This window comes from Aquarana catesbeiana, linkage group LG01, assembly GCF_042186555.1.
Source record: "Aquarana catesbeiana isolate 2022-GZ linkage group LG01, ASM4218655v1, whole genome shotgun sequence".
NCBI classification, from domain to species: Eukaryota; Metazoa; Chordata; class Amphibia; order Anura; family Ranidae; genus Aquarana; species Aquarana catesbeiana.
This window is the reverse complement of record NC_133324.1, coordinates 91,357,312-91,429,400: the sequence shown is the minus strand read 5'-3', so window position 1 is coordinate 91,429,400 and position 72,089 is coordinate 91,357,312. Positions and strand designations below refer to the sequence as shown.

The following is a 72,089-nucleotide window of genomic DNA, read 5'->3' as shown; positions in this document are numbered from 1 at the left end:
GTGAGTCTGGGCTGTATACTCTGTCCTGCGAGTCTGGGCTGTATACTCTGCTGTGAGTCTGGGCTGTATACTCTGTCCTGTGATTCTGGGGTTGTATACTCTGTCCTGTGATGCTGTATACTCCTGACACTATGGGTGGAAGCAAGTGGAATACAGGGAACGGAGTGGGTGGATGCTATAAGGGGTGGGGCTTATAAGTGGGAGGGGTCAAAAAGGAGGGGCAGGTCTGGCGCCCCCATCCTAAAACTTCAGCAGTCGCCACTGGCAGAATGTATTTCGGCATTTAAAACTGGTAACATGGTCAGTGAGTCATACGGTAGTCACCATCTAAGCTTCTGCTGCTGCAATGATACTGGTCTAAGAAACCTGTGATAGGGTTGAAATAATGACTTAGAGTTCCACTTTAATTGTTTCTGTTTTTTCTTACCTGTGTACGTATCAATTGTTCTATTTAAATTGTTTGTGCTCCTTTCTTACCTGTGTACGTATCAATTGTTCTATTTAAGTTGTTTGTGCTCCTTTCTTACCTGTGTACGTATCAATTGTTCTATCAATCTGTATCTAGATGGAATTTGGAACTGCTGAATAATCATTACATGTTCGCTGATGAGAAACTCTTTGTACCTTAACCTCATTTGGTAATGCCGATAAGATTACTGCTTTTGGAACTGCCTATAAAAGAAGTAAAGGGAGCAGTCCTTTTTTGGGGATGCTCAGAACTGTGATACAGACATACCTGACTCCGTGTCATCTTTCTTATAGAAGCAATAATTTGGCAAAGCAATATAAACTATAAGCAACTTATTTAAAAGTTGAACCTAACATTTTGGCGCCCGAAGAACAGGGACTCACCGATGATACTACAAGAGGTGGACGAACGCGGCTGACGGAACAAAAAGGAATAGGCATTCCGGGAACCACAGATCAAAAAACCTGCGCAGGTAAGAAAAAGCTTTATTTTTCTTATATTCTGTGCTCCCCTGATTTGTGCCTATCCGTTCTGTCAGTTACGGTTCTCCTGGTTTTAAAACACCAGCCTCTGTAGTGGTGAGTCTAGAATTACTGGATATTTTAGTTTATATTGCTGGAATTATTTGTTTGTTTTGTCTGTCTTGTCTGTCTTGTCTGTCCTGTTTAGAAAGTGAATGAGCCTTGTCAAGGATGGTATGAGTTAGAAGGGGATTGCCGAACTAAGCAACGGAATGCGCCTTACCTCACATGATTGGGAACCTGAGGGCTTGTGAGCTTGGGGGTCTGACGCTTATGCTTAACCTCACATCTAACTCATAAACCATAGACGGATTGAGAGTATAAGCCCTGTCTGCTCCATAAAGCAGGGATAAGAGTGTATGAGAGGGATTCCCAGATACGGGGAGGGAATAAGGTCTCAACAAAGTCCCGAGATCTAGTCGGATACCTGGCCACTTAAAGGAATGCTTGTATATGTTGTAGCCGCATTTTTGTATATGTTGTAGCCGCATTCTGGTTTGTTATTGGGCTAGCATATAAAGTAATTATTTATTATTGGGCTAGCATATAAAGTAATTATTCATTCTTGTATATGTTGTAGCCGCATTATATTGTACACTAAGTGTCCCACACGCTACCTAGGCAGGACTGTTAGAATGGGCCAGAGGAACACAAAACCCCGTCAGGGAATTGTGGCGCACTATTCGGTGCCACAGATAATTAAGAACATTTATGGGAAAACCGAAGCACAGGACTTAAAGGATGTCCTTCGTAAATTTAAGGTGAAAGGAGCAGCGGGCTTAGACCCGGATGTATGGAGTGAAATAAAAAGGGACAGACAAGGAGAGGTGTTAGAGAAGCAATGGATGCATCAGGTTCAATGCTTAATTAAGGTCTCAAATAGAGCGAAAGAAGAGGGATGGAAGTATAATCCAGATTGTGATGGTTGGGATATGAAAGATAGAAGAACAAAAAATGTCGAGGCTCCCAGCTCAGCCATCCCACCCCCATACACTGACGTAGAACGCAAACCACACAAGATATATCCGGTACTTGAGGGGAGAGGATGGGTTTGTCAGGATTGTGGAGCACAAAACCCAGAATGGGCAGTAGAATGTGTGCATTGTGGGGCACAAAAACCTCATCCAGAAACTGTAGCTCCCGTACGCACTGATACACGCATTGTTCAGGTAAACAATCCAGAATTTGGACAAGCAGCCCATCCAAATGCCCCGCCTACTGTCAGTCGTAGAATGCAAATAAGGACTTGGGCACCATGGTCGGCAGACACCCTTATGGCATTAATACAGAGCGCCCCAGACCCGGTAGCAAAGCCAGCTGCTTTTTGTAGATTTGTGACACAGTTGATGAATACACATGAAGCGACCTGGCAGGATGGGGAGGATCTATGCAGACACAAAATGACTCTGACCCTGTTTAACCAGTTTATGACAGAAATAGGTCCACACAGACCTGCAGGACAAGTTGATGGGGATGGCAATTTAGAGACAGGACATGTCAGACATATAGACTCAAGGGCCCCTTTTATTGCTAGATTAGAAGCTTTTTGTCAGGCAAAACAACAGGAGAGGGGGTCCATATCACCCATGAAGCAAATGCCAGGACAGACTGTATCGGAATTTTACTTATCTATGGAAAGTATGATGGCAGATGAGGGATTGGACTTGGCCCTGCCAGTCACAATTCGAGCCTTCAATAGACAGTTTATGGAAGGATTAATTCCACAGATAAGTGAGAGACTGAAAGCCTGCACACCAGAGTGGAGGGCAACTGGAGATAGAGGGACGTTGTTACAAAAAGCGCAAGGCATAGAGGCGGACTTAGCAGAAACCAAAGGGAGGAAATCTCATGCTATCAACGCACTCGGGGGTCCCCAAGAGCAAGGTAGAGGTTCCTTTCGCAAACCCCTTACCTGTCACTACTGTAACAAGATTGGTCACATCAGACGCAACTGTAAGAAAAGAATAAGGGATGAAGGAGAGGAAGGTGTTGATTCTCCAGTTAATCAGAGAAGGAACCAGCCCAGGGACAACAAAAATAGTCATATCAGGCAGCAGGGAGATGGTCCACGAGCATGACTCACCCCGGTTTTAGAAAAATCCAAAACAACAATGCTTAAGACAAATATAACGGTTGGTAATAAGAAAATCTCTTGTTTAGTCGATACAGGAGCTTCACGCTCGTTACTTTCTGACTCTGAACTACTCCCTGGCCAAAAATCACCTGACACTTTACTAATAACTGGATATGATGGCATTTTAGCCGACGCCCCGCTTACAAAACCTCTGAAAGTTAAAGTAGGAAACCACATGTTCCTTTCACGCTTTCTGGTATCCAGAGGAGCCCCCACTAATTTGTTAGGAGCTGACATTTTGCAGAAAATAGGAGCTAACATTACCTATCACCCAGATGGCACTGTCACCTTAGCTATAGGGGATAATCAAGAACACATGGAGATGTGTAACCTGATACAATACCTAGAGGAGGAATCGGAATTGTCCGGCACACCTCCTTCAGACTTAGATCAGATTTTGTCGTCCCTTCCAGGAGAACTATGGGAAAAACATCCAGCTGATGTTGGACTTTTGCCCATACCTCCGGTTACCCTACAGCTGATTCCAGGAGCAGTGCTTCCCCAACAAAAGCAGTATCCACTTAGTGCACCCCAAGAGACAGCCATAAAAATGCAGGTCCAATCCTTCTTAAAAAGTGGAGTTCTAAAAGAGGTAAAATCACCGGCAAACACTCCCTTGTACCCGGTTAAAAAGAAATCAGTAGCCGGTAGTCCGGTTAAGTATAGAATGGTCCAAGACCTTAGAGCGGTCAACAAAATACTAGCCCCGATGACACCTTTAGTACCCAATCCACATACATTACTGTCACAAATACCATCAACCAGTATGTACTTTACGGTTATAGATTTAGCGAATGCTTTCTTTTCCGTCCCGCTTGCTGAAGAATGCCAACTTTGGTTCGCATTTTCAATAAAAAATCGGCAACTAACCTGGACACGCCTACCTCAGGGTATGGCGCATTCACCTACCTTGTATTCGCAAGCATTGCAAACGGTGTTGGGAGAATGGGTACCACCAGATTCCTGTGTATTGTTACAATATGTGGATGATTTATTGTTATGCTGCCCTGACAAAGAAACTTGTTTGGCCACCACCCTTAATTTGTTGCGATTTTTGGCAGAAAAAGGTTGCAAGGTTAATAAGAAAAAGTTACAAGTGTGTCAGGAAAAAGTTATCTTTTTGGGACATTGTATATCACAGGGTACGAGACATCTCACTGAGGAGAGGGTTCAAGTGATAAAGGGAATGTTACCCCCACGGAATTTCAAACAATTGCGTATGTTTTTAGGTATCGTGTCATATTGTAGACAGTGGATACCACATGCTAGTGCTTTGATGCAGCCATTATACGATTGTTTGAAAATTGTACCGTATGTGCTTACAGAAGTAGCTTATGAGTCGTTTATCACTTTGAAAAAGTTGTTGATTTCTGCCCCGGCTATTGGTATACCAGATTACACCAAGATATTTAATCTGTACATTGCTGAGATCACTGGACATGCCACAGGTGTTCTGACACAGGCACATGTAAAACAAAGACCAGTCGCTTACTTTTCAGCAGCATTAGATCCAGTATCTAGAGGTTCACCGTCTTGTGTACGGGCGGTAGCTGCAGTGTCAATTATCATAGATAAGTCATCAGAGATTGTTCTAGACAATCCAGTCGTAGTGCATACCACACATGACATACATGCAATCTTGTCTCAGGTACAGCCCAAACACATTTCAATGGCTAGGCAATTAAGATTACAGTGTACTTTACTCTTACCTCCAAATGTTACTTTTCAGCGCTGTACAACCTTAAATTTGGCCACCTTTTTGCCTCTTCAGTCACCAGATTTGGCAAGGGGGAATGATAGTACTAATAGTACTAGTGAGAAAAGAAATGAGGACACTGACACTCTTTTGTTTAAAGAAGTAGATCAGCACGATTGTTTTCAGCTCATGGAACAGGAGACAATGGGATTCCCACACGTTACAGATACACCGATTTTAAATGCTGAGCACACCTTGTATATAGATGGTAGTAGGTTTGCTGATGACAAGGGTAAATATCACACAGGGTATGCTGTAGTGACTGATACGCAGGTAATTGAAGCACAGGCCTTACCAGCCCACATGTCAGCACAGGAAGCAGAATTAAAAGCTTTAGAACAAGCCCTAGAATACTTAAAAGAACGAGAAGGGAATATTTACACTGACTCTGCCTACGCTTATGGTGTAGTGCACGATTATGGCCACATATGGAGGGCTAGAGGTTATCTGACAGCAGCAGGTACACCTGTAAAACATGGAGAAGGGATTAAGAGAGTCCTGAACAATCTTCAAAAGGTTAAACGAGTAGCCATTATGAAGATAGCGGCACACACGAGCGCAAAAACAATTGAGGCAAAAGGAAATGCATTTGCAGATTTGACTGCAAAACAGGCAGCTCTAGGGGAAGGAAGCCCTGAGACCTTAGCAGCGGTAGAGGTGAGTATCCCAGAACCAACATGGCAGCAGCTGAGTAAATTACAGGAGCAAGCAGGGGAGAGCGAGAAAGATAAGTGGGTCAGGATGGGAGCAGCACCAGACCTTGACAATGTATGGAGGGAAGGAGGCAAAATATGCCTGCCTGCCTCTCTGTACCCAGAAATGGCAGCGGCAGTTCACCTACCCACACACGTCAGTTCCAATTCCATGTATAGGATTGTGAACCAAGGATGGCTCGCCCCTGGATTCAGTAGCACTGCAAGAAATCTGTCTCCTGAATAACCCAGGACAGAGAGTAAAAACCCCACGAAAACACCAGGTCCGGGCCCAATACCCCTTCCAGAGACTGCAAATTGATTACATACAAATGCCTAAGAGCGGCCCTTTTGAATTTGTCCTCGTGTGTATCGATTTATTCTCAGGTTGGCCCGAAAGTTATCCAGTAAAATCGGCTACAGCTAAAGCCACAGCTAAGAAACTGATCACTGAGTTAATACCTAGGTTTGGTCTTCCTGAAACCATAGAATCAGATAGGGGGACACACTTTACAGGAGAAATCATGCAGAATGTGATGACCATGTTAGGGGTTCAACAAAGTTTTCACACCCCTTACCACCCACAGAGTTCAGGATCAGTGGAGAGAGTAAATGGGACAATAAAGTTAAAAATACAAAAAGCCATGCAAGAGTTAAACAAGCCTTGGCCAGAATGCCTGCCTTTGGCTTTGTTCTCTATAAGGTACACTCCAACAGGAAAGACAGGATTATCCCCATATGAGATACTTTTTGGGAATGCACCTAGATTGGGTTTATACTTTCCACAGAGTATGCAATTGCAATGTGATAGTTTGACTGCATATGTGATACAATTACAACAACGTCTAACTAAGATCCACAAAAGTGTGTATTCTTCTCTTCCAGACCCTAATTCAATAACAGGTACACATACTCTGCTACCAGGGGATTATGTATATGTGAAGAAACACACCAGAAAGACATTGGAACCCAGGTTTGAAGGTCCTTACCAAGTACTCTTGACCACAGCCACCTCAGTAAAGCTGGAAGGAAAACCTACCTGGATACACGCATCACATTGCAAGAAACAACCCGAGAAAACAACATGATGAAATATCTACTTACAGATTTTTTGTTGAAGATTGTTGTTTTACAAATATATGCATGGACTCCTGGTATTAATGTACTTGAAGTAGAGGAAACAACAACTTTCGAATGGGCTATAGATGATCCTAAAGTAGCAAATTATTATTGACAAAGGTAGACTAGTACATCTTTCCTTACAGATACAACAGGATACTGCACCACATTGGTGGGATATATTTAGTGGAATGTCTTCTACAGCAACCAATACCTTTCACTGGTTGTTAAGTCCAATGGTAATTATTATTCTAATATTAATATCACTTACAATCACGAATATATGTGTATACAGGAAAATAAATAGGAAAATTAGGAGAATAGACAGGGTATACTGATAAGTGTGTATTGACATCACCCTACTCCTATAAAACTCCTCTTCTTGAATTTTAAGATGTTGGTAATACCTAGGGGGATGGGTTCTACCCCTCTGACAACTCGCGGTCAGGGAAAGGACTCTGGGGAAAAACTGACTAGAACTTATTCATGAGGACCCAGGGGGAAGGAGAGGATGATGTCAAAGGCGGAAATTGATAGGGTTGAAATAATGACTTAGAGTTCCACTTTAATTGTTTCTGTTTTTTCTTACCTGTGTACGTATCAATTGTTCTATTTAAATTGTTTGTGCTCCTTTCTTACCTGTGTACGTATCAATTGTTCTATTTAAGTTGTTTGTGCTCCTTTCTTACCTGTGTACGTATCAATTGTTCTATCAATCTGTATCTAGATGGAATTTGGAACTGCTGAATAATCATTACATGTTCGCTGATGAGAAACTCTTTGTACCTTAACCTCATTTGGTAATGCCGATAAGATTACTGCTTTTGGAACTGCCTATAAAAGAAGTAAAGGGAGCAGTCCTTTTTTGGGGATGCTCAGAACTGTGATACAGACATACCTGACTCCGTGTCATCTTTCTTATAGAAGCAATAATTTGGCAAAGCAATATAAACTATAAGCAACTTATTTAAAAGTTGAACCTAACACCTGCCTATGCTCTGTGGAGATTTACTGACCGAAAAGGTAAAAACAGCACTCTGATGAAGTCGTACGGCTCAGTAAATGTTATTAGGCCATTCAAGCTCACCCCAGACTGGAGACTGACCCTCTCTGACATGTTTTCACCTTTTTAGTCAGTGCAACACAGCGTTACGGATTACGCCTGTAAGTGTGTTAAAACAATGAAATAGAGTAGATATGGGCCATTGAGAATCATTTATTAGGTGTAATAAAACTGAGACCTGGAATTTGCCTTATTTTCCTGTATCATAATGTATGCATTTTTCATGTCAATGTTTTTTTTGAGGAAAATGAACAACATACAGTACATAAAATATTGATTCTAGACCTACAGTGGCTATAGAAAAGAACCACCCCCATTTAAAACAATCACATTTTGTTGCTTTGCAGCCTTAAATGAAGACAGATGTAGTTTTTGTTTTATCCAGCTGTATTTACTCAGTGCTACTTATAACATCCAAGTGAAAGATATAATACCAACATGTCAGAAAAAATAAAAATAAATAAAAAACAGAATCACTGAGTTGGAAAAAGTCTCACCCCTTTGTGTCAATAGTTTGTTGAACCACCTTTTGCTTTAGTTACAGCCTTCAGTCTGTTTGGGATGTGTCTACTAACTTTGCACATCTAGACTTTGCAATATTTGACCACTCAAGTTCAGTTAAATTTCACGGTGACCATTTGTGGACTGCAGTCTTTAAGTGATGCCACAGATTTTCAGTGTAGTTTAGGTCTGGGCTCTGACTAACGCCATGCAAGGACATTCACCATTGTCTCCTTCAACCACTGTGTGGTCTGTTTTTGCTGTGTGCTTTGGGTCATTGTCATGTTGGAAGGTAAACCTGCTTCTCATTAACAACTTTCTGGCAGAGGACAGCAGATTTTCCTCAAGAATTTGATGGTATTTTGCTCCACCCATTTCTCCTTCTATCCTGACAAGTGCTCCAGTCTCTAGGATACTACTACCTCCATGCTTTACTGTAGGAATGGTGTTATTTGGATGGTGAGCTGTATTGGATTTCCGCCAGACATATAGTTTGGTGTTGAGGCCAGATTATTCAATTTTAGTCTCATCTGACTATAACACCTTTTTCCATGTGGCCTCAGAATCTTCAAGGTACATTTTGGCAAAGCTCAGTCGTGACTGCATGTGGTCTTTATGAGGAGTGACTTTTTTCATGCAACCCTCCCATACAAGCCACATTTGTGGAGAATTTGTGATATTGTTGTCACATGCACACAATGACCACTCTTTGTCATAAATTCCTGCAACTGCTTCAGAGTTGCTGTAGTCCTCTTGGTAGCCTCTCTGACCAGTTTCCTCCTGGCTCTTTCATCCAGTTAGGAGCAATGTCCTAATCCGGGGAGGGTCTGTGTTGTACCAAATACCTTCCACTTCTTAATAATAGAATTCACTAGGCATCGATAAAGCCTTTGACTTTATCCTGAAGATCCCAGTGATAGTGCCTTGCCACCTATAGTTGATTGTGTGTTTCAGTTTCACTACCAGGGACTGAAATGCTCCAGGAAAGCTCTTTTCATGCTGAGCTAATAAAATGACCACAGCTGATCACATTTGAAAGTCAAATGGCTTTGCGTGCCATTGAGAAGGTGATTAGCTACACCTGATTGAGTTTACAAGTCGTTTTTTTGGGGGGTGATCCTTTTTCCAACTCAGTGATTCTGTTTTTTTATTTTACTATTTTAAAGAGGGATGATTCTTTTCTATACCCACTGTATATCCCTTTTGTATCAGAAACAGGCATAGCACACACTGAGATTCAAAATAATATTCTTCCACTAATAAAGCAGATCATAAATGACCATTTGAGAAAGCGCTGTGCCTATCACAAAAAACATGTAAGAATAGAACTTGTTCCTGCTGGCTATTTATTTAGAGGAAGAATGTTGTTTTGCAACTCAGTGTGTGGTATTACTATTGCTGGGTCAATTTGATTGCTTCGGTGGAGACGAGCCGAGTCCGCACCTGAGACGTGATCATGGAGTGTGTAGCCTGATCCTGCCTCGAGCATCATGTGAAACATTTGACATTGGATTTATCCTAATCTTAGTTATATATACATCTCCCCACCCTCCAATCTCTTTGTACTAAAGATTGTGGAGAACCAGAAATACTTTCCTGAACTCAGTCAAGTCCCCTGCTTATCTAGACCTGGACCAAGCAACCAATGGCAGGACAATGGTCACATGTTGAAGGCCTTAGGGAGATCATTTAAGGAAACCAGTTAGTTGCTTATTCTGCCTTTCACGCCAGTGATCTCACACCCTGGACCCTGCAGAACAAGAGCATCTGTTGCATTGACCTGTGCACTGTTACAATGCAGAGTTCCATCTTGGCTAAGAATATGTAAGCTGCAAAAAATAATTAAAACCACAGGTATGAAATGCTGGATAATTGAGGGATAATTTGGGCATGCAATGATGCAAAGCATTGTGGCTGTGGCATGTGCCCACCCCAGCATGGCTGCCTTTGCAGCTTAGGGGGGCAGTTGGGAGGTGGCAAAAACACGAAAACCACCTGTTTTACTGCGCCTCCCTCCCCAACCGCAAATTTAAACTAGGTCTTAGGGGTCTATTTATAAAGCAGTGACTGTGAATTTAACTTTCACCAAATGTGGTGGAAGCATCTTAGAGGGCAATGTGTTGTAAATGAGAGTGATTGATTCTCCACCAGAGAAAGTTAGGTGAAAGTCATATTGACTGCTTTATGAACAGACCTATTAAAGTTGATAGAAATAGAGGCTTATAATAAATGTTCATTTAATTTAGATAAATAATAGTTCCGCACCATGTAATATTCATTATTAAAACTGAACATTTTGATTCATAAGGTAAAGTAATGAGTGCATATAACTCGCGTCTTGGTGTATTGAGGCTAATATGAACATTTTAGAGAGAAATCATTAGAGAACTATATTGTATTTAGAGGCGATGTCTATATAATGCACCTGTAGCTCTTCACTTCTATAATTAATAGCAAAGTTTGCTCCATGTTGAAATGTCCCCCATTCACTGACTGTCTGCAATGAAGTGGTTTCAGAACTAATGGAAATGCAAAGTCCTAAATTTAAAAAAAAAAGTAATTTTCTTTGTAAATATAAATGAGGAATATGTGAGAACCCCCTACAGAGGATCTGTCAGGAGCCGACAGCTGGTGCCATTTACCACTGCCTACTCATTTTTTTTTTCCGTTTGCACAGGTCTATTATAACGTCAGTCTAATTTATGAGAGCACATAAAATTGCAAGCAGCCATAATACATAGATACAATAAAGGTTAAAGATGTAAAGTAGAAAATTAAGACTATTTATAATTATATAGATAATTTGTATGGAAATGTGAGGCCTACGTGACAACAGGCAGCCATGGAGTTCGAAGAATAGGCTCCTATTTGACACATTTGCTACATTAATCGCAATAGATTTTCCATTTTCTGACACAAAAGGTTAGGAGGACCTATACTATATGCTTTAGTATAATATATGATAAGAATCGAATTTAAAGGTCAATTGCACTGCAACATTAAAGGGAAATTTCAGATGATAAGATTGTATTAGGCCCCTTGCACACTGGGCCTTTCAGCTGCAGTGCATCCCTCCCGGTGCTTTAGTTCAGTGTCCAGCCCATCAAAGTCTATGACAGGCTGCGGCTGGACAGTGCTGAACATTGTACCGAATATTATCAGTGTTTAGGACCCCGTCTGTTCAGAAATGAGGTTTCCGAAACTGGGTTTAGGGACCTTGTTCCTGAACAGACAGGGCCCTAAACTTAAAGACTAAATTAACTTTCAGTTTAAGCTTAATACATTCCAGGTGCATCAATGTAAAATGCGTGCAGTCTAACAGATTATTTTATTTAGGCCTAATGTACATTGCAGCTGGTAAACGGACGTTTAGGAGCAGTTGGGCATTTTTTTCAGCTGTCCCTGAACTCTCCTCTACTTTATCTTACCAATAAATGTACACAGGGTCGTTTATAGTCGTTTCTAGTAAGTTGAGTTTAGAAGCATTTTTTGGAAAGCAAAAAATGCGTTCAGGACGGATGTTCAGAGGCATTTGAAACGTCAAATGCCTGTAACAGCTTGTAAACACGGTAACTCGCATTTAGCTGCGTTTCGTTTACAGGTGTTTTTAACTTTTGACTATTTAAAAAAAAAAAAAAACGCTTCTAAACACAAACACAGCTAAACACGGCATGTAAACATGGCAAAACGGACGTTTTTAAATGTCGTTTACTATCTGTCAAGTTAAACCGTTCAGGAGAGGTTGTAAAACGTCCCGTGTACATTAAGCCTTAGAAAGCAGGCACAGAATACAAAAGCCTATCCTCTGCCAGCAGGCTACTGAGAAGGATCATTGCTTTCTGTGTGAAAGTAGTGGTCTCTCTTTACAGGATTGATATGCCCCCTGAGTCAGACTTATAAATTTGCAATAAGGTGCAAAGTTACATTTGGGGCTTTAGCTCTGACTCAGCAAGAGGCATTGTTGATACCAACAATGGAGCACTATCCCTGCAATTAAAACCACTGATGGGGCATTTTTTACTCCCACTGGCCACAGTCTGATCCCCCTAAAGAATGTAGGATGGTAAACTGTCTGTCAGGGCTGAGCTCCTGCTATTTATGAGCAGCTCTCAGTGCACAGAGGCTGCTCAGCTGTCGGTTAAATACAAGACACTCGTTGTTTTCACAGTGACACGCATGGTTACCATTACCTGCCTGATTTGTCCAGCCTACAGCCAGCCCCTTTTGGCTATTTAAACAGATTTGCTAATTTCTTTCATGTGCCCTTGCATGGTCTATGTGATCTCCTAGTGTGTTCCTGTGTATGGCTTGGCCTGGCTGACTTCTCTTCCGATACCTGTCCCTGTTTTTGCTCCTTACTACATTGACTTCTGGCTTCCTGACTCCAGCTTGTCTGATTTCCCACTCTGGCATCCAAACCCTGGCTTCAGTTTTTGACTACATTCCTGAACTGTTCTTTTTTGCTATTTTATTAAAAGTATGATTTTGACTGCATTTTCTGTCTCCGCCTGGTTTAGGGTTCCTGACACTGGCCCTTTGATTACAAAGTTTGGGGACCCCTGCTCTACGATACGCTGGCTCTCTTTTCCAAGATAAGAATCTGTAAGGCTTGACGCTCTTTTTGTTTTGATGCACCTGAAATATATTTACCAGATTTAAAGTGAAGGTTTACTGGGTTTTAGGCATATTAGAGGCCTTCTTAAAGGATAATAATAAATGCACATATTTTTGCAGGAAAAATGTGCATTTATTATTTCTTCCCTAAGGAGCCTGGAAAGCATTGCACCTAAGATCAGCGTATCAGGGGTGCAATACCAGACTCCTGCAAAAAAGCCCTGCAGCTTTCAGCCTGTACCTGCATACGGGCTGACTGTTTACAAGCTGCAGGGCTTGTGAATGAACTACAGGGCCGCCATCAGCTGCAAAGGCTGAAGGTACTTGTCTTTCAAGTCATTCAAGTTTGTTGTTCAAGTCAGGTTGTAGTTCAGGTTGAAGTAATTCAAATAGTGACAGCGGGTGCCGGGATAAGTTCCACGCTCGCTATCACTGGGGGAGGGGGAGAGGCTGCAGCTACTGGAGCACAGATGTTCCACCCTAAATACGGGTGGAACATGTAACATATTTCAAAAGGTGAACTTATCCTTTAACACAGAAGATACAGTATCTGCATATTGTTTTGCTGATGTACAGCACAGCTACATCTTATAATGGAGCCATTTCTACAGCTTGGAATTAATGGCTCTATAATATTAGGCTGTATCTATGCTGGAAAATAGGCAGTGGATATACAATTATCATTGGTGATAGAATGATTTGCATGGATCTGCTCACTCTAATAAACTGAAGATTTAACCACATGCCGACCAGCCGCCGCAGTTGTACTGCAGCAGAATGGCACGGCTGGGCGAAACAACGTTATGTAACGTCACTTCGCCCTGTGGCCACTAGGGGAACGCGCACGTACCCTCCACTCGCCACCCTAGCCGATGCAAGTGCCCGACGGTCTCGATCACTGCTGGGCTCCCGCGATCGCCGCTGAGACACAGAGGACCCGGAACTGTGTGTGTAAACATAAATAGACACAAGACCTCAATTAGGCTTTACATAATGAGATGTCAATACCTTCTCCTTTTAGAGGACAATGTTTTTCTGTACAAAACATGAAAAAACAATTTGTTCAACAATATAATTTTATTGTGTTTCCCCACTCTCCCCTGAAGCCCCCAAAAAACAAATTGTCAATACAATGGTTTTACAAATACAGATTCAGATTGCAATTACAATGAAGCAAGTCACATGGCCACAGACAGAGCATGCTTGCTTGATGGAATTCCCTCGGTACTTTCTGCACAAGATTATCAAACACGCCAACCAAAAACCAATTAGTGCTCCGTTCAGCTGAATGAATAAAGAAGATGATGGGACATTTGTTCTATCATAAACGCATATCTAAAATTAAGTAGAAATCTGTGCAAATTCAATATACCAAGAATTAAACAGCTGAAATGTAAACTGTTACTTAAAAGGGGTTAAGTAAATATACTGTATGTGTGTGTAATATATATATATATATATATATATATATATATATATATATATATATATATAGACTAAAGGCTAAGGATAAGACAGCCATAATGACCCCTGTATTAACATGTATATAAATGTAGCCTAGTCTTCATAATAACCATGGTCTTAGAGCTTTTTAAGAACCTACAGGCTTATTCAAAAAAGTATTGCAAAGAGGCCCTGTTCAAAGGGCAGAAATTTAAGAGCAGCTAGTCAGATTGTAGACGTATGTTTCTTAGGCATAATATGGCCAGTTTTTTTTATTGGACTACATGTCCCATGCTCCTTTGTGCTATTTCTGTGCAGGGCAGGCATGTATCAGCAGGGACTCAAGCTGGTACTGTGGCCAGTAGTCCACATTGGGTGACAACGCTGCTCCTGCATTGACAGACAACCAAAGAGCATTGTCACCCAGGACAGGAAGTTTTTATAAATTCTCTTACTGGCAGGATTACCAGGTAAAATTATAGATAAAATAAACTTGCAGAAAATAAAACAATACCCTGACCACAGCTAACGAAGAGTAAATCTACCACACATTGATTTTTGAGTTTGGATACACTTCCATATTCATGGCCACATTTGGTAACTGCACTTTGCTTATCAACATTTCTCACCACAATTTTTTTAAAAGCCAACGTAGGTGGTTTACAAATAAACTGAGGTTGGTGGTTATGGGCTACTACACTACTTTGTTTTACGGTTACAAAACTATGGTTTTATATTAAAAAAAGCTCTTTATTTGGTAAGGGAATGCTCAATACGAAGGTTTTGTCCACAGTGCAGTTATCCAAAGCAACCAACCATTTTTAACCCTTCTAGGCAACTCAATTCTGAAATGATATGTGATCAGTTGGTAAGGGATGGGGCATTGATATTGCATTACTTTATCGAATAAACCAGTTTGTGTTTGTTTCCTTGTAGACTTAAAGAGTATCTTTCCCTAAATATTGGTCCAACTGCTTCTTCCAAGGTAAATGCCTCAACCTACAAAATGTCTCCTCTTTTGTATATTATGCCTAATAAATATAACAATTCTTTCACAATATGAAAAAATGATATGATAAAATGTCCAGCAACAGTTTGATCGCTTTTTTTTTTTTTGCACAGATTTCACGGTTGCATATTTTCACACATAATGTAGCAATAGGAATAAGCCAGTAATTCTTGCCTTCATGGATATTTTTAATGCAACAAAAATAGTTTGTACATGGATAAAAAAATATATTTCCCGACAGCTACAAGTATATGTTTTCAATTAAATTCATTATATGTGTCCCTTCTATCCCTGCAGCTGGAATGTCTGATCTGCTTGAAATAGACACATATAAGTGGGGAAATTGTTGGACTTTGTGTCTAAGAATACATACTTTTTTAATGGGATACCAAGCACAGCCATATACTATGTCTTATTTTTTAATAATGTAAAAATGTAAAGCTCATGGAATTTCAATTACCTGGGTTTCCATAACATAAGGTCCTGGCTCAGGCACTTTATACTGGTATTGTTTAAGGTTGTAGGGTCCCCTTTATTTAAGCCACTTTAAGTGTTTAAATCAAATGATGAAGCAGACTTTACTTTAAGTAATGAAGATGATCCTTTTCTAAGGACGAACTACAAGATAACATATAAATGCACAAATGAAATGTATATAAAGGAGCTGTTTTACCTGTCTAAGAATGTTTATTTCTGTCCAACAGGGCAGGAAACCTGGGTTCACTCTGCCGCAGCTAAGAAACACTTTCAGGTCTTGTCCCTCCCCCAGCTTATGACTGGACAGTGAAAGGAGAAGCAGCACACTAAAGCCTAGTACACACAATGAGATTATCAGACAAATGATCGTCCTTTTTTTTATTTTTTATTTTTTTGTATGCTAGTCTCCATATCAAAAACAAATAGGTTACTAAAGTTCAACAATTCTCGTACGACAGGACAACAATTCTGAAGTGATGTAATGTATTTGTACTGTGTTTTTGGACGAAAACTCAGATTACTGTACGATCGCTTTGAAAGTGGTATTTTTTTGTATGATATTCTGATCGTGTGTATGGGGCTTAATTAACTCATCTCTCTCTTACATTGCTTTCTATCCCTATCAGCATGCCCCTTGTTAGCACATGAGAACTGCAGCATATCTAACTGGCACCTTGTACTACTTCTCTCTTTCCTTGTCTGAATTCTGCAATGCAGAGACTGCAAAAGGCTGATATCAGTTCAAATTCAGGTACTTACACTACCTACATTTAATGATGTCTTAAAGAACAGAAAGCTGCATCAATGTGTGTTTATTTTTTATATCTACCTGTAATTCAACTTCAAAAGATTTTGCAGCTGAACAGTTTAGAAAATGTATTCTATTCCCACTATAACATGTTAAAAATTATGCAAAATACAAAAATATTAGACAAAAATCAAATATTGTGTTATTTTGCAGACCTGACACCTGGCTCTCAATTGAACTAGCCCGATCCCTTGCAGATTTCTCATACTTATTTGCTGCATTTGGAGTTCAACGTGTTTGTCTAGCTGTTTTTATAGGTAATATATGGGAAATATTTATTGGTGGCCAACAAACTATTAAAACAAATAAGAGGATCCACTGTCAAAAACGATAGCTGTGGTCAAAAATTGTAACCAGCAAAGTCATAATTTGTAGGCCCCTTTTAAAATGAAGTTCACATCTAAATACCTCTTTTCACAATAAGTTACATTCATTCCATGTGAGGAGGGACGTTCATTGATTAAAATACCCTAGCCCAACTTCCATTGCAAAGAGCTGTGTAAAGCACTAATCTTTATCTGAAGCTAGCCAGAAACAAACTGGTTTTTATGTAAGTTCTTTCCAAATACCTACTCATTTATATTAGTATTTATCAGTCCAATTCTACCAATTTTAAATAAGGGCTCTTATTTCACAAGGCTTTCTGCCGTGAAATGAAGTTAATGAACTGGAGTTTGTAATTCATTTAACAGCCACATTTAATGTGCAAGTGGGAAGATTCTGAGGCAGGCCATACGCGGAGCAAATTTCTTTGCTGCAACCACGGGTTTAAGGAAAGAATTTTGTTTAATTCCCCAATCAACACAGATAGTGTTCACAGGGAATCCCTTCCACCAAGTCAAGTGGAAGACCACCAGTAGAAGACAGTGATTATTGCTAGCGCCTATATCAGCCGCTAGTGATTATCATATGTAAAGTCCAGCAGGCTGGTTGTAACCAAGTTGATCGAATAATCAACTTGGGTACATTCAGCCTGCCCATACATGGTTCGAATCTCGGCTGATTACTGATGAACCAGCCAAGTTTCGAAACTTCTATGGCTGGTCTAACCCCTTTAGTATAAGGGGTATAAACTTTCTTAGACACTTCAGTGGGTCAGACATCTAGTAAAGGACTAGGCACATCAGTACTGGGTGTTCCCATTTGATGGAACCCAATTGTAATATTAGTGGGAGAAAGGAGCTGCATGAGTTACTGTATGTTGGACTGAATGATCCTTTTAATAGTTTGCCTTGGTTTTATTTCTAGAAAGGAAAACGTGAAACGTTAAAGTTGGCTAAATCTTTACTTCTAGTGCCTACAGAAAGAACATTTGAAAACTGTATTACAGTGTTGACGTGCACAAACTCTTTAAAGTGGAGTTCCACCCAAAAATGGAACTTCTGCTTTAAGTGCAGGTGACCCCCTGACATGCCACATTTGGCATGTAATTTCTTTTTAGAGGGATCCAGCTCCCGCTTCCTCCCGGGACACCGCGGTGCCGGAAGGAAGTTCCCCTCTCCCCCCTCCCTCTCGGTAATCATCTGGGACAAGTCACAGGTCCCAGATGATTGCCTGGCCAGTCACAGTATGCAGCGCGGCTCGCACATGCACAGTGTGTGCCCAGCTGTGAAGGCACAGCCGGGTGCCCAGAGTGACAATGCCGGCGCCACAGAGAGGAGGGGGAGGGGAGCGGGGCTTTGTTCGCCCGCATCGCTGGACCCTGGGACAGGTGAGTGTCCAATTAATAAAAGTCAGCAGCTACACTTTTTGTACCTGCTGACTTTTATTTGGGTGGAACGCTTTAACTGGCCATTACTGTCAATGCATATACCATCGATAAGTGTCAATTTAGTGCAAAACTGTATAACAACATTAAAACAAAAGCTCCCTGGCAATATTTAAAAAAAAAAAGAAAATATTGCCTCTTAACTCTTTAACTAAACATTTAAAACTAGATACCTTCTCACAGAGAAGACAATAAATACATTAAAGATTTCATATACACACAGACATAGTAATCCATTAAAATTCACATTATTTAAAGCTTAGATAGACACATCAACATTCATCAACTGTCGGACAAACTTGATTTGTCAAGAAGAAAGTGTTTGTGGTTGAAGAGGGAGTCATAAGACATTTTATCTTCTGTCCCTCGAAAAGTAGGCAACTTCTAAAGAAAGTTGGCCTGTTCAGTCTTCAAAAGTGCCCGTAGAAGGTAGAAAAATATCAGGAAAGTAAGAACATGCAGAATTGATATTTTCAATAAGCTGAATGCTTTTCTTCCACTGTATGCTTTCTGTTCATTTAACAGCCCTCAGAAAGGTTAAATTTAGAGTACCACTCAATGAAGGGCTGGAGTTCTTTCATGACTATGTCCTTGTAAGTGGCGTATCGTGTTCCTACTGTCAGCTAATAGTCTGTGCAACTGTAGAAACCAAAGTCACTATATACACTTTTCTGATAAATTCAATGTTTCATCGGGAAAAGTGACATGAAGTGGATTCCCCTTGGGCGAGTTTCCATTCTTAGTTACCCTTGTGGGGCGCGTCTCATTTACAAGCAGTACCTGCTCAGAATCTGGACCCTGAGATGAAACAGACTGGTCAGAGCCACGTAACGTCCTGTCTGTAGCCCCAGGAAGGTTGATGGCCATGGTGGCTCCTGGTAAAACGGTGCTGCTTCTAAAGCTACCATCACTCAGTTCGAGAGGGTACAATAAAGTTTGCGATGTTGAACTAATTTCTCGCAACTCCCTGGAAACAAAAGAGGGAGAATGACTAGACAAGACTGAAGAGGCCCTCCTGCCATCTGTGCAATGAAAACTTCCCGTAGAGCGTGGTCGCCTGCCACCGCCGATCCTACAAAACAGACACTTGATTTTCTCAATCACTTTGCTCAAGACAGTCTTCCGAAGAAGAATATAGATCCAGGGATCCAAGATGGGGTTCACAGAGGCAATGCGGATGGCTTTCAGATCTAAGTTGCTTGATATATCCTTTTCTATCGGTGGTTGATAGAGCTGGTTGATGAATATTCGCACCTGCAGAAGAGAAAAGGATGACAAAAGGTAAGTTTTTCTTTAAAGCTAAGTGGCAACCTCCAATTGTGGAAAAAAAACAAGTTCTTTATTGTTGGAGATAGGAGGAAAGGAATTTGAAAGAACAATTAAGATAATATTGCAGATACATTATATTTACTTATGAGGTGTGAAGCACCATTACCTCTGGTGCAAAAACATTCCACCTATACACAACACAGCAAAGCCCAAGGTCTCTATGGAATGTATTAACTGTTTTTGTTTTTTTTAATGGGTAATTTACATTTTATGATATTGACTGGCATTATCCATGACCATCTGCTTGGATGACTTTATATGCCATAGACGAAACATACTGTTTATCCCAGTGGGCTGAAACAATATCACCTTTTCAACCTAAATGAAATTCTGTCTGTAATCTAAATATAGATGAATGGAAAGGGCTCTAGGCATGTCTTTTAAGTACTAACAAATTCCAGACAGAGATTTATGCTCCAATCAGACTGGAAATTAAATTTGTGGTTAAATCTAGCTGAAAAAGATCTTTGTGCATCTGAAAACACAGGAGGAAGCGAATTACGTAACCAAACATTTTGAAGAGCACCTGTTGTCTGCTTACAATGGAAGCTGCCGCGATGGCATTTTTCTATTTTAACTGTCAAGCCATGTATATAACCGTGTGCATGCTTTTACACACTTACCACAAACACGAGAACAATCTGTCTCTTGCAATATGCCACAGCATGCCATTAAACAATGAAACATACTGCAGGAGGTTAGCTGCCATAACCCCGGTATCTTTTTTCTCATTAGGCGACCGGCTTTCCGATAAAAGTGATCCCGCGAGATCATTTTTATAGGCGGCGGGAAAGGTGCCCCGCCGCTTTCCGGTCGTTTTCAAGCTTGCGGGAGCCATCGGTTAGGCCCGGAAAGGATCCAATGCGGCCTTTTGCTGGGCAGCAAGTTGAGTGAGGGCAAGATTTCTTAAAGTCTTTTGCGTTTAAATGTAAATGAGAGATCTGGGGTCTTTTTGACCCCAGATCTCTCAATAAAGAGGACCTGTCATACTTATTTCTATTACAAGGGATGTTTACATTCCTTGTAATAGGAATGAAAATGATCAAAAATAATAAATTAAGGCACAGTGTAAGAATAAAAAGTAAAATAAATAAGATTTTTTTTTTTTTTAAAGCGACCCATCCCTCTGTGCTCACGTGCAGAAGTGTATGCATACGTAAGTTGTGCTCGCATATGTAAACAGTGTTTAAGCCACACATATGTGGTATCGTCATGATCATTGGAGCGAAAGTAATAATTGTAGCACAATACCTCGCCTATAAAGATTTTTTAGGTACCGTAGTTTGACGCCATTCCAGGAGTGTGCGCAATTTTAAAGCTTGACACGTTAGGTAGCTATTAACTCTGCATAACATCATCTTTCACATTATACAAAAAAATTGTGGTGACTATTGTGTTTTGATGTTTTTTTTTAAATTCATTAAAGTGTATTTTTTTTTTTTTAAAAACCTGCATTTGAATGACTACTGTGCAAATACAGTGACATGAAATATTGCAACGACTGGCATTTTATTCTTAAAGCAGTGATGGCAAACCTTGGCACCCCAGATGTTTTGGAATTACATTTCCCGTGATGCTCATGTACTCTGCAGTGTAGTTGAGCGTCATGGGAAATGTAGTTCCAAAACACTGCTGTAGAGTCACTGCTACAAAAATAAATAAATACACCTAATTTTAACTTGTAAGCAACAAATGTCAGAAAAAGGCTGGGTCACAAATACGCTTGCCACCTGTCTGGGATTCACCCGGACAGTCTGGGTTTTAGATCCTGTGTCCGGGGTTTAGTCCACCTGAAACCCGGACACACCAGTGGCAGCCCTGTGCAGCACCAGTCCTCCTTTGCCCCTTTCCCCTCCAGTCGGCTTCCAGTGCTTTCAATTATATTGGTGGGGGGGCTCTTTTAATGGGGTACAAACTGGCCTTTGGCGATTATACTGGGGGACAGACTGACCCAAGGGGATTATACTGGGGACAGACGGACCTGGGTGATGTATTGGGGGACAGACTGACCAAGGAGGGATTATACTGGTGGACAGACTGACCTGGGGGGATGTGCATGGCTACAGACTGACCTGGGGGGGACTGTACTGGGGGGACAGACTGACCGGGGGGGGGGGAATACACTGGGCTACAGACTGACCTGGGGGGACTGTACTGGGGGACAGACTGACCTAGGGGGGGATGCACTGGGCTACAGACTGACCTGGGGGGGGGGGACTGTACTGGGTGACAGACTGCCCTTGTTTGATTTAACTAAGCTCCTTATGCTTCCCCCATTATTAACACAATTTGGCCACGCCCACTGTTCATCACCTTCATGCGCTGCAATACTACTCTTCTTGGGACACCCAAAGGTGCTCCAGGTCTTTTACAATCCTATAGTATAAACTGCAAAAACAAAAAAAGAGATTGTTCTGCGCCGCTAAAGTGTTCGGGTTTGGCTTGATGAAAAGGTGGCAACCCTAGTCACAAAGTGGCTAAAGAAGGCAAAGTAATTATGGAAAAGTTCCTGGAGAAGATTGCACATTTAAAACAGCCACTGTACCTAAATCAAATTTATAGTATGGTAGATGGGTAGTTTAAGTAAAAAGTTTAAAGAATACTGAGACGCGGCAGACATTGTGATTGTGCTGCATGACTGATTAGCATTGGCAAAGTACAGGCCTAGTACATGCTAACTATCAGGGTTTTTTTTTTTAATTGTATACTTATGAAATCATCTGCCTAGGCCAGTTCTATTTAACATGCCCAGAGATGGAACTGCTCAGAAATATTATTCTTAGCGTCTCAGTTTATGAGGCGATTTGAATCCCTTGCAAGTGCCGCCAGCTGAAACACGTTACATGAAGCTGCTACCAGTAGTAGACAATTGTCCTATATGTAGCGCTGTCCTTAACACAGTTTTATGAGGAGTTTTATAGATATGACCTTATATAATCTCTATGAAGCAAAGAGTACAAAGTTTATGGAACCATAAAATAAAGTGTGTTAGGAGTTGTTTATTTTACCACTATAATAAAAAAACTGTAACTGGGAAACAAAAAAACATATGCTTTTATTACATTTCTATATTTGAAACTTTATTTTTGTCTATGTTTCAGCTTTGTAAAACTCAAGAAAATGTGCCACACAATGTGATCAGAGTCACTATACCAAACATGGTGTGGAAGATGTCAATATTGTTAAAACAGACAGATTGTCAATGCCAGAGAAGAATCCTTATCTGCAGGAAGAATTGTTATGACAGCCAGACAACTAGCAATTTCAGAAGGATAATGCCGCGTACACACGGGCGGACTTTTCGACGGACTTTACGACGGACATTCCAAATGAACGGACTTGCCTACACACGATCAACCAAAGTCCGACGGATTCCTACGCGATGACGTACGACCGGACTAAAACAAGGAAGTTGATAGCCAGTAGCCAATAGCTGCCCTAGCGTCGGTTTTTGTCCGTCGGACTAGAATTGAAACATGTTTCATTTCTAGGTCCGTCGAACTTTTGGGAAAAAAAAGTCAGCTGGAGCTTACACACGATCGAATTATCCGACAGACTCCGGTCCTCCGGAACAAGTCTGCCGTAAAGTCCACTCGTGTGTACGCGGCATGAGTCTACAAATATTCATGACATGTCATGAAGTTTGTTTTAAAGGCACCTAGTATTAGTACCTGAATATGACCGTACAACAAAGCTTAAACTGAATAAGGGAGAAGCAGCTCTAGCAGCCTATCAGCTGGACAGCTGCTTCTCCTGCACTGTCCAATCATAGGCTGGGGGGAGGACAGGACCTGGTTGTGTTACTTAACTGCAGCAGAATAAAATCAGGTCTTCAGACTGAATTTGCTGTCTGACAAGGCCATGTAAATCTTAGAAATAAATGGACAGGAATAAAATTCCTTTGGCAGGTAAAGCAGCTCCCATCTTTGTATTTTATTTGCGTATTTTCCTGTTTGGCTGGATTTCAAAATCCCTACCAAAATGTTGTCCTGTGCTACTCTGACCATTAGGTGGCAGTTTCTACAAAACAATTTCTGTCCAGGATTTCAGAAAAGTTCAAATAATATAAATATATATATATATATATATATATATATATATATATATATATATATATATTGTAGGTAAGCCAGGCTGCAGCACGCTCCACAATACAATTTATACTTTTGTTAAACAAAGCGTATATCAGTTATCATAACCCACCCATTTCAACAATGTTTAATTACAGATAGCAACGTAACTCAACCTACTCTGAAGCTTTGCAGACTACATTATATAATATTTTATTTAATAATTTCCTCATTCATCACTTTATTATTGCTGTGAAGTGCTTTATGCTGCTGCAAAAGTTTGACTTTCAGAAAAGTGAAACTAAAGCGCTTGATAAAAAAAAAATATAGATAAAAAATGTAAGTTTGGTATTATAAGCGATACCCTTTATTGGCTAACTTAAGTTATTAAAGATGCAAGTTTTCGGGATCCCTTAAATCTCTTCATCAGGCTCTACAAATCCTCCTCCTGCTCTCTATCTCCCTTGTTGCCTCCTCCCATGCTTGCCTAAAGGACTTCTCCAGAGCCTCTCCCATCCTCTGGAACTCCCTGCCCCAGTATGTCTGGTCAGCTCCTACCCTGTCCGCATTTAGGCTTGATTCACACCTATGCATTTTTAGTGCTTTTTGCATTTTGCGGATTTGCACTACAGAACGTGTTCCATAGCAAACCAAGTTATATGGACTGTAGTGTAAATCTGCAAAATGCAAAAAGCACTAAAAATACCATAGGTGTGAATCCAGCCTTAGGCGATCCTTGAAAACTCACTTATTCAGGGAAACCTACCCCATCTCCACCTAAGAGTCCCCTCCATCAGATCATCCCCTGCAGCCATTACTTTTTGTACCACCTCCCCCTCCATTTAGATTGTAAGCTCCACGAGCAACTCCTATTGAACTGTATTGTAATTAAACTGTCCCCCTTTTTTAGCCCAACTGTTGGTACTATATAAATCCTGTATAATAATAATAATAAAGGTTATCACTTGAATTCCAAACTTTCTGCATTACCAGTGAGTGGCTAACAGGGTACCATAGTCTACTATAACAATAGATTAAAAAAAGGAATTTCTTGAACATTCCTCACACTATGTATGGTATTGGGGGGGCTGAGTTTTGCAGAGTTCCTCCAGTGTCAGATAACCTTCACCTCTCACATCCATGAAATTCCATCAGGCAACAAAAGATCACAGATCACCAGCCTGCGTGTTGACTTCCAGGAGATGTTTTATGACCTTTGTTAATCTCATTAAGAGTGACAGTTTGGACATTTCCTGAGTTCCATCTGTCCACACCAAAACTCGGAGTGCCTGGAGACCATATGTTAGCTATACAATCAATCAGGGAATGCATAATAAGTAAAGAAAATGGCTCAATGATGTAATTAATTATAAAGGCTTTATTGACCATAATCTACATTGTGCTTCCACCCGCAGGCCACTACATCACAAGGGAGCCACAGAATGCAGTGGTGGGACACACTGCCTGGCTCATTCCGAAGTGTTGGGCGCAAGTGGCAGTTAGACCCCTTTTACACTGAGGCAGTTATCAGGCGTTTTAGCACTAGAAATAGTGCCTGTAAAGCAGCTGAAAACTGCTTCCCATTCATTGCAATGGGTGCTTTCACACCCGGGCGGCACACTTGCGGGACGTTAGAAAAAGCCCTGCAAGCAGCATCTTTGGGGCGCTTTGGGAGCGCTGTATACACTGCTCCCAAAACGCCCTGCCCATTGCCTGAAAAGTGCTTCAGAAGCACTGCAGCACAATCCAAAACCCAGACTGTCCGGGTGAATCCCTGATGGGTGGCATCACCTGAGTAGAGGGAATCTGCACTGCACAGAGTGATTAGAGTGTGCCCAGGCATACCTGGCACACCCCCTGAGTACGCCTATGAGTAGAGATTGCACACAATTGGAACACTGTGCTTATGCAAGATTTATCGCTACTACTTTTGTATCCTTTTGCCTTTTTTTTTATGAATCTGTCAGGTAATTACTATGATTAACTGCTATCAGTTTTATCAGTGTGGCTGTGACGTTCCAACCTTATCCTGCACAATAGGCTGAATCTTTAGACCTTTGCGTAAGAGAAATCCTGACTGGTTCTCTTTAAATGCAGCCCTTATATTTTGTCTCTTATCATCTATGAACAGCAATAGATGGGCAGATGTTTGGGTAATCATGGGATCTGCTGAACCTCAAAACAGTTACTACGCACCAACGGCCCCCCTCACTTGGGGAACTATTTCATAGCCCAATGATCATTCCCTAAGCCGCAGAAGCGTCGTTAGTGAGAATCATGCGATGACAGCATGTTTACAACAATAGAGACCAAAGCTAATAAAAATCTCATCAGGGAGCCAATAAGGGTTACTATTTTAATTTCACGTTCTCCGCAAGTTTCAGAATTAGGCATGAAACAACAACAGTTTCTGTTCTGTACTCGGTGCCCCTGGGCATATTTTCGAAGGAAATATATATTTACAATGAAAAGGAAAGCAGATGAAGAAATTAGGATAGCAGACAAATCACAGACAAATGCAATTATCTTCCCAGATGCCAAGGATGCATTTCCAGATCGTGCTCTAAATTCAGGAAATATAGATTCCTGCTCTGGTTTTGACTGTCATTAAATGCATATTGTGAATCTAAAGTCCACAATGACATGAGACTCAATAAGCAGGTTTCAAGTCCACCTGTGTGAACATATTACAGGGTTTCTGTGTTCTTCCATGCAGTTTTAAAGTGTACCTGTCATACTAAGAGAGTAACGGCAACATAGGCTGCACTGGATAAGCAACAGGGGATTGCAGAGAAAGTAACTTCTAATGGCCCATACACACGAGCGGAATTTCCGCCAGCAAAAGATTGAGAGCAGGTTCTCTATTTTTCCGTCGGAAAAAGTTCCTATCGGAAATGCCGCTCGTCTGTATGCAATTCCGATGTGCAAAAAATCACGCATGCTCGGAAACAATTTGACGCATGTTCGGAAGCATTGAACTTCATTTTCTCGGCTCGTCGTAGTGTTGTACGTCACCGCGTTCTTGATGGTCGAAAGTTCAGAGAACTTTTGTGTGACCGTGTGTATGCAAGCCAAGCTTGAGCGGAATTCCGTCGGAAAAACCATCCAAGATTTTTCCGATGGAAATTCCGCTCGTGTGTACGGGGCATAACGGTTCCATGGCCCGGAGGGAAGTCCGGGAGCCTCATACTAGAGAAGCCTTTCTCAACCTTTTTAACAAGAGGAACCCTTGAAATAACTTTCTGGTCTCAAGGAACCCCTGTTAAAAATGACTATATGTACAACTCATGATACATAGTGTGATGGTGAGTGGGAAGAATGTTCCTTACACTTGTGGTCATTGGGAAGAATTACCTCCTTATAGATAGCTAAAAATATCAATGTTATCTGTGGGAATTTATCAGGCAGAGTTTGCCTATTGCTCAAGGAACCCCTAGCAACCTCTGGAGGAACCCTGGTTGAGAAACCCTGTACTAGAGTGACAATCACATATCTCATCTCCTTATCTTTGTCTCAGAGTAGGCCAGCTCTGGTATGTTTGATGATATGGATAAAGATCTATGGCAGGAGAATACTCAATAACCGATCAAGTAAAACAGGAGCTTTGCTTTATTTTGAGACTATTAGACACCTTTGATGAATTGGTGTTGATTTACTAAAGACAAAAAGGTTGTTCACTTTGCAAGGGAATTTTCTTTCTAGAGCTAGTGAACCTCTGCTGACTGTTTTTCTTTTTTATTCTCCTTGCACATAATTGGGCATTCTGAAATTTGACCATATTCACTAAGCTTTTGGGTAAATTACCTTGCAAAGTGAACAGCCTATTTTCCTTTAGTAAATCAACCGCACTGTCTAAATCTGGCCATACACTGTTTGGATTTCAGCTGAATCCTGATGAACGGGCCAAAATTAGCATAGTGGGTGGCCCTGTTGGCCCCCTTCAAATTGACCTCCTCAGAAAATCTAAACAAACATTTCATTCGATGAATGATTTGCCGATTTTCTGATCATTAGTATGCTGCTTTTGACAGCCAATTAGGAATTTTCAGCAGACAAAAACTGGATGTGCAGGCTTGAAAATTTTTGTCTGATGTGACCACAGCGTCCGATTTTCTTTTCATTAGTACGGTTTTCTGACAAAAAAAACCTGAAGAGCAAGACTAGGCGTGCTCAGAAATGAAAGAACACATACAAAACAATTCAACACATTGACTCACTTCTGACGTTTAATTCTGTCGTCAGAAAATTTTCTGATGGTTAGTACCCTCTTCACTTTCGATTTGAGACTAGCATCAAACGAAAAACTGGCGAAAATTCGTCCAATAATCTGACCATGTGTATGAGGCTTTAAGCCTCATACACACGATCAGATTGTTGGCCAACAAAGCTTCAGACTTTTGTCCGAAGGGCTTGTGCCTGGGAACTTGTCTTGCATACAAACGGTACACAATTGTCGGCCAACAAACATGAATGTAGTGACGTACTACAAGGAATTTCAGCTCTTGAGAGCCACCCTTTGGGCACCTTCTGCTAATGTCGCGTTTGTTGAGCATTGATTCCGAGCATGCCTGTTTGTACTTTCAACTCTGGTGTGACGGACTTGTGTACTGACGATAGGAAAATCTGACAACAGACCGTTGTCTGCCGAAAATTTACTAGCCTGCCATCCAACATTTGTTGGCGGAAAGTTGGACAACAATTGTCTGATGGAGCATACTAACGGTTGGATTTTAGGCCAAAAGTCTGTCATCACACAATTCCCTGCCGAAAATCCGATTGTGTGTACGAGGCTTAAGACCCCATAGCAGATTTTTGTCTTCAGATTTACCCAAACCATATACTATGAGGTCAAACCTTAAGAGTTTCTATTTGTATGCAATCAGGCAGGCCCTTGCACTACGTGGTTTTGGTAAATCTGAAGACAAAGATCTGCAGAAAATCGAATAGTGTGTATGGGGCTTTAAGGTTTGACCTCATATTATATGGTTTTGATAAATCTGAAGACAAAAATCTGTATATGGGGTCTTAGGCAGAATTTTTTTGGCCAAACTGCGGCTGCATCCAATCAGATGTTTGGGGTACTGGCTGTCAATATACAGTCAGCTCAGTGGATTCGTCCATCCCTGCAGTATAACATGGATGAAGGAATTTGTTAGATTTATTTTTTTCATTCAGCCTACCAGTCTGGCCAGCTTAAGCTCTGATGATGGGGGGTGGGATGGGGTTCTTGGCCTCCAAAATGCATTGGTTATTTTTTTGCTTTCCTGATGTCACGTATGGAAAAAATAAAGGAGTGGATTCTTGATGTGTTTGGCGCTTTTTTTTGGCTCTGCAAACAAAATTGGACAATTCTTACTCTTCCAGAATCTATCCAAAACTCAAAGAAGTTTTGGCTGAAGTTGCGCTTTATTATTACTAATAAAACAGGATTTGTGTTTGCATGCTAGTGCTGAAATGGGAAGGTGGAAATACCTAGATCTAGGACATTTACATAATTAGCAACCCAATAAACATCCTTCTTGTTCAAACACGACAAACTCTGTTCCTGCTTCTCTAATACAATTACAGGGAAGACTCCACTTGAAGGCCCCGCCATGCCAAGATGTAATTGACCTCCAAGCCCGTTCTTTCGGAGAGGCTTATTGCACGTGTCTCTGTATCTCCAGCATGGGCCACTTATCTCTCCATCAGTGCCTGGGGGGTTCTCGCCTATCTGGTTTAACCGGCAACTATTTTATCACTAGGGTCACTGGCTGTACAGTATAAAACACAGATCTGTCCTCAGGTATTAGGTTTATGTTTTCTTTTGTTCCTGATATCGTGGTGGTTAAGTGGCTTTTAAGGTCCAAACAGACATGATGCTATTAGACTATCTACAAGCTAAAAGGGGCAACATAAGGTCTCCTGCGACTTATATAAACAGACTGACACATATGTGCTCTGTAACCATGTTCAGCATTGTTATGATGGAAACAAACCTCCTTCAAAAGCGTTATCACTGAAATTTTACTGCTTGCTGTAACATAAGGTAGTTGTTTCGTCGGGAAGTTGTATGCTATGTGAGTACGCATTATTAGCTTTTGTGACCTACCTAAAAATAATTTTGATATAAATATAACATTTTTAAGTTCTTGCTTGTCATATCTGAATGTCAGGCAGCAGTCTGTGGATAGATTGATAAAACCAGTGGCAGATTAAAGCAAACTAAAGCCGGTCATAGATTGAGCACTGTGTTGACGGGTGAATCTAGCGACTCCCCCATCAAATCTAGCCATTTTCACAGAACTATTGTGTTCTAGAGTTGGGGGCAGTTGCGGCTGTTTTTTTTTGTTGGAGGGGGATCGGGAAAAAACCCCCCCGCGTCACCTCAAACCGCCCCCCCCCCCTTTGCCTGCTGGTCGGTCCACCGACACTTACCCCATCTAGGCGGCGGGCAATCCGAGGAGCGGCGGGGTATCGGGGCACCAAGCAGCAGCGGGAAACGGGCATCCGAGGAGCGGCGGGGATTGGGGCACCAAGCAGAGGCAGGGATCGGGAATCCAGGCATTGGCTCGTCTCCTCCTCGCTTCCGCCATGCGTCTCCTCCCCTCCTCCTAGGCGTCCAATAAGAGCACCTGTCCTTTCAGCCAATCGGGTGACTGGTATCAGACCCGCTTCCCGATTGGCTGGGAGAAGGATCAGTTTTGCAACAGCGAATATTAATTCGCTGTTGCAACACACCTGGGTGGGCTATGGACGAAATTTAGACGCTCCGAGCCCACCCTAATTTGAAGCCTATTAGAGCCTCTGGCTCTGATCAGTGCTTCAAAAAACACCTCCCCTTCGCCCATCCCCGCCATAGGAATTCATGCGCTAGGCCTCCTGAAAGGGGCCGGGCGCATGGCTAGGGTGTGCGGCGGGGCGCTGACAATGGGCGGGCCACCCCTGGTTGAGAGGAGCTGTCCCGGCCGGAAGTACACACACAGTGATAATCGCATGAAAAATCAGACAGGCAGTTTGTACTCAAGTTGATCGATCACCTTGGGTAAAATCAGCCTGCCCAAACATGGTTCGAATCTCGGCCGAACCCTGCTGAACCGGCAGAGATTTGTACCGTCTATGGCTGGCTTGAGATCTAATGCTAACAGAGTGGATGAATGAATCTCTAATGCTAGCCATATGATAGGATGCAGTCACTGTTCGGCTGATAATTTTCCACCAGGCTTGATAATAGTTGATATAAAAATTGACGGAGCCAGGTGGCAAATTGCAGGAATTGGACAAAAAGTGAGTCGTCTATAACCATTCTAACTGGATGACAATGTATGTCAAGTCATCTAAGGCCATCTTAACTGGATGCCAATGTGTGTTGAGCCATCTATGACCATTTTACTGGATGGCAATGTATGTTGAGCCATCTGTGGCCATCTTAACTGACTGACAATGTATGTTGAACTGTCAATGGCCATCTTAACTTGATGACAATGTATGTTGGGCCCCCTATGGCCATCTTAACTGGATGGTAATGTATGTTGAGCTGTCTATGGCTACCGTAACTAGATGGAAATATATGTTAAGCTGTCTATGACCATCTAAACTAGATGACAATGTATGTTATAAACTATTGACATTTTCACCTTCTTTTCCATTCTTTGAGCAACTCACTGTTGCTGATCTCCACTTCCTGTCTACATGCACTCTCTAGCATTAGCTGCACACCGTTGCTCTGGATTGGCTTCCTGACATTGGCAACGTTGGACCATGCCTGTGTAATGCCACTTGTATTATTCATCAAGGTTTCATGCGACATGAAGACCATGCAGGAGCACAACCTAAAGGCAGTTGTGATTTCAAACAGGAAGTGCCTGAACAAGGGCCTTCATGGCAGGATCATTACCTATTATTATAGCTTGGCCACCTAATGAGATTCAAAATACTAACAACAACAACATACACTATCAGCCTCGTCTTAAAATATCAGTGTCCTTCTGGCTAATTCCTACTCTGTGTTCCTGTAGATGAACCCTGAGAACTTATCTCTTCAGGGAAGCCTATCATGCCTCTTTAAAAAAAATGAACTTTGACATACATGTGATTGGTTCCTGGGACTGGTCATATTACATTGTTATTAGCTGAAACCTGCTGTTATCTCTTATGCTGATTGCTCATGCTACGCTTGGAATACAATTTCTTGCTCTTTTCTTTGGGCTTTTTTTCCCCCCAGTTTCAACTTTTTGTATCACTTGCACCTTGCTCTCCATTGTTTCCCTTTATATTATGAAGTGCAACTTGTTGAAGCTACATATGTAGTTCCTGAATAATAATAATAATAGCATAGCTCCCAACTGTCTCTGATTTCGAGGGACTGTCCCTGATTTGGAGCAATGTCCCTCTGTCCCTCATTCCTCCTCATTTGTCCCTCATTTTGGTCTGATCTGTATAATTGTATAAAAAATACACTTTTTATCTTTTAAAAAGTGTTCCCCAGTGCTAAACTTTTCATCCAATTTCCAAATTGTTGCATTTGTACATTTCCAAAGCCAGTATGAAGGAATAGTAGTGGTAAAAAAAAAGCACTTGTGGGTTTAACTAATCATTTTATTGGTATAATTTTCCTTTAAGGGGGCATGGCAGGGGGCGTGTCCTATGCCTACATACTTTTGCTAATAAGTGTCCCTTGTTCCCATCTTAAAAAGTTGGGAGGTATGTAATATTAATAATAATAATTATTTTTAAAACATTAACACTCCAGCAGTGATCCAACTTGTAACATCTAAAAATGACTCTAAAGGTTATTTGGCAACAACACAGCAGATGAATGGAGACCCGGTATGACTTCCCTTGACATTGGACTTATCAGCAGTGGCAGGGGTGCAAACATAATGGAGCATGAGCTGCACTGCCGACAGGGAACAAGCATGATGTTTCACCGCTCTCCAAAGATATTCATGAGAAAAAAGTCAGATGAGAGCAGTTTGGCACCAGACTACGTCGCGCTGGGCTCTGTTCAATTGGAGATATTCACAGGAAAATGTTAAACCGTCCCTTGAGGTGTCCAAGGCTAAGCGTGGACACCAGCCCATAAATTAAACTCTCTCCCCAGCAATGTTTGGTTACAGAATATTTCTTCAGGGTAGGAGCAATCATACTTAGGCGCTCTGACAAAGAAACACATTGACACAGCTGTCACAGCTGGCAGCCTGCGTGTGTGTGTGAGTAAACACAATGCTAAGGACATGTACGGGTCCTATCAGACTACGCACGGCCTCTAGTATTAATCACATCAATAAATGGGGCTATCGTTTAGCCGCTTTCTTATCACCTGGCTGAGTCATTATTTGTAGAAGTCACGGAACGGTCAGCCCATATAGGCAATCTGTGGGATGGATCCCAGTGAACTTGTGACTTCTCATTAAGGAAATTTTTGCGGCATTGTTATCAGGATTACGCAATTCCCTAAAGAAAGTCCCCAGTAGGCAAAAAATAAATGAAAAGGAGCTGCATGTGCTCCAATTTAAAGGAGATGTGTTAACACAAAACTCTCACCGGTGTAGTTAAATTGGTTGTAAACCCTTACAGACCACTATGACCTACAGGTAAGCCTAGATTAAGGCTACACCCAAACGGTTTAGGAGATATTTGCAAAAAGACAGACACCGCTGTCTATGGCGCATGCACCGCAGACAGCGGCGTGTAGGCATACTGAGCATGCCGCTGCTAACAGTGATATGCCGTTAGTGGCGGCTCCCGCGCTCATGCACGGGAGTGATGTCATCGCAACTCCGGCCAATCACAGCACCGGAGCCACGATATCCGGAAAGAAGATGGACGCTCCGTAGCAGAGGAGACAGCAGTGACATCGCAGGCTCCTGTGTCAGGTAAGTGAAACATAATGGGCTACTATGCATCGCTTTACCTTTGCAGGGAAACAAAGAGGAAGTAAACCCATCAGGGTTTACTTCATCTTTAAGCCTACGTCTGTATGAAGGGCTGTCTTTCAGGTGTTTCATGCATCCATATGCGGGCAGTGCCATTCATGTCCATAGCTTCCAACTGTCTCTGATTTCGAGGGACTGTCCCTGATTTGGAGCAATGTCCCTCTGTCTTTCTTTCCTCCTCATTTGTCCCTCATTTTGATCTGATCTGTATTGTTGTATATACTGTATAGTTATATATAAAATGCACTTTTTATCTTTCAAAAGGTCTTTCCCAGCGCTAAACCTTTCATCCAATTTCTAAATTGCTACATTTGTACATTTTCAAAGCCAATATAAAGTATAAGTAGTGGTAAAAAAAAAGCCCCTGTGGATTTAATTAACCTTTTTTTGGTTAATTCTCCTTTAAGGGGGTGTGGCAGGGGGCGTGTCCTTTGCCTACATACATTTGTTAGTAGGTGTCCCTCATTCTCATCTCAAAATATTGGGAGGTATGCATGTCTATTGGGAAGCAATGGCTGCACGGACGATCCAGCACTATGCCGGAGAGCAGCAGCTCTCTCCCTGTTCACATGGCAGATTGATAACAATGAGAGCAATTGGGTCACACTGCTGTCAATCAAATCCTGTGATGAAGAGTCGAGGGGGGGGGCTGGGCCGAGCCACACTGTCTGTACCTATAGGCGCAGGCAGCGCGGCTTGTTAACGAGCCCACACGACTTCTCCCACGGGTGAAGTGGTTTCCTATGGGGGGGCTCGATGAAGAGGTGGAGCCAGGTGTGCTGGCGGGGGGGGGACCCCAGAAGAGGAGGATTGCACAGAGCAGTTAAGTATGACATGTTTATTATTTAAAAAAAAAGAAGGTTTACAATGACTTTAAAAAAATAAAATGAATGCAGCCACCACATCTAATGATTGGTAAGCTGAAATATATGATTTGGGGTTTAATACCGCTTTACGGAGGGGGATGGGGAGTTATGTTTACTAAAATTAACCCTATCTGTAGTGGGCTGGCAGATCTTCATTATCAGTTGTAAACCACATGTGTAGACTAACCTAGCAATGGTTTAAAGATCCCAAGACCTGGGTAGTACATTCTATCTTAATACAAAATACTAAAACCAATCTGTCCCTCTCTCTGTCCCCTAATTGCACATTGCGAGCTATTTTACAAAGAAGCTACCTATAGAGTTCTATGTATAAACATGCTCCAAAGAAACGCCTAAGAAGATCAGTAATTTTTTTTTTTTTTTACATTATCTTTAGGTATGCTGTGTGAATGGGAACACATAACATACATAGAGTGGGAGTTCCTCAAATTTGACTGCTAAGGTAGAAATACACTTTAATGGGCGCATCACAACATGCTGAGTAGTCGTTGCACCGCACGGCAGCAACCAATGAGCCTAATGACTTGATGGCGGCACTTTAAAGTGCTGTAATGACCGAAGAGCTGCTATGTCCCAGTGCTGAGGTTTCATTTCTGTCTTGTTGTCATGGCGCTTAAATATTTTTGTATTTTAATTCCAATGGCAAAAACGGGCTAACGTGACTCAACGTTTGGCTTCTACAACAGCGCAGAGTGCTAGAAAGACTCAATATGTTGCTGTAATTAGTATAAAAACATTTGCTGCTTGCATATTCCTGAGCTGACGTGTTGCTTTTACTCACCAAACTTTCTGTAGTTTCTGTCTGTGCTGAACATTTTCACTTTTTTTCTTCTGGTTCTTTAAGTAACACTGAGAGAAATACAAGAGCTCACATTTCTGTCCTCCTTCCAGGAATACTAGTTGCCTGGCTGTGCCTGGGCTCAACTAACACAGAACTACATGCAGGTTGGAACATTCAGAGCCAAGTTACGATTCCTGATCAGAATTCTTGCTGAAGGTCTGGGCCTCAGAAAGACACTGGATGGAAATGACAGCCAGGCAACTAGCATTTTCAGAAGGAGACATTAACAAAGCCACATAAGCTCTCAGTACAGGTGTCCTCTAAAGACCAACTTAAATATCAGTTTTAATTAATAAATATTTCCAGGTGCATCACAACACAAGATATCTAAAGTCTTAAAGTTGTCTTTCTTTAAAAAGCAGCCACAGCCTGAGTGGAAAGGCCTGTCCCCTGTCAGCATGCTACAGAGACTTTCTGCAGAGGTCCAACATACCCCCTGCTGAGTCAGAATAAGAGCTCACCAATAAGCAAAGAGTCCAGAAGGCAGTTTGCCTCCATGATTCTCAAGTTTATATGTGCAGCTGTCACTGCTGAACCTCTGAAAAGCGATCGGTGGTGGAGAGCTGTTTCGCAGGCAGTAAGGAGGCACCTGTTTGTAAATGCCGCACAAGTGTGCTGTGTACATATGTCATCTCCTTTACACTTACCTAAAACTTTGAAACACAAGGACAGACCTATATAACCTATTCATGTCTAATTTTGCAGGACCTTTAAGATCAAAGCTACTGGTAAATTTAAAGGAGATTCAATCAGACTATACAGTGTATTGCGAGCAGGGCTGCCATACAGGGGGCCTGGGCCCCATCAGGTCGGCATGGGGGCAAACAGGGGTTGCCTGTGGATATCTCACAGTCCACCAACTTCCAAACCTCAGGTCCTCCCTTTCTCCACGCCTCATCCCTGACTAACAGGGGATGAAGAATGTGGAGCAATGAGGGATGTAGAGTATAGGGTAATGGGGGATGTAGAGCGTAGGGTAATGGGGGATGTAGAGCGTAGGGTAATGGGGGATGTAGAGCGTAGGATAATGGGGGATGTAGAGCGTAGGGTAATGGGGGATGTAGAGCGTAGGGTAATGGGGGATGTAGAGCGTAGGGAAATGGGGGATGCAGACCATAGGGTAATGGGGGATGTAGAGCATGGGGAAATAGTAAAGGGGGTTGTAGAAAGTAGCATAATGGTAAGGGGGATGTAGAGCGTAGGGTAATGGGGGATGTAGAGTGTAGGGTAATGGGGGATGTAGAGCGTAGGGAAATGGGGGATGTAGAGCGTAGGGTAATGGGGGATGCAGACCATAGGGTAATGGGGGATGTAGAGCATGGGGAAATAGTAAAGGGGGTTGTAGAAAGTAGCATAATGGTAAGGGGGATGTAGAGCGTAGGGTAATGGGGGATGTAGAGCGTAGGGTAATGGGGGATGCAGACCATAGGGTAATGGGGGATGTAGAGCATGGGGAAATAGTAAAGGGGGTTGTAGAAAGTAGCATAATGGTAAGGGGGATGTAGAGCGTAGGGAAATAGGGGATGCAGAGTGTAGGCTATAGGGGGATGTAGAGTGTAGGGTAATGGGGGAGTTGCAGAGTGTAGGGTAATGGGGGATGTAAAGCATGGGGTAATGAGGGATGTAGAGCTTAGGGTAATGGGGAGTGCAGAGTGTAAGGTAATGGGAGGTGCAGAATGTAGGGTAATGGGGAATGCAAAGTTTAGTGTAATGAGGGATGCACGGGCTGCAGACTGTGGGGTACTAGAGGGGGAGCAGGGATACAGGTGAGGTGAAAAGCCAGTACAGATAGAGTTTTGGGAGATGCAGCTAGTGCAGAGCAGTGCCGGGACAAGGTCATCTAGCGCCCAGGGCAAAGATGCCAAACCGCACCCCCCTTCCCTTAGGGTTAGGGTCAGGGCGCCCCCATCCCTGCAATAAACCACTGCGCCCAGGGCAGCCACCCCTCCTGCCCACCCCTTGTCCCAGACCTGGTGCAGAGTCCTGGATAATGCAGTATGCAGGGGGTACAGAGTAAGGTTTAGGGGGGATGCAGAGAGGGGAACAATGGGTGTCCCATTCAGGGGGTACAAAGTGTGGGGTAGTGGGAAGGGCAGCTGATAGGGGTTATTGGGGGGCCCTATCAGGTGAGCTGTATGGGGCCCCATGATTTCTAATGGTGACCCTGAGAGTGACTCTAAAAACTGACTAAATCGCTGTCCATAAGCAGGTACAACAGATGTCCTATAACTTTCCATACACATGTCGGAGGTCAGTGGCTCACCATGTAGAGAAGGCAGGACCACTCCAAATCCAGCTCCATAGCAGACAGAAGAAAATGCTGGCCTGGGATGTTCCTCTATCACGGAGCTTCAATAACCATACCAAGTGTAGATGACAGCCAGCCAATGCATTTGGCACATGACCGTGACTCGAAAATCATTAATCTTGCTTGGATTCCACATTGGGTATATCCATACAACATACATTCCACTAAAGCAAAGAAAAACACAAATAATCTAGTTCTGGCAGGGAACTCTGCGGAGGCAGGAGAAAGTCAGACTAATGGAATCCTATGACAGCTAGATATATATGAATGGAAGCATTGTGGCCGAGTTTGTCATGTTTGTACATTCTCAAAGAAAATGATAACAGCAAAAAGTGTGCAGAGACCAAATCTTTGTGACAATCACTCCTATCACAAATGTCATCTAAAAGAGCAACAAGGGAAAATTGTACTGTGTTCAAATATAAATCCGTCTGGTAAATACAGACCTTGTGGGAAACTTACAAGAAAACTGATTTAGAACCTACGCAAGCCCAGGGAGAACACGCAGACTCCAACACTGGGGTGTTTGGGTCAAATCCTGGCCAGGACACTATCTGCACGGAATGTGAGGCAGTACAGTGGTTGAGTAGTTAGCATGTCTGCCCTGCAGCACTGGGGTGCCCAGCTTAGATCCCAGCCAGATCTCTACCTGTATAGATCCCTCTTCACTCTATCCAAAACTAAAAAAAAAAAAAAAGTTTGGCCTTTTAGTTATACTGTAAATAACAGTGAAAAGTGATATTCTGAATCAGCATTGTCTGGCCACATTTCCAGATATCTCTATTCAGAAAATGTGTTCTCCTTGCCCCGAAGCTGTCAGCTCCAATTAGCGCAATCCCAAATTCGCCTACACCTCTGCTGGTCTGTAGGAGGAGCGCCGTCACTGTCAATTACTTTGGCAAACTGGCAGAACAGGGAAGTCGATTCTACAATCACATTATGGGAACAGGCTGCTGCTGCTGTTTACCAACCGGAGGAGCCAGTTTGGCGGTTTGGCTGAAGGCGAATCGCAGGTCTTCTCAAGCCACTACTTGTTTGTGATTACAGCTCAGCTACTTGCTATAGAACCTGGCACAGAACTCCTTGTTTTATGCATTTTGTACCCTATACAAAAGATTTGTATATCATTTTATATGTAATGCCCATTTAAAAACCACATGGTTATGGTGTCAGGATGCCACTAGTGTTGGTATCTGAGAGAGCTAGCCTTAAGGGAAGAATGCAAGGAAAAGGGGGGAAAACATTTTTAAGCCCCCCCCCTTGCCTCATGGGATTGTGTCAGCGGAGGTTTCTAGTCTCCCCTCAGAGATAAATTTGCAGGAAGAGTTCCCATTGGCCCCCTGACCACTGCAAATAAGTCTAGTTGTATCCAGGCAGTGACAGGGGTTTTCTTAGTCTACTATTGGTAACCTCCTCAGGTCTGGAAAAGGGTGGGAAGCATTCCCATTGGCCAAATAAAAGCCCTAGAGTCTCAATCGCCTCAGTAGCAGCAGCTGTGGTGTTCCCTCCCGCCCTCCCTTTGTCGCAGCCTTTCACTTTATTATGTGGCTAGTGTCACCTTTATAAGTGGGACAGTTTTTGCGTATATAAGGTTGTTTTTTAAGTGGGGAGATTCCTCTTTATCTTGATTATAGAGCCGTAGTGGCTGAGCTGTTTTTACGCATTATAAAAGTTTAACTTTTGAATATTTATTTGTTAAAGCCAATAATAAGACCCCTTTCACACTGGGGCGTTTTTTAGGTGTTTTTCAGGCGCTTTAGCGTTAAAAAAAAGCGCCTGAAAGAAGCCTCAACTGCAATCCCAATGTGAGAGCCTGAGTGCTTTCACACTGAGACCCCTTTCACACTGGGGCGTTTTTCAGGCGCTTTAGCATTAAAAAAAGCGCCTGTAAAGCGCCTGAAAGAAGCCTCATCTGCAATCTCAATGTGAAAGCCCGAGTGCTTTCACACTGGGGCGCTGCGCTGGCAGGGCATCAAAAAAAGTCCTGCAAGCAGCTTCTTTACAGCGATTTCGTGTTTTTGCCACCGGGCTGGGTGCGCCAATGGCCCGAGCCCTTTTACACTGCCAGCGCCCGAAAAACGCCTGAAAAACGCCCCAGTGTGAAAGGGGTCTTAAGCAGTGCTTTACCAGCGTTTTTCGGGCGCTGGCAGTGTGAAAGGGCTCAGGCTTTCACATTGGAATTGCAAATGAGGCTTTTTACAGGCGCTTTTTTTAACGCTAAAGCGACTAAAAATCGCCTGAAAAACGTCCCAGTGTGAAAGCGGTCTAATGGCCGCGACCAAAATATTTTCCAATGAAAAGGTAGTTGTGTTTTTTATTATGTTTTTTTTTTTTGTTTTGTTTTAACATTTTACCTTCTGCTAAAACTTTTGTGAATCAGTACTGCTTGGACCTTGAAGAAGGGGCCACACCCCGAAAGCTCATCCATGAAAAATGATATGTTAGTGCAAATAAAAAAAGTATCACGGACAGTACTCAATTTTCTTTATTATGTTTAAAAAAACCTGCTGACTGCTATCCCATATCTTGGCTGGACTATTTGAGTACTCAAAAGGTAGGGAGCATTAAGGTACCCATACACAGCACAAGGGCTAAACAAGAGAAAATCAACTGAACAAGAGAAAATCATCTATGCTAACAGCGTGAATGGGGGAATCCCCGCTGCAGGCTATTGTATTGAGCAGCCACAGCACCAACAACTGCCTGAATACAATGGCGCTGCTAGACAGTAACTGCATCTGATAGGACACTGTTCAGTCAAGAATTTTCCCCCTAGCAAAGTCTAACTTTAAATCAACTTTAGCCAAGTACTTGCAGGGCTACCCACAACTCGAATTTCTTCCGATTCAACAGAAATCTGACAACATTCAAGCAATCTATATTAGAAGAAGAGTTACGGTTAGTCTTATGCCGCGTACACACGATCGGACATTCCGACAACAAAATCCATGGATTTTTACTGACGGATGTTGGAAACTTGTCTTGCATACACACGGTCACACAAATCTTGTCGGAAATTCCGAACGTCAAGAACACGGTGGCGTACAACACGTACGACGAGCCGGGAAAAATGAAGTTTAATAGCCAGTGCGGCTCTTCTGCTTGACTCCGAGCATGCGTGGAATTTTGTGCATTGAAATTGTGTACACACCATCGGAATCTCCGACAACAGATTTTGTGTGAGTGGCAACCTCACCCTGGACACCGAACAGGCCACGTCCCAAATGCATTTCACTCCGCCCCTCGGATCTTGCTGTGACTAAGTTCTGAGGGGTGGGGCGAAACATGTTTGGGGAGGGGCCTAGTCGGAGTGCAGGCTGAGGTTGCCACTCACACACTCATCCCAGGGATGGTACGGATGTGCGGCTACAGGGAGACCTTTCTTTTTCTCTAGTCATTACAGGAGTTGTGACGAGCTCCCTCCCGAACCAGCACTCCCAGTCGCAGATGTTTAGGACTTACACCCGTCCAGAGAGCCTGAGCGGCACACTATGCAGGTTTTTTTAGGCTCACCAGTGCCAGTCCAGCTCCGGGCCAGAAACAATAATGTGTTAAATGCAATAGTTCAGTGTCAAGTTTTGCACTGCGGCATGCCAAAGTGCATGCAGCATCCTGGGTTTGGGTTGCATCTGACTATACATAACATATGACTCTCTGGCAGGTTTCTACCTACTGGGTGAGCTTCAGGACGAGTCCTGAAATTCCCACATCCAGCGCTGTGCGTACAAAGCTTTAATGAGTAAATGATTATCTTTTGGTGTTTTGGTTAACCAAAAAATGTTAAAACTTCATTCTGATGTAATATGTCATGGTGAGTGTAATCCTCACCACTCGGCCTCCTGCATCTGTGTGATTAGTCACCCCAGCCACGAAAAACAAGCTCTCATACCAGGAAAGAGGCACCGCGCTGCCTAAAAAGTGGGTCATTGGCTCTCATTATGAAAGTGAAAACACTATTCTGACCCTCATGTGGGTTATGGTACTCCTGTGTGCAAGGACACTGATCTCAGCTTGTTGGGGCACTAAGCATGTGTAGGACAGCCAGGCTTACCAAATAAGGCACAGTGCAATAAATAATAATCTTTTTTTTGCCCCATCTGCAAACTGAAATGAGATTGCACCATCCTATTAAATAAAGCCAGAAGCACTGAAATGTGCTCAGCTATGTCCTAGTGCGGCACCGCTGCTTGGAGCGGGTGCTGCCAGTGACGTCTGTAGGTATCTAGTGTGAATTGTAGCATAGGTGAGAATTTACGATGACCAAACAAGCCAGGTGGCTGCAGCCAGGAAGTGAAGACAGCAGAAACGCAGGGCAAGTAACCCAGGAGGAAATGAGCAAAGTAGACCATACTGCATAGAAGGGTGCATTGTGTGTCACTAAGGTAATGAACTGTGCAGATACCTTTCCCAAGGCATGCTGTGACTTGTAGCTGCACAGTGAGTAGATGCCATGCCAGTCCTGGGGCACAAATAAAGTTGTCATCGCAGATATGGAAATTATAACTCTCAACAGGCAACTCATTGGGGTTATTTACTAAAGGCAAATCCACTTTGCACTACAAGTGCAAAGTGCACTTGGAAGTGCAGTCACTGTAGATCCGAGGGGGAACATGCAAGGAAAATAAAAAACAGCATTTTAGCTTGCACATGATTGGATAATAAAATCAGCAGAGCTTCCCCTCATTTCAGATCTACCCCTCATATTTAGAGCGACTGCACTTCCAGGTGCACTTTCAGTGCAATTTCAAGTGCAGTTTGCACTTGTAGTGCAAAGTGGATTTGCCTTTCGTAAATAACCCCCATTGCTAAGTTATTTAAGCTTCATTCAAACCTGAGCGTAGCGATTTACTGGTCTTTTTCAGGCATTTTTTTAAGTGTTTTTTGCAAGCGTTTTTAAAACGATTTCAGAAGCGTATTACAAACGTTTTACAGTTTCAGGCGATTTTGTTTAGCCAATACAAAGCACTAGAGAGAGGAGAGGGATAGGAAATTAGAGCTGCTGTTTAAGGTGATAACGTGCAAGAAAACTTTTGTAAATGCTCAAGTTAGGCGTTTCTATTGAAGTCTATGGGGCCAAAACGCATGTAATCTGCCAAAAAGAAGCTCATGTACTTTTTTGAGCGACAGGCATTTTGCTTCAGGAGACAGAGTGCTCATACAGTATGTCAACAGGGGCCATTGCAATGAATGGCTTGTTGAGCGTTTTAGAGCTACAAGCAGACATTTGCTCAGGTGTGAACAGGGCCCTATGGCTCCCCAGCTGATCTGTGCTAAGCTGGGACTTGTAGTTCCACATTGGCTAAACCAAATTTGATCATTGCTGCAAGTGACAATTCAAGAGCAGAAAAATAAAACCTATACCTGGTGCACATGGGACATTAGGTCATAACAATTGTTATTTGTACAGTAGATTATTTTCTGCACTGACAGCCAATAAAAGATATTACATGATCGATATGGCAAATAGCCCAATAATTGGCCACGGGCACACTGGGAGGTTATCCCCTGTTCGTCCAATCCTGGCGTCTTCATGAACCTGGGTGGCACAAAGTCTATGACAAGGCTAGGGGCTGGGTGCTGCACCTGTGCCTCCCAGGCGCATAGAAAATGCTGGGATTGGACACACAGGGGATAAATGGCCAGTACACATAGCTCAATGAATTGGGATATAGGCTGAATGAGTATAGGAGGCTGATAGTTTTCTACTTTGTAAAATCATTTCTGGAAACATACAAGCTACACTCCCACCATATCACGCCATAAGTAATGTACTGTACATAAAACTGTTGCATTATAAATGATACAATGAATCAATGTAGCTTTTTGGAAAAAGAGATTTTACTTGCAGTGGCTCAGTGTTGCAAACCTGGGGTTTGTCAAGAACACAAGATTTTATGGGAGAAATCTCCAATCCTGGAACGTGGGGACAGCTGGCAACTATGCAATAAAAAGTTGACGCTGTTCTTCATCTACAGTATGTGACACTCGTGCTGGGACTTGTTCTACGAGAGAAGAACCTAAGAAGTGGTTGTCACCTTCCAAGGTAAGTGGGGTCTCAAATGTGGCCCCCCGATGTCACCAACGTCTGGGCGCCGCCCCCCTAATCCCTGCGCCCGGTCCCTAATCTACATGAAGGGCGCTGGACTTGTTGATTCCAATGGGGTTTTTTTTTTTTTTTAAAAGAACGTGATTAGAGCCTGATCCCCGAGCCCACCCAGTTGTGTGACAATAGCGAATTAATATTCGCTATTGTCTTCCTTATTCTCCTCCTGGCCAATCAGGAGGCAGGTCCTGAGACCCGCCACCTGATTGGCCGAGAGGAAAAGCGATCCTATTGGCCACCGAGGAGGAGGAAGGAGGAGACGGGACCTAGATGGGATTAAGTGCGGGGCTGGTGACTGACTGACTGGGGGTGGGGGTGCCTGTGACCTGACTGACCAGTGCGGGGGGGGGGGGTGTTTGCTGCCCCCCTCAAAAAATATACCACCAGCCGCCACTGTCTATAATACTACAAATGACTATCATAGGCTGAAGACGAACGCTTGGCCATACATTAGTAGAAGTTTGCTCAAATAATTTCTTTTTTTAGGACGTTTGTTTAATTTGCAAATTGTTACTGGTGTGTCTCAAAGTTCGATTTTGACTGTAGTTACAAAAAGATTTGAATGTGCAGAATGCAAATTTTCTCTCGAATGAACAAATTTCTAGAAATGTATGTGGTTTGCGTTTAGGAAATTCCATTCATAGCAAACTTGAATGTTAAAAGCAAATGACATTTGATGTTCTTGAATGACATTTGTCAAGTCTAATAGGCAATATCTAATGTATTGGGGGGGGATTTTTTGTTTGTTAGAAATTCTACCTGTATGTCCAGCTTTACTAGAAGAGGAGACCGTGCTATGGGAGTTGGGGACTGAAGCCATGCTCTCAGGCTCAGTTCATTGCGACTTGCTTGCAACTTGAAACGACTCCAATGCGAATTTCATGCGGCTTTGGCAAAATCATAACAATGCAAAATGTGACACATATCACTGAGCTTACAAAATACTCTGAAGTCAGAGATAAAGTCGCAAAGATAAGACAAAGAAACGGCTTCCTTGCGACTTTTGTGATTTTAACATTGTAGTCTATGGCACTCATGTCACAAGCAAGATGCATAAAAGTAATGCAGAAACAATTTTTTTTGTTGCCCCGACTTGGGTCGCAGCAATTAATACGGCACCCATTGAAATGAATGTGTTTTGACTTGTCATTGAATGTATCGGCAAGTTGAATGCGAAGTCGCAGCAGTGTGAACCAGGGCTAAGAGAAGATCAGAAACGGAGGGTGTGTTGCATGAAACTGCTATAACAGCCTGTTACAAAAGCAAAGCTCCCATTACTGACTGTTGGGGTCTGAGGATCACAATGAAAACACCAAAGGGCAACACGTGGGCACCAGAAATCTAAATAATAATCTGATAAAGACAAGAGTTAAAGAGCCTACACTATATTATTATTACATTTATCATCACTAATTTATAAAGCTACAGCATATTATAAAACACCATTCATCACATTTATAGCGTTACATAATATGTCAGAGTTTTATAAATTAGTGATGATAAATATAATAATAATATAGTGCAGGTTCTTTATCTGTTGTATAAACACAAGTACCAGCATGTGAAAGCAAGTAGGCACTCACTTATTTGGCACAGTATTATAATATGAATGTACGGTATATTACGCACAGGGGATGTATAACATATTAGAATGCAGGGTACATATTAGAATACTGAAATCCAGCGTGCAGGGTATATACAGGTATTAGAATGCTGAAATCCAGCATGCAGGGTATATATTAGAATTCTGATATCCAGCATGCAGGGTATATACAAGTATTAGAATGCTGAAATCCAGCATCCAGGGTATATTAGAATGCTGAAATCCAGCATGCAGGATACATACTAGAATTATGAAATCCAGCATGCAGGGTATATACAGGTATTAGAATGCTGAAATCCAGCACACAGGGTATATATTAGAATTCTGATATCCAGCATGCAGGGTATATATTAGAATTCTGATATCCAGCATGCAGGGTATATACAAGTATTAGAATGCTGAAATCCAGCATGCAGGGTATATATTAGAATACTGAAATCCAGCATGCAGGGTATGTATTAGAATGCTGAAATCCAGCATGCAGGATACATACTAGAATTATGAAATCCAGCATGCAGGGTATATACAGGTATTAGAATGCTGAAATCCAGCACGCAGGGTATATATTAGAAGGCTGAAATCAAGCACAGTATATATACTGCTATGGATCAAACTCAGCACAGGATTGACTCTTGGAATAAAGGATCCTAAATACTCGATTGTGCAGAAAAGCAAAGATGGACCTGATTTACCAAGTCATAAATTAAGGGAAGGCGAAGCGGTATTTAATGCAAATTTCAAACTCCTCCGCACAGGATTGGAGGTTTGAAGTGAACACGGGTTTACTTTATACAGATTGGATCTTGTTTCATCTCCTTTTACACCTTAATAAATCAGACCCAACATTTGTATTACTGATCTGGTCAGTTTTCGATCCCTTGTTGTTTTGCAACAGCAAGCGCTGGCCTGTCCTCCCATAAGCTGCTTTGATCTGAAGGTCTACTCTAGAAAAGGAAAAGCACATGGCATGCTATTTGCGAAACTCAACATAAAGGATAAACATGACCGTGTCAGCGCAGAGATTATTGATAGGTCATTTGTCTTTGGCTCTCTAGTAGTTCTGCACCAACAAGTGGGACCTGTAGTTCTACTTCACACAGCAATCAGGAAAGACAAGCACACGGCATGCCATTCCTGAAACCCAACATAAATGAATCAACATTGGAATTATAAAGTCAGAGCCAAGCTCAGTGATTGGTTATCTTTGCTCCCCCTAGAAGCTCTGCAGTAACATGTGCCATCCTGCTCTGCCTTGACCTGCTGGGTCCTGTAGTTCTACTCATTCATTTACAGAGTAGGGTTAGAGAGCACATGGCATGTCATCTGTGAAACTAAACTTTGAAGGTCCATTGTCAGTGTTGAGCTCAGTGATAGGACATCCTCAGATACAAGCCTACCATGCCATAACCTGCTGGGTCTTGTGGTTCTACAAACAGCTATCAGGAAAGAAATGCTGATACTGCTGAACATTTGAATTGAGTATATATTATTTGGAAATAAAATGTCTTCAGTTTAGTTTTCAGTTTAGTGGTGGGTAATCTTTGACAAGTACCAGCCTATCCTGCCATAACTTGTTGGGACTTGTACAACTACTCATGGACAGCAATCAAGCAAAGAACACCTAACCTACCCCTACTGAATATTTTATTTAGATTATATTATTTGTAAATTTGTAACTAAAATGACATTTTTTGGCTTATAATTGGAGCCCATCCTGCCATAACCTGCTGGAACCTGCATTTCTTTGGATAGTTAGCACACAATGCCAGTGTTGATTTCAGTAGGAGGTAATCTTGGCTCCTTAGCTGTTCTGCAGCTACAAGAGCCATCCTGTGCTCTCCCAGCACCCTGGGATCTCTATTTCTACAGCTACAGCAGCCACCTTCTCATGCCTTGGCACACTGAGATCTCTTGTTCTACAGCTAATATAATCACCTTCTCTTACCCTGGCACGCTGGGCCCTCTAATTCTGCTACTACAACACCCCTCCATCCCCCGTACTGTGGTCCTTAGTGCCACAGCTACAGTACCCATCTGCTCTTCCCTGGAATACTGGGCTCTCTAGTTCTCCAACTACAATAGTCAGCCACCTTCTCCTGCCCTGTCATGCTGGACTCTCCTGTTCTGCAATACCCCCTTCTTCTCCCCTGACATGCTGGGCTCTCCAGTTCTGCAATACTCCCTACCCCCTGGCATGCTGGGCTCTCCTGTTCTGCAATACCCCCTTCTTCTCCCCTGGCATTCTGGGCTCTTCCGTTCTGCAATACTCCCTTCTCCCCTGGCATGCTGGGCTCTTCAGTTCTGCAATACTCCCTTCTCCCCTGGCATGCTGGGCTCTTCAGTTCTGCAATACTCCCTTCTCCCCTGGCATTCTGGGCTCTTCCGTTCTGCAATACTCCCTTCTCCCCTGGCATGCTGGACTCTCCAGTTCTGCAATACCCCCTTCTTATCCCCTGACATGCCGGACTCTCCAGTTTTACAATACTCCCTTCTTCTCCCCTGACATGCTGCGCTCTGCAGTTCTGCAATACTCACTTCTTCTCCCCTGACATGCTGCGCTCTGCAGTTCTGCAATACTCACTTCTTCTTCCCTGACATGCTTGACTCTCCAGTTCCTCTCCCCTGACATGCTGGGCTCTTCAGTTCTGCAATACCCCCTTTTTCTTCCCTGATATGCTAGACTCTCCAGTTCTTCTCCCCTGACATGCTGTGCTCTCCAGTTCTTCTCCCCTGACATGCTGTGCCCTCCAGTTCTTCTCCCCTGACATGCTGTGCTCTTCAGTTCTTCTCCCCTGACATGCTGTGCTCTCCAGTTCTCCCCTGACATGCTGTGCTCTCCAGTTCTTCTCCCCTGACATGCTGTGCTCTTCAGTTCTTCTCCCCTGACATGCTGTGCTCTCCAGTTCTTCTCCCCTGACATGCTGTGCTCTCCAGTTCTTCTCCCCTGACATGCTGTGCTCCCCAGTCCCGTACAAGTCCCGCACTAGTCTCACATACACACACACATAGCCAGGCACTTCCCAGGACTTACCACTAGAGGGGTGGAGCAGATGAGGACCACCACGGAGGTGCCGATGAGGACGATGACCATCTGGATCTCAGCCCCGGCGATCCTCCTGAAGCTCCTCCGCCTCCTGAAGTCGGAGATGCGGGTGTCGGTGCCCAGGGAGGTCCTCCGCACGAACTGTCGGTGCATCCTGATGAGGGCCACACACACCATGACGTTGCAGATCACGGTGACCAGGATGAGGAAGGAGTTGAAGCCGGCGTACATGTAGGCGTAGGCGGCATAGATGGACACGTTGGTTCGGAGGTCCAAGAAGCACCATGTCCCGGGGTACTGCAGTTCGCTCCTCCCCATGCCCATGCTGGGCAGGGCACAGAAGAGGATATTGGACACATAGATGGCACACAGGGTGAGTCCGGCCAGCTTCTTGTCCACATAGTGGTTGTAGAAGTAGGCATGGTTGATGGCCAGGTAGCGCTCGATGGACATGGCACAGATGATGCTCAGCCCGGCCAGCCCGAAGAACAACAGAATGAACGAGCTGTATTCGCACACCGCCGGCCCGCCCGGCCACTTGTTCTGCAGGTAGGTGGCGATGGTGACCGGGCTGATCAGGCAGGTGCCCAGCAGGTCGGTGATGGCCAGTCCGCACACCAAGGTGTAGAAGGTGCTCTCCTTCTGCTCCTTGCGGGACTTACACAGGACGATGATGGCGATCAGGTTCCCCACCACCCCGAAGATGAACATGACGGCCGGGATAGTCAGGGACCGGCCGGTTACCGAGCCCCCGGTGCTGTTCAGGAGGGTCGTGTTCAGAGAGGAGAGCATGGCGGTGATATTCTCTGGGCTCATCTTCAGATCTGGAGCCTTGACATCATACACAACCCAACTAAAATACAAAAAAACTGCCCTAGATGTGGGCAGGTAAGTCACTCAACAAGCCCTCAGGGTTTATCTCCAGGTATGTGCTCTTCTTGTAGCTCAGTCCTTAGACAGGGGCTGCCAAGGTGGGACCAGAACTTCCAGGTGAGAGCAGTTGGTGGGATCCAAAACTGGCACAGCCAAGGAGATGAGGACCTCTAGGACTTGTGCAGGTGAGAGGAAACCCCAACTTTTCACCGGCTGGCACAGTTGAGGTCAATCTTTCCCTAACTGACACAGGACTTCTCAGACTGACAGGTGAGGAGATCAGGACTTCTCAGACTGGTAAAGGTGAAAAAATCAAGACTTGTAAGACTGGCACAGTTGGGAAGATCAGGACTTCTAAGACTGGTGCAGGTGAGACCAGGTCTTCTCAGACTGGTACAGGTGAGGAGATCAGGACTTGTAAGACTGGTACAGGTGAGGAGATCAGGACTTCACAGGTTTGCACAGTTGAGATCAAGACTTCTAAAACTGGTACCAGTGAGGTGTTTAGGACTTGAAAGAGTGGAGCAGATGAGAAGATCAGCACTTCTAAGACTGAGACATGTGAGGTGATCAGGACTTCTCAGTGTGGCACTGGTGAGATCAGAACTTCCCAGACTAGTACAGGTGAAAAGATTAGGACTTCTAAGAACGGGCACTGGTGAAATCAGGATTCTCAGACTGGTGCAGGTGAGGAAATCAGGACTTCTCAAAGTTGCACTGGCGAGCTCAGAACTTCTCAGACTGGTATAGGTAAGGAGATCAGAACTTCTCAGACTGGCACTGATGAGATCAGAACTTCTCAGACTGGTACAGGTAAGGAGATCAGAACTTCTCAGACTGGCACTGATGAGATCAGAACTTCTCAGACTGGCACTGATGAGATCAGAACTTCTCAGACTGGCACTGATGAAATCAGGACTTCTCAGACCGGTAGGACTTGATATGGCTGGTTGCCAGGACTAATGATGTTGGAAGGAAGAGAGCAGCTCTGAGCCCACTCATTGTTGCAGACCGTCAGTGGTGCTCATGTCCTCCACACTGTCAGTGCTGACACTTCTGAGCTGCTTGCTCTAAGTTTCCTCTGGTGAAGTTTGTAGGGAGGGGTGAGGTTTTGCTGTGCTCTCCTCCCTCCCCCTGGTCTGATTGGTGCTGCTGATGTCAGTGATGAGGTTATAGAGATCGCTGCTGTCGTTGGGAAGAGCTCCTGGGGGCAGAAGTGTGAGCTGAGTGAACTGGGTGGCTCTGGTGTCCCATGCTGTGTCTGTTTTCCAACCCCATGCACACCTCTGTTCAGGAAAGTGACAAAATGTTGTGCAACTGATACATAATTCCACTTGATGGGAGTTTTGTTTTTCAATATTATTGTTTACAGTTAATAATAAAAAAAAAAGTATAGAAAGTTATATTGCAAAAAAAACAAATACAAAAAAATAAATAAAATATAATAAACACAAGAATAAAAGTAAATTTGTTTTTCGTATTTCACTGAGCCGCACAATCAACATCTTCTATAGTAGCAAAAAAAATGAAATCAACGATTTTATGAATACTGCACACATACACAGAGCTGGATTTGATTTCTCAGTAGCAGAGCAGTGGAGGGGAGCGAACAATCACGCTGAGCCTGGGATTTAGTAATAATGATGACTTCTTGTTATTTTCCTCTAAAATCTTTTTTGGGGCTGTTCAGTAAAATGAAGCTAAGTGCTAAAAGCAGTACTCATAACAGCCAATCAGACTCCGTTCTGTACTGGTATAACCGGTAAAGTGAATCTTGATTGGTTGCTACAGTTTACTGCATTTAGCTACTGACACAGAAGCCAGTTTATAAACTTTATCAAAATTCATAAAGCGAACCTCTGCTTTGCCCATGCAATTTACACAACAGGTTCACTTTAAGGCAAGATCACAGCCTGCAGAAAACGTTACCATTATAATACATGAAGTTGTTCCCATGAGTGCGTTGTGTTATGCCCTGTACACACGATCAGACATTGATCGGACATTCCGACAACAAAATCCATGGATTTTTTCCGACGGATGTTAGCTCAAACTTGTCTTGCATACACACGGTCACACAAATCTTGTCGGAAATCAAGAACGCGGCAATGTACAACACGTACAACGAGCCGAGAAAAATGAAGTTCAATAGCCAGTGCGGCTCTTCTGCTTGATTCTGAGCATGCGTGGCACTTTGTGCGTCGGAATTGTGTACACACGATTGGAATTTACGCAAACGGATTTTGTTGTCGGAAAATTTAAGAACCAGATCTCAAATTTTGTGTGACGGAAATTCCGATGGAAACTGTCCGATGGAGCCCACACACGGTCAGAATTTCTGACAACAAGCTCCGATCGCACATTAACAGGATGCACTAAAAGTGCGTTGAGTAAAGCTGCCCATCAAACATGGCAAGTTAAAACGAAGCAAAGCATTGCAACGTCGACATGTGTACCACCCTTTCCAGTGGCTGTGGTCGGCTTTAGGTGGGTGGTCGGGGGGGGGGGGTGTTAAAAACTCAGATCACATGCCTGTTTTAACTGCCTATTTGTGTCCCATATGGAAGGGGCCTTATAGTCACTGTTATGCCCCGTACACACGGTCGGATTTTCCGATGGACAATGTCCGATCGGAGCGTGTTGTCGGAAATTCTGACTGTGTGTGGGCTCCATCACACATTTTCCATCGGATTTTCCGACACACAAAGTTTGAGAGCAAGCTATAAAATTTTCCGACAACAAAATCCGTTGTCGGAAATTCCGATCGTGTATACACAAATCCGACGGACAAAGTGCCACGCATGCTCAGAATAAATAAAGAGATGAAAGCTATTGGCCACTGCCCCGTTTATAGTCCCGACGTACGTGTTTTACGTCACCGCGTTTAGAACGATCGGATTTTCCGACAACTTTGTGTGACCGTGTGTATGCAAGACAAGTTTGAGCCAACATCCGTCGGAAAAAATCCTAGGATTTTGTTGTCGGAATGTCCGAACAAAGTCCGACCGTGTGTACGGGGCATTAGTTTCAGTGTGTTTTAGATAGGATAAAAAAGGAAATATTGTCTCTGCCCCCCCCCCCCCCCATACGGGTACAGATAACAAATAATATACACATAATTCTGGTACCAAAACCAAAAATTCAGGGTGCACTTGGCCAAAACCAAAATTGACGTTTTTTAAAAAATATATATATTTTTGATAAATAATTGTATTATATTTGACTTTTTAATTATTATCATGAATTTAAATTAATATGAATTTATTGTTGGCCATTATTGGCACCTTTTGAAGTGGTGTTAAAAATCCTGCTTGCTGCATTTTTGGTCAGTTTAAAAAAAAAAAAAACGCATCTCCCCATTGACATGCAGAGAAAACGCAGCAAGAACACATAAAAAATGCACCAGTGTTGCATTTTTTAAGCATTTTTGGTCAGTTAAAAAAACAATAAGGCGCCAAAAACTCACCTCCCCATTGAATTGCAGTGAAAACGTAGCAAGAACGCATACAAAATGCACCCGTGTTGTGTTTTTGATGCATTTTTTGAGTCACATGACCTATGAAAAACACACCATAAGCACGGTCAGATCACGGTAAAATCACGGGTGTTTTTGGCAGACATTATTGGCACATTTTTTTTCTTTCAGCACAACACTAAAAACCCTTTTTTCAGCTGATGATTTTCAATGGGTGAAATTTTGGTTGCATCACTAATGGTATCCCCCTTGCATGTCAAGAGTGGGAGAATTTATTTTGGATTGTTCATTGGTGGTGGGTCATCAGAATGAAATGAACAGCTAAAATGGAACCAATGACATTTTTTTAGCCAGTTTTGCTTTGAAAATAATAATAATAATAATAAAAAAAAAATACAGATGATATCCAGATATCAATTAAAATTTATCACCAATTAAAGTCCTCATTTGTCCTAATAAAAAAATTCACCTGCATACGCCGGGTGGGTATTAAATAAAATATGGACAGTTTTACTAACACATGCCAAGGTTACAAAACTACTTATTAGGGGATTTTTTAACGTCCTTCATTAAGGGTTAAAAAAAAGTGCTGGGGGATCTTGCACTTTGTTCTTAGTAAATACGTGTTATTTCCGCCAAGAATGACTGGCAGTCAGTGAACTTTGTACTCGTCTTGTTTAAGATTCCTGGTCAGACATGGAAAGTGTTATGATATGGTAACTAGATAACACGGGAGAAATACTGCACTTAGGAAAATGACATTTCACATGTCACTGCGATACTGAAAATCTGTGACCTAAGAACATTCCTCCTTACAGATCTGTCCACATCTGTATAGAGAGCCGCTATGACGTTTTACTGTGTGTGCTGCTGTCTTACAGACGTGGGGCGTGCTGTCCCAGAGGCATGTAGAGAATGTTGTCACAAAGATGTGGGGTGTGATGTCATAGGGATGTGGGGTGTGCTGCCTTGGGGATGTGGGGTGCGATGTCATAGGGATGTGGGGTGTGATGTCATAGGGATGTGGGGTATGATGTCATAGGGATGTGGGGTATGATGTCATAGGGATGTGCGGTGTGATGTCATAGGGATGTGGGGGTGTGCTGTCATAGGGATGTGGGGTGCGATGTCATAGGGATGTGGGGGTATGATGTCATAGGGATGTGGGGTGTGATGTCATAGGGATGTGGGGTATGATGTCACAGGGATGTGGGGTGTGCTGCCATAGGGATGTGGGGTGTGATGTCATAGGGATGTGGGGGTGTGATGTCATAGGGATGTGGGGTGTGATGTCATAGGGATGTGGGGGCGATGTCATAGGGATGTGGGGTGTGATGTCATAGGGATGTGGGGGTGTGCTGCCATAGGGATGTGGGGTGCAATGTCATAGGGATGTGGGGTGCGATGTAATAGGGATGTGGGGTGTGATGTCACAAAGATGTGGGGTGCGATGTCATAGGGATGTGGGGTGCGATGTCATAGGGATGTGGGGTATGATGTCATAGGGATGTGGGGTATGATGACATAGGGATGTGGGGTGTGCTGCCATAGGGATGTGGGGGTGTGCTGTCATAGGGATGTGGGGTGTGATGTCATAGGGATGTGGGGTGTGATGTCATAGGGATGTGGAGTGTGCTGCCATAGGGATGTGGGGGTGTGCTGTCATAGGGATGTGGGGTGTGATGTCATAGGGATGTGGGGTGTGATGTCATAGGGATGTGGGGTATGATGTCATAGGGATGTGGGGTGTGCTGCCATAGGGATGGTGGGGGTGTGCTGTCATAGGGATGTGGGGTGTGATGTCATAGGGATGTGGGGTGTGATGTCATAGGGATGTGGGGTGTGATGTCATAGGGATGTGGGGGTGTGATGTCATAGGGATGTGGGGTGCGATGTCATAGAGATGTGGGGTGCGATGTCATAGAGATGTGGGGTATGATGTCAAAGGGATGTGGGGTATGATGTCATAGGGATGTGGGGTATGATGTCATAGGGATGTGGGGGTGTGCTGCCATAGGGATGTGGGGTGCAATGTCATAGGGATGTGTCATAGGGATCATCATAAATTTTGGTCAAAATGTATTCTGCTACATGTTTTGGATTAAAAAAAAAATCCCAATACGTGTATATTGATTGGTTTGTGTGAAAGTGAAAACACCTACAAACTATGGTATATATACTGGAATTTATTTATTTTTTTTATGCTACTAATGGCAGTGATCAGCGGCTTATAATGGGACTGTGATAGTGCAGCGGACAATCTGACACTAATTGACACTGAAGGGAACTGACACTGATATCAACAGTGACACCAATACAGTGATCAGTGATAATACTATACACCAGCCTTTTTCAACCAGGGTGCCGTGAGGTTTCTTTAGAGGGGCCTTGGCAAAATACTATGAAGAAGGCTGTGGCCGAAACGCGTTAGCATTATGCTGGATTGTTCATTGCTGTTGTGCTAAAATAAATATCTTTGAAAGAAGAAGCAATTGGCTTGCCGGCTCATCTTTTCTATCACACCTTGGCAAAATGCCTAAAAAATGTATCAAATATTGCATACAAGCCAGCAGGTGGAACAAGCCTGCCTTACACAAAGCCATGGGTTTTCACTATGCACCATTACGCCTTTCTAGACAGTGGCATCCTAACAACCAGTGACATCATCAGATAATAAGAAGGATGTCTGTTGCCTCCACAGCATCTTTGTCTGACCCTCCTGTGCCCCTCTCCCTCAGCACTGGGGTGACAGCTGATGGAGAGAAATTGAGGGAGAAGAGAAACATTGGAATACTAGTCAGTACCAGTGAGAAAAAGTCTATTTGCTTTGGAAGAATAAATCACCTCTAACGTTGGGTGTCCTATGTGTGGATATTGCTGCATTGTGTAAAGCTATTAGAATAGTTATTTACATTTTAAAATGGGGTGCCTCGAGATTGTCTATAATTTTAAAGGGTGCCTTGAATAAAAAAGGTTGAGAAACACTGCTATGCACTGTCACTGTACTAATGACACTGGCTGGGAAGGGGTTAACATCCAGGGAGATCAAGGGGTTAAATGCCTACCTAGCTATGTGTAATGTGTGTACAGTGTGCTGCTTTTTACTAATGATCTCTCAGTTTCTCCTCCTTGCTTTGCAGGGAGGAGAAACTGACAGATCCCTCTCTGTGTACTCTGAATGTCACTTTGCCTACAGCGGCCGCTCGTCCGTAGTACAACGTGGGCAGGTGGTCGTTAAGTGGTTAAAGCTGAACTCCAGGATAAACAAATGTGTATTCTTATTTGACTCTCGGTGTGCTTTGTGTATTTCTCCCAGATCTGTGCAGTAATCCAGTGTGAAACTTTCCCTCTCTGCAGGAGCTTCCTGTAATAAAGACCGCTTACTGCTGCTCTCTCTCCTTGTGCAGGGTGACTGGTCTTGTCTCCGCCCCCTCCTGTAGTTTTCTGGAGGCAGCCTGTAGTGGGTGGAGCCTGCAGGGCCCCACCCACAGCTCTGCTCTCTTTCCTTTTACAGGGCCACTGGTCTTGTCTCCGCCCCCTCCTGTAGTTTTCTGCAGGCAGCCTGTAGTAGGTGGAGGCTATTTACCGCACAGTGATGATGCAACTGCTACTTTTACATGGTAATATCTGGGTTTACAAAGGTATTTGGTGCACATGAACTTAAAAATCGTTTTTGTGGCTGTTATGGAATGCTGTATATTTCTATGAAAGGTTTCATGTCTGGAGCTCTCTCAGAAGCCTGCATACAATAACCCTTAGGGCTCATTTATGTCACACTCTCTCCGCTCACTGTGCGTTTCTACATGCGTGCTTGCATTTGTTTGCAGTGCATATTCAGTGTGTTTTGCAGTGCATTTTTTTTTTCATTTATTCTAATACATTTTTTTTGTAAGTTGTGTTTACATGTGCTTGCGTGTGTTTATGTGTGTTTGCACGTATTTAAGAACATTTTTGGTTCATTTTTCTCGTATATGCTTTTGTACTGTGTTTATGCAGCGTTTAGCTCCTGACTGCATCTGGTGTAAATGAGCCCCTAGGGCTGGGCAGTTGCAGTCCAGTATGTTTTTAATATGTCTCAAAAACGCACACACAGTGTTTATCATGCGTTCCAATGGCCCTAGTTCACACCAGTGCAGTTAACAAAAGCAGAACCTGCTGCATTTTTTCTGTATGGAACACAGCAAAATGCATGCAAAATGTTGTGGAATGCATGTAAATGCACTAAAAATGCACCGGAATGCACATTGCTCTGCATTTTTAAAGTGTCAAAATAAAAAAAGAAGAAAGGAACGCATTGAAAAAGCATTAAAAATGCATCAAAAATGCGTGTAAATGCATATGAAAAAACACGTCTGGAAGGCTGAAATTGTGGTATGACCCAGCCCTAAGGGCTTATTTACATCACAATCTCCGTGTTCACTGTGTGTTTCTACATGTGCGTTTACATGTGTTTGTGGTGCATTTTATTGTAATTTTTTAATTTACTTGAATTTATTTATTTTTACTAAGTTGCATTTGTGTGCATTCATGTGCATTTATGTATGTTTACATTTGTCTGTGCCGTGTTCATGTGCATTTGTGGTGCATATATGTGCGTTTCCAGTGCGTTCTGGTGCAGAAAAATGCAACATGCTAGTGGTGCACAGAAATTAAAATTCTGGTGCCGAAAACCGAAAATTCAGCATGCACATGGCCCGAAAACCAAAACTAAAACAGGCAGTTTTTTAAAAAAAAATTCTTTAATTTAATTAATGTGGCTGGCATTTTTGCATTTAAGTCAATTTTGCATTGCAGTCACTAGGGGGCGTTTTTGCATTGAACTCAGTGGGACATGATTTGCATTGAAGTCATGGGGATGCGATTTTGCATTGAACTCAGTGGGACATGATTTTGCTTTGAAGTCAATGGGACACGATTTTGAATTGCAGTCAAAAGGGGGCGTTTTTTCATTGAAGTCAGTGGGACGCATTTTTGCATTGAAGTCAAAGGGACGTGATTTGGCATTGCAGTCAATATGGGGTGTTTTTTCATTGAAGTCATGGTGACACGATTTGGCACTGCAGCCAATAGGGGGCGTTTTTGCATTGAAGTTAGTGGGACGTGATTTTGCATTGAAGTCAATGGCACGCGATTTTGCATTACAGTCAATAGGGGGCGTATTTCCATTGAAGTCAATGGGACATGATTTTGCATTACAGTCAATAGGGGGCGTATTTGCATTGAAGTCAATGGGACATGATTTTGCATTGCAGTCAATGGGATGCAATTTTGTATTGTAGTCGATAGGGGGCATTTTTGCATTGAAGTCAGCGGGGCACGATTTTGCATTGAAGTCAATAGGATGCGATTTTACATTGCAGTCAATACGGGGGCGTATTATTGCATTGAAGTCAACAAGGGGGCGTTTTTGCATTGAAGTCAATAGGATGTGATTTTGCATTGCAGTCAATATGGGGTATTTTTGTATTGAAGTCAGTGGTATGCAATTTTCATTGAAGTCAATGGGGCGCGATCCTGCATTGAAGTCAATAGGACGCAGCATGCCATTACCAGCACCTTTTTTTTTCTTTTCTATCAGAAAAACGGCAAAATATCTATTTTTAGCCGATAATTTTCGGTGGCTGATATATTGATGCATCCGTACAGCATGCTGTACTTTAAACGTATATGAAACCACTGCAATGGCTTAGTGTAATACATTCATTTTTCACGCATATGCGTTTCTACTGCGTTCATACTGCGTTTAAAATCGCACCCGATCTGCATCTGGTGTAAAGAAGCCCTTATGAGTGCACTCATGTGGTTGGCAATATCCCTGGATATACAGCAGGGTGTATTTATATTATATTATAGAGGGAGTTGCAGACTAGCTGCGTCTTCTGCAGAACAGTAAACACATAAACATACTACTAAAGAATAAATACATAAAACGCACATTAGGATGCGTTGTTCCATTGGCATCCGATGTGTTCTGTAATCACGGAATCTGCACAGAGGAAGCAGAGGACAGATCTTCCAGGAGGATGTCATGGTGATCGGACATATCTGCAAACAAATATGTTTCTTTTAGCCAGATGCCAAGAGGAGTGACGTCACCGTGTGTGATCCGTGCGCTGTCATCGATTCTCCGGGGATCACAGAGCACAACTGGAGAAAGTGCTTCATATCTACACCGAGCGAGTCTGACCATGAGTCACCGGGAGCTGACAATCTTACTGGATCATTGCACACGGACTATACAACTTCAATGGGCCTCAGATATTACAACATTGGAAGACAAGAAACAAACGAGGCCTCATGTGCACCGGAGTATGAATTAACCACTCGCTGCCCTTTTCTGGCACTTTTTGTTTGAAAATTTAAATCTGTATTTTTTGCTAGAAAATTACTTTTAACCCTCAAACATTATATATATTTTTTTTAAGCAGAGACCCTAGGGGATAAAATGGTGACTGTTGCGTTTTTTTATATCAGGCGGTATTTGCGCAGCAGCTTTTTAAACGCTTTTTATTTGGGGGGAAAAAATACATTTTAATGAATTAAGAAAAAAACAAAACAATATATACCCCGATTTTGTTTGTATAATATGAAAAATGATGTTACACCGAGTAAATAGATACCTAACAATTGCACGCGCTCGTGGAATGGTGAGGGGTATATATTTGTTGCGGTTTGCAAGTGGACATAACACCGGCATTGGTTTTTTTTTGAGGCGACGACTGGCTTTTTCAAGAAAAAGCCAGTCGTCGCCTCAAAAAAAAACCAATGCCGGTGTTATGTCCACTTGCAAACCGCAACAAATATATATACACATATTGCGGTCGGCAAGGGGTTAAGGGCACACAATTTCTGCTTTCTGGCTGTGTTTCTGCTTGCTTTTTTTTTTTTTTATGTGTTTTTGGAAAAAATGCAACATGTTCTAGTTTTGTCAACTGCACTGGAGCGCACTGCACCGGTGTGAACTAGGGCCATTGGAATCCATGTTAAATACCGTCCATGCGTTTTTAATGCAGAAAAAAAAATACGCACTGGACTGCATCTGGTATAAGTCAGCCCTTATGCTCCAAACATGCTGGATTTTTTTTGGCCAGCACTTGGTAGAATAAATGTGTCTAATGTTGCGTATGTTAAAGTGGTGTTCCGACCAAAAGTATACTTTTTAAATAAAAATACCCCTATAATACACAAGCTTAATGTATTCTAGTAAAGTTAGTCTGTAAACTAAGGTCTGTTTTGTCAGTTTATAGCAGTAGTTTGTTATTTATAAACTTACAGCAGGCCGTGGCCATCTTAAGTGTGGGCATCTGAAGCCAGACTGTATTTCTTCTTGGACCTCATCCTTGCAGATCTCGCACATGCCCAGTGCAGCACAAGCAGCGTAATAGGTTACAGGTCAGGTTTCCATAGCAACGACAGTTTCAGAGGAAGTTGCCGCCCCTTCCCAGAAGGCATTGCAAACAGGAAATGATGCGATGGGCCGCGGCCAGGGAGGAGGAAGTGAAAAATGAATACAGTAGGTGCTGAGAAAAAAATAAAAAAATATCCAATTTGTTTACAGTGCACAGTTTAGTGAGGGATGCTGAAGAGTTGTAAAAGTGGGTGGAACTCCACTTTAACCACTTCCAGCCCGGGCCTATTCTGGCTCTTCACTCCTACATGTAAAAATCATCATTTTTTTCTAGAAAATTACTCAGAACCCTCAAACATTATTTATGCTTTTTTTAGCAGAGACCCTAGAGAATAAAACAGGAAATGTTGCAACTTTTTATGTGACACAGGAAGTGGTTAAGCGCAAACGCATTCTACTGACCATAATTTTCATTTATTCTGGCCATTGGAATAAATGTATGTGCATACACATGCGTTTGTGCACATTTACAAGTGTACCCCTGTAAATTATGCTCATAACTGTATTGTAGCCCTGTAAGTTGTAAAGTGCTGCGCAAACTGTTGGTGCTATAAAAAATCCTGTAGAATAATAATAATAATAATAAGCTCCTCTCCAGATACAGCTTTGGTGCATTTTTTAATGCCTGTAAATAGCGTTGCACCGATATCGGTGCTGATACTAAGCATTTGCATGAGTGCTTGAACCCGTATGAATGCTCAATACTAAAACCGATACCTTCAGGCTCACATATGTGCGGGCCAGTTTGAAGTGCGATTTCAAAGCCTGCTCCAGTGCGGTTTCATTTAGCGGTTCAGGGTGCGATTCCAATGCAAATTGTAGTGTATGAGATTAGAAATCGCACCTGAACCGGACTGAAATCGCACATGAAACTGATGTGAAACTGATATCTCTGCAAGTGAATTCTGTGCGGTTTTCCCATCAGTTTTCATGCATGTATGGTGTGAACGAGACCTAAAAAAACTGTCACATGACACAAAAAATAGGTATCGGTAATTGGTATCGGTAAATGTAGTTAATAAAATGTATCGGTACTCGGTCTTAAAAAAACGGTTACCGATGAATCCTATAAACACTGTGCATGGACACAAAGGGTAACATAGAGCTGTGTTTACAGGCATAAAAAAGAAAAAAAATATGTTGAAAACCTATAAAAGTGGCGTTTTTTATGCCTATGTGCATAAGGCCTTAAAGCAGAGTTCCAACGACATATAGATTTTTTTTTTCCAAATCAATTTATTAGCACCATAGTATTGTAATACTTCACTGACTATTCTTTTTAATTGCGCCGCTATAGTTCTTATTTATTTCAAAAACAAACCTTATATTCTTCCTTGTTGCACAGTCCCATCTTACTTGTGGGCAGGCGAAGCCCACAAGGTTAATCTTCCGGGATACGGTGCTGCTGAATAACCAGCATGCACCGCCCGATCTCGCTCTTGCGCATTATGCACATCTCACAGCGCAGGAAACTTCTCTGGTTGCCATCACAACGGGCGGCGACGGTGGTGGCGGCTCTAAAGAACGTGATGCTAGCCCTCGGCGCTGACTCCTGGGAAAGGATGACACACATCTCCCAGGAACACTAGCGAGCGCAGGCGCTGAGGGAAATGATGTCTATCGCCGTGGAGAGGAAGTGGCAGAATACAAGGGACCCCATAGCAACAGTGCTGAAGGAGTGAGTAAAAAAATTAAAAAATATTCCAAATGTTATTGTTGAAGGAGAATGCTGTTGATTTATGTAAAGTATATTTTATGGGTGGAACTCAACTTTAAAGTGGTTGTTAAGCCACTTGTATAAAAAGCTCAAATCCCCTCGGTATTATAACAATAAGTTCCCCTGTGTCTGTGTTATATCATAAATATGCTTATCTGTACCGATAACACAGTGTCTTCCTGCTCTCAAGTGCCTCCTCTCTCCTCTCCTCTGCCCGTCTGACAGTTCCAGCAGGCGGGGCTGAGCACTGCAGCTGATGTCAGCTGGGGAGGAGAGGAGAGAGAAGAGACAGAGCCGAGGAGTCACATGATCGCAGGAAGACGCTGTTATCAGTACAGATAAGCATAATTATGATATAACACAGACACAGGGGAATTTATGCCGTGTACACACGAGCGGACTTTTCGACCGGACTGGTCCGACGGTCTATCCGACGGACTTTCGGCGGACTTCCGACGGACTTTCCGAACAAACGGACTTGCCTACACACGATCACACCAAAGCCCGACGGATTCGTACGTGATGACGTACGACCGGACTAAACTAAGGAAGTTGATAGCCAGTAGCCAATAGCTGCCCTAGCGTCGGTTTTCATCCGTCGGACTAGCATACAGACGAGCGGACTTTGCGATAGGAACTGGGTCCAGCGGAGTTCCGACGTAAAGATTTGAAACATGTTCCAAATCTAAAGTCCGGCAGATTTTCGACCGAAAAAGTCTGCTGCAGGTCCGATGAAGACCACACACGGTCGAATTGTCCGCCGGACTCGGTCCGTCGGACCAGTCCGCTCGAAAAGTCCGCTCGTGTGTACGCGTCATTATTGTTCTAATACCCTCTACAGAGGGTATGGGAGCTTTTAGGGCTCACACACACAGGACGTTTTTACAGCTGCTGTTAAGGATGTTTTTTTTTTTTTTAACTGCCTCTAAAAGCCCCTCCATGTTAGTCTATGTGTCAATGCACACATAAACTGTCAGAGGCGTTTGGAGGCATAAGCGTTTAGGGCCAGTAGCAAAAAATAGCGACAGCCTGTGCTTCCAGGAGCAGTAAAAAAGAGCTGTAAAAATGAAAAACATCAAAACCATCAAGCCACGTTTGACATTTTTAGGCGTTTTTACATTATAAAGTGTCTTTTAATGAAAAAACACCAAAAAATGTGGGAAAATGCACAATAACACATTTTTTGTTCTGTGTGCATGAGCTAAATTATGAGCAGTGGGGGGGGGGGGGGGGGGGGGGCTGACAGGAGCAGACAGTCAGAGAGGGGAGGGGTGAGAGGATGGAGGAGAGGACACAGGAGACATAGAGCAATGGTGTCAGGAGCCCTGATATATCGTTGTCAAAATACAGGGGAAGGGCCATAGCCAGGCAAGATCAGCCAGGTGTTACAAAGAGCCATATAACACAGCACAAGTGTTGTGCTGTATAACATTATTATTATTATTATATTATACAGGATTTATATAGCGCCAACAGTTTACGCAGTGCTTTACAACATTAGGGAGGACAGTACACGTACAATACAATTCAATACAGGAGGAATCAGAGGGCCCTGCTCGTTTGAGCTTATAATCTAGGAGGGAGGGTCAATGCTTTAACCACTTGATATCTGCGCTATAGCCGAATGACGGCTACAGCGCGGACCTTAATTCCCGGGAGGCCGTCATATGACGGCCCCCCCTGTGCACGCGCCCTACAGGGTGCCCACCGAGCGCGATGTGATCACCGAGTCACTGAGACTCAGGTGATCACCGATCCAAGTAAGGGGCTGGTCCCGGCCCCTTACCATGTGATCAGCTGTCAGCCAATGACAGCTGATCACATGATCAAAACAAAAGCTCTGTGATCGTTTTTTTTTTCATCCTCGCGCTGACAGTGCGAATCTCAATCCAATTGAAAATCTGTGGTGGAAGTTAAAGAAAATGGTCCATGACAAGGCTCCAACCTGCAAAGATGATTTGGCAACAGCAATCAGAGAAGGCTGGAGCCAGGTTGATGAAGAGTACTGTTTATCACTCATCAAGTCAATGCCTCAGAGACTGCAGAGACTGGCTTATAAAAGCCAGAGGTGGTGCAACAAAGTACTAGTGATGTGTTGGAGTGTTATTTTGTTTGTTTGTTTTTCATGATTCCATAATTTTTTCCTCAGAGTTGAGTGATTCCATAATTTATTCCCTGTGCTTGTTCTATAAATCTAACTGTTACTGGCCACCACAATTATTTGTCTTGATTTCTTTTAGTGTTCCTTAAAGCCAGAAAGTTGCCATTTGAAATGCCTTTAGTTTTTGGCCATGTCTGTGATCTGCTTTTTTTCTACAACAATAAACAACTGAAGGAACATCCTCAGGGACTGGTGATTCCATCATTTTTGCCAGGGGTTGTATGTCATATGGATGTAATAGTATGATGAATATCTTATTCACACACAGAATACAGCCCAGAACCGCCATGAAGTGAGTACTGCACGATGAGACCAGAAAAACTAATAACAAGAGATTGGGTACTGTCCCTCCCTCCCCGACACCCCGTATGGGATCTCACTGTATCGAAGGAGATAGACAATACACCAAACATCAATAACGACTCTACTAATACTAGGCGAGTGGAGTCCTCCATGCTCCTCCATGTCCTTGATGTCTTCTCCCATCCTCTCCTATGATTAGACGCTTGATAGGCGTCTAATAACAGCGCCTGTCGTTTCAGGCAATCAGGTGAAGGGTAACAGACCCGAGAACCTGATTGGCAGAGAGGCGGTTCAGTGTTAGGAAAGCGAATATTCATTTGCTTTTCTAACACACCTGGGTGAATTTTTTTACTCCTATTAGAGCCTATGGCTCTAATCAGGTGCTTCACAACCCCCCCCCCCGCCGCTGTAATTCATATGCCCGGCGCCCGAAAAGGGGCCAGGCGCCTGAATAAGGGGTGGCAGCGGCAGCCATGGATAGATTCATGCAATGCATTAATCTATCTATTGGTGATAGAGGGGGTGGCTGGAAAGAGGGGGCGGCACTGGTCCACAATACTCAAATGAGAGCACATAAAGCTTTATCATTGGACAGGATGAGTGAAAAAGATGGAAAAGAAGAGAAGAAAGGCAAAGAGGAAGAAAGGGTAAGAGGGCATTATGGAGCATCTTTGAGCAATAGTTTACAGCTGAAAATCACAAAGGCACTTTAATAAGATAATTCTTCCAGGGTTCCCAAACAGTGTCAAATTTATCTGAGGTATCCAGGATAAGGCTAGCAGTCTTTTCCTGGGTCATTATCCTTGATATTTTCTGTTTAGCTGCTGCAAAGGAAACTGAGGGTCGTTTCCAGGCATGGGCGATTGTTATCTTGGCCCTCAATAACATAAAATGAATACGTTTCCGTAAGGATTTATTTTTTGGGTGTTTTTGGCAGAGCTTGACCGGTTACGTTGTGTAGCAAACGGAAAATTTTATTCCATAACCCCCGAATCCGAGGGCATTCCCACCAGGTGTGAAAGAATGAACCCAAAAGGTTACATCCTCTAAAATACAGCGGGAGGAGTTTGGGAATATGTTGGCCAGTCAGGACGGAACCATATACCAGTGGGTGATAACCTTTAGATTGGCTTCCATCAAGGAGATGTTTACCATTCCTTTAAAAGCTTGTTGAAATATAGAAAACCAAATTTCCACTTCCCAGCTGACCTCCACATCCCGTTACCAGTTCAGGACATATGAGGGTTCATCCAGGTTCTCCACCAGCGATGCATAGATTAATGATATACCTCCTCTCTGATCCATGGCTTCAGAACACCATCTTTTGTAAATAGTAATTCTCAGTGGGTCGGGTTTTGAGTCCCAAATGGAGGATAGAAAGTGACGAATTTGGTGTAGGCGAAACCTTTCGGAAGGTGGTATATCCAGCTTACTGACACAGTGACCTAACCTCAATGGTCCCATAGAGGACATGAAGTGGGCAATTCTACTGTATATAAGCCCTTGTTCGTCCATCATTTAAACGCTCTAATATCTTGTCCAGGAGGGAACTAGGGGTTATTAAAAAGATGGTTTAACGGGCGGGTGTCCGAGATCAAGTGAGGAGATTTGTATAAAACGTCACATAGAGCCATCGAGTGTAAAAGGGTGGGGGCTAAAATTAGAGGTCTCTGTTTGGGGGTAGCCCATATCAAAAAGTCGAGTGTGTAATGGAACCGCCTGTCTCTCCATGTCGACCCAATCTGGTTTATTGCCGAAAGCATAGACCAGGGATATGCAATTAGCGGACCTTCAGCTGTTGCTGACCAAGTTTAGCCTATTAGCCAACACTTATAGCTAAATTTTCGCATCAACATTTAGAAGGGATATAGGGCGATACAAGGAGCATAATGTGGGGTCCTTTCCCGGCTTGGGGATCACGACTATGATCGCTTCACTCATTGTGTCAGGAAGTTTCTCAAGGTGCGTCAACGCAGAGAAGAGACTATGGAGTTTATCAACGAGTTCTGCAGGGTACTGTTTGTAGAACTCCACTGGTCCCGGAGTTTTCCCTGCCTGCATTGATTTAAGCGCCTGCATTATCTCCAAAGTCGTAATAGGGGCGTCAAGTTTGTTACGACATGTTTCGGTAAGGGTCGGAATGTCAATATCAGCCAAGTATGATGTCAGGTCGTCCTTACTGTAGTCTGCCCTAGAGGTGTAAAGGGATTTGTAGAATTCTGCAAAACAGCGATTAATCCCGTCTGGGGTATGAATCAGCTGTCAACGAGTGGATCTTAGCGCAAATTATGACATACCTACCGTCTGGGTCCAGGGCCAAATCCAAGAGCCGGAATGGAAGAGACTTCAATACCAGAATACTAACACCCCTGGAAAAACTGGAATGCATGGAGTGATAATGGTAGCCCACCCAGGGTTTTTTAAGGGCGGGTACCCTGCTCCCTATAAGGTGCTTTTCTTGGAGCACACATATATGTGAGTTATAAGCTTTAATGAATTGGAACACCAGGGAGCGTTTGACCGGGGAGTTTAACCCCCTGGTATTCCATGAAAGGATGTTAAGGGTAGACATGGGCTCCAGGGGCAAAAGAAATATCAGGATTAGTATAGATCTCGGCTCCCAAACTGGACCTCCGGACCCAAAACGGACACAACTGAAAACAATGCAATGCTGAAAAATCTAGTATTTTAGTGTATATATAAAACAAAACCAAACTAAAAACATTTGTAAGGACCCAATAACTAAAGTAAAATAAACTGGCCCCGTTAGGGGAACTTTCGCCACCATCCACCCCACCCAACCCCCCCAAACTGAGGCGGGTATGCATCCCAAACAGTTTCAGCTCGCCGGCTGCAACAGGGGGTCCGTGTAAGAGGCGAGCTTAGCCCCCCGAAACTTCTTGGGGGGGGCCAAGCAGCTCTTCAAGTGTGAGACTACCGCTGGTTTAATGTAGCAAGCTGTAAGGGACACAGAGCCAAAAGGAGAAAGGAAAACTGTAGTGCGTCCCCACAGTGAATTTGATCCAGTATTAGGTGGGCATACATAGTGTGAACTCTAATGCTCCAGGAGAGGAGCAAAACAAGCATAGAAGAACGGCAGATCACAACAATCTCCTGACCATATTCTTTGTCAGGGGCACTAACTTAAATGTCCCCAACAGGGGGTGGTTGACTTCACAACAGGTGCAACAAATACAGAACACTCTTAGAGCATCAGTAGCCTTTGTTACCCCAAACAAATTTTGTTATCTGAGATTGAAACTTCTCTAATTGTTGTTTCTTTACCGGTATGGGAAGGGAGCAAAAAAGATATAAGATTCTGGTAAAGATGGTCATTTTGATCGAGTGCACCCTACCCAACCAGGACTGATCCCCCTGTCCCCAGCTAGACATATCCGCACTCAATTTCTTAAACATGGAAGAGTAATTACTATTATATATTTGATCTATATTGGCTGATACCTTATTTGATACTCAAATAAGGAATGTGTGACGAATTCCAGGCAAATTCAAAGTGTTCTTTTAGCCTTTCAACCTGTGGCGCTGGAGTGGTGATGATTAATGCTGCCGATTTGGTCACATTTACTCGAAGTCCCGAGGCCCCCCAAAGTCCTGTAAGGGTTTAACAATATTTGGAGTAGAAATACGGGGGGGGGGGAGGGGGAGTGATGAATAATAGCAGGTAGTCCACAAACAGGGCACATTTATTAGTACTTTGGCCACATCTCACCCCATGAATGTCAGGGTTATCCCTAATTGCAATCGCCAGGGTTTCAATTACAATGGCAAAAATTAGAGGGGAGAGAGGGCACCTCTGTCAAGGATCCAAGTAACAGCTTTAAAGATGACCTGGGCTTTCTGACGATCATATAGCACCCGTAAAATTTGCACAAACTTTGGGCCAGATCCCCACCTATTGAGGACCTCGAATAGATATGACCAGTTAACTGTATCGAAAAGCTTTCTGTAAGTCCACTGAAAGTAAGAACCCCTCCTGATGAGGACCCCCATCCCAGTTTGACTGTAATAGGGATACTATATCCACGACTCTACGTATCTGATCTGGGCCTTGTCTCCCCGGGATAAATCACACCTGATCTTTGTGAACATATCTTCCTATGAATGCATCTATTGGCCAAAATTTTTGTTAGTATTTTTAGATCATTGTTAATCAGAAAAATAGGCCTATAATTACTGATATCATAGTGGTCCTTACCTGGTTTGGGGATGACCGAAACAAACGCAAGATTAGCCTCATTGTCCAGGGAAGATCCTTCTCGAAGGGAGAGTTAAAAAACCTTGTTAAGAATAGGGTAAGTGTAGGAGCAAAAACCTTATAGTATCCAGTAGAGAACCCGTTCGGTTCCAGGGCTGAGCCCTTCTTCAGGTTTTTGATCACTTCCAGTACTTCCAAGTCCGCTATTGGTTGATCTAGGGCTAGTCTATGTTCGTTTTCCAGCTTGGTGAGATTGGAAGGATGGGGTCCCTTCTCCCCCCTATATAGTTTGGCGTAGAAATCGTGAAACGCGGCCATAATCCATTAAGGATTTTGTGGGAGAGTTCCGTAGAATCATGAATCTTAGGAAAAGAGAAAGAGCAGGGCCTGGGGGTCAGCTTGGCAGCCAATTTGAGCCTATTCTGTCTTTTTGGAGGTAAAAATTGGCATTCTTCCACTGTATATGCCTCTCGCCTGGGTGGTCAATGCAAGATTTAGGGTGACCCTCCCTGATTCCAATAACATTTTAGAATGAGAAGTCAGATTTTTTTTTAATGGTTTTTAGATAGTTTAAGAAATTCCCATTCTAAGTTTGCTATATCAACCTGTCTTTCTCGTTTAAGTTTTGTGAAGAGTTAAATAATCTTACCCCCCATCACTACTTTGTGTGCTGCCCAAAGAGTTGAGGGGGGGACTTCCCCATGGTCATTAACTCGGAAGTATTCCTCTAAATCAATATCTAGCATGGTGCAGTGGATTGGTTTGCTTAAGAGAGATTTGTTCAAGCGGCATCGAAATGATCCCTCGGGACCATATGGTATCATAAGAGAGTACACTACCATCGAGTGATCTGACAGTGGGAAATCCCTAATTATCGACTTGGTGATTTTTGAGCTTGCTGTAAAGATATGGTCTATTTTCGCTAGAATTGAGTGGGGAGCAGAATAGTGAGTATAGTCTTTTGTAGCTGGGTTAAATTCCCTCCAAATATCTACTAGCCCTTGGAAGTAGAGATGTTTGGCGATCTTAAGACTTTGCTTGGGAGGACGCAGTTAGCGAGTTCGAACATTTCTAACATGTTATCCAATGCAATATTGGAGTCACCTCCCATAATTATGGTGCCCATAAAATGGGGGGAGAGGGTGTTTATCATCGAGTGGAAGAACCGGGCTTGTCCGCAATTCGGAGCGTAATATGAAACAACAGTGAATGTGGTCCCTTCCAGTGCTCCTACCAAGAGAATATATCTACCCTCAGGGTCTCTGATTTCTTTATGAGGAGAAAAGGCGATTTTCTTAGCAAAAAATATTCCCACCCCCTTAGTGTTGTCTGCCGCATTAGCCAAGTAGAATTGGGGGAACTTGACATGTATAAGTTTAGAATTATATTGTTTTGGGAAGTGTGTTTCCTTCAAGAGGAGTACCTCGAGATGTTGGGAGTGGGAGAGCTGAAAATATTTCTGACGCTTCAGTGGTGGGTTCAGCCCTTTGTGAGACATTGTGAGAAGCTACCTTAATGGGGGGTAGATGTTCTGTTAGGTAAAGCCATGGGTCAAAAAGGAAGTAACATGCATCGCTGAATAGAGACCTACCTTCCTCCAGGTGAATTCCATCAAAAACCTTGTAGGAAAATAGAGGAAGTGTACCTGCTTTGGCAGTGTAATTATATTGCTTCCATAGTGCCTGAAAGAAGAAAGAAAAGGTAAGGAGAGCCAGGACATGAGGAATAGAAGGAGAGTCTCAGCAAGAAAGGGCCCGGGAAGGTCATTGGAAAAACTTCCCTAGTGTCAAATAGATGGGAGCAGATGTACCTGCCCCTACTCTAATGTGTGACCACGCAAAAGTCTGCCTGGGCGGCAGAACAGCATGGCACCCCCTATAAGAGTACAAAGCTCCCCCTCCCCAAGCCCACGGAAAGGGGATTCGGCAATAACCGCAGACCTGTACAGTAAAAATAAGAACTACATTTAAGGGCCCGAAAACCCACTTAATTGCTATGTGGAAACAAAGTATATAGCTGCCTGTGGTCCATGAATGACCCAGGGGCATTGTGGGAGAGAGACCCTCACCCTAAGCCAAAATCCCCCATCATCCCGGGCATCAAGCAGGTTGGATTAGAATAAAGCTAATGAGGAAAGGGCTAAACATAGTATTAAATGTTGAACGAAACATAAATCAAACAATAAAAATAGTAACATGCTGTATAATTGACTAAACAACCCAGCAGAGGAACCATTAGTTCAAAGAAGAACCAATAGACTACCAAAAGGAGGTGTATGAAGCCCTAAGTGGTGAAGTCACAAGCCAACGCCTGTAAATAAAAGAAAGGGAAGGAATGAATCAGGAAGTTCAAGGCGGATGAGATTCCTTGGATCTCTTCGGCTGTTGTTTCTGCCACATCGGAGCAATTGGACTCTGTGGTGAAGGTCGCTTTGCCAATCCAGAATTCTTGTGGCCTGAGGAAGATGCTGGGTCCTGGGAGATGAGGTCAAGATGATCTAGTAGACGCTCGCCCTCCTGGAATGTGGAGAATCCATGCGTCTTGCCTTTATACACCAAGAACAGGCGAAATGGGAATGACCACCGATATTTGATGGACTTTTGGGTTAAAACTTCGAGAAGAGGTTTCAAGGATCTCCTCCATTGGATAGTGTAAGGGGATGGATCTGCAAAGACTTGGATTGGGTGACCTTGGATAGAAATCTGAGATGCATTTCTAGAGGTGCGCATAACTTCTTCCTTTACTCTGTAGTAGTGGGGTTTGATCACTATGTCCCTGGGAAGGCCATCTAAGCAAGGGGGATGCAGGGCTCTGTGAGCCCTGTCAAGTTCTAAGCGGTGCTTCGGGATATCAGGAATAATATCTTTGATAAAGGTACGAACTGCCTCCTGAACATCGTGACAGTTTCCGGAAGCCCTCTGATTCGGAAATTGTAACGCCTAGATCGATTTTCCAACTCGTCTATTTTGGAGAGGGCAGTGTCTAGTTGGTCCTGCAGATCTTGAATGGGAGAATTATTCTGATTGATCCTGGCGACTGTCTGATCCGTCTTATGTTCAATGGCCTCAATCCTGGATCCCAGGTTGTGGAGGTCTGCTTGAATAGAGGATGTTATTTGAGATGCAGTTTGGGCAAGGCCCCTGGAGAGCATTTTGGAAAAAGTGTTCATCATAAATTGAAATTCCATTTGGTGTGTGGGGGAGGGTGTGTCTAACAGCTCTGATGTTGCAGGGCTAGCTGTGGGGTCCTTCATAGAGGTGGTGATCAGTTCCTCCAGTGTCCTCTCAAGGAGAGATACAGTGGAAGTGGGTGATAGTAACTGGGGAAGCAGATTACTTACAGTATCCGGCCCTGACTGAGAAGGTAGCTGTGGGCTTCCATCTGTTCCTGCCTCCATGTCCTCTCCCTTGTCCTCCTCCGCACACTGTGCTCCTGAACACCATCTTGCCAGCTGCTGCGCC

The 72,089-nt window shown here is 43.1% G+C and overlaps 1 protein-coding gene across 1 annotated transcript; it reads right to left on the bottom strand.

The window, feature by feature from the left end:
• Nucleotides 1–13,927: 13,927 nt before the first annotated feature.
• On the bottom strand, nt 13,928–50,460 carry PTGER4 (prostaglandin E receptor 4). The gene is made up of 2 exons (XM_073621655.1): nt 48,464–50,460; nt 13,928–19,628 (listed from the first exon to the last, which is right to left on the bottom strand). Exons 1-2 carry the CDS (start codon nt 49,289–49,291, stop codon nt 19,032–19,034), a joined length of 1,425 nt encoding a protein of 474 aa, XP_073477756.1. The 5' UTR covers nt 49,292–50,460; the 3' UTR covers nt 13,928–19,031.
• Between the last annotated feature and the right edge of the window lie 21,629 nt (nt 50,461–72,089).

Excerpts from the sequence above, each read along its gene's own strand:
- PTGER4 (XM_073621655.1), bottom strand. The coding sequence starts at position 49,291 with ATGAGCCCAGAGAATATCACCGCCATGCTCTCCTCTCTGAACACGACC. Across the intron at positions 19,629-48,463 it reads TCTGCTCCACCCCTCTAGTG|GTGCGAATATTCATCAACCA; the intron begins GTAAGTCCTGGG and ends TCTCTTCTGCAG.